The following is a 72,089-nucleotide window of genomic DNA, read 5'->3' on the forward strand; positions in this document are numbered from 1 at the left end:
GATACTCTCTAGGTAGTTACGATACTACCAGTTTGCTAAAATTCCAGAATGCAAAATAGGCACCGATATCCAAAGGGGTACTGATACTACTTTACATAGTAGTATCGATACCATGAGCATATTATCGATATTGTCAGGCCCAACGACTAGTAACAACTAATTTTATTTAAAAATATTAAAGGAAGTACCGATACTCATTAAAGGAGTACTGATACACCCTGTCCTGAGCAATTTTATTTTGCAGAGAAACATCCCCAACGGCTCCAAAATATCCTCAACGGCTAGAAACGACCACTCCAACATATAAATACAAGTTCAAGACACTTGAAGAATGGTTAGAACATATATCCAAGCAATCAAACACAAGAGAAGAGCTTTTATTTATATTCTTTTGTAAATAATTCTGTTTTTGTAAGCTTTAATTTTGTAAACATGTACCTTTTAGAGGTTTATTTGTTGACTTTCTTTTTCTTTTATAAAGAGGTTTTGGTTCTAGCTAAACATTTGAAAAGCTAGGGAGTTTGTAAAGGTTATCTCTTTATCCTTGAAAAAGAAAGAACAAATTAGTAAATTTGTTGGAAAATCCTAAGTTAGGAGCTTAGGTATTGGATGTAGACTTCATTGAGTGAGTTGAACCACTATAAATCTATATGCATTACTTTTTATCATCCTTTAAATCTCCTTACTCCCTAATTTTTTATCAAAAGCCAATTCACCCCATTGACACATTTTCAGTTGTCAATTTGAGCTTCACAAATCCTAACAGGATCACCCTCCACATTGAGAGAAAAGGTAAACTAAGAGCAAAAAACAATATGACATGTTTCATTCACAAAAGGTAACTTATGCTCACATCAAGTTGATGTTATGAGTTCGTGAAAGAAAAGTAAACAAGAAAGGAGAAGAAAGAAACATGAAATGAACAGAAAGAAAAATACATGCATTGAGTCCCTCATCAAAGATGACTATCTTGATTCTTATTATCTTCAAATTGAAATATATATAACTTGTTTAGAGTTCCAGATGTGATATTCGTGGAAAGGTCATGAATCCTCAAAATGAAAAGAAAAAAAAGGAATGAACTTTAGAGTGAAAATCTAGAAATAGACAGTCTAGAACGGTCCAATAATAAAAGATGTTGAAGCATATTTAGATCAAGCAAAGTGAGAATTAGATCCTATCAGAACCTGGAACCCTATCTTATAGAATGTGCGTCTAAATTCCATTTTGATTATACATTAATATCTGAGTCAAATGGTATATCTTCAAACTTCTTTTTGGCTCTCGCGGTTATCTTTGTTTTTGTTCACTAAAGATTTCTAAATCTTTCAATGCATGATAGAATAACGAACAAAAAAAAAAGAAAAAAAAAAGGTGAATTCAGTGTGAAAATTTGCAAAAAGCATCTTGTAATCAAAAGGTAGATTCAAGTTGAAAACTTGAAAAGACAACTCGAATATTGAATCAAAGTCACATAGCTAACGTAAAAGAAGTGATCCCGCATATTTTTGATGAGGTTTCACACTCTCAAAAAGAATTCACAATAGCTTAGAATCGACGATCATTAACAATTAAAAAGTTTAAAAAATTTTGGGCTAAAGACTTAGTGAGTTACTCATTTATTGGGTTGCAGGTTATATAAACTCTAAATGATCAATTATATTATCAAATTTTCAGATAATATGAAATTAGAATTTAATTGATCCGTATTTGACCCGATTATCCAATTTCTCCATTAGATGTCTGATCTGTAATAGATCAAATATTTGAAGTTTCAAATCGGATCAACGAATCATATCAATTTTTTTTTGCACAACCCTAACACTTACAATAGTTGTAGTTACAACTATAGTTTAGAGGAATATGGTTTCCTAAGTTGTTTTGACACTCAATAAGTTTTTTTCCATTTTGGAATATAGTAATATAAACTAAACTGAAGTATTTAAGCGGGACTCGTAAGAGTTAGCTCCTTTAGACATGTCGAAACAATAGGTGAATCTGTCGGTACAAGCTGTTATTGGAAGAAGCCATCTAGTAAGATCACAACTGTTGTGAATCTTATCCTTGAGCTAATTTCCAATCTTTGTTAATAGTCAGTTAGATCGCTTAGTTCTAATAAATTGTAGAAACAAATTTAATTCTTGTATTTACATATATTTTAGGTAATCGATAAGCAATAACCAATCATCATTGTCCAATCTCTCTTTGTTTGACGTCCAACATATTCATACATGTCCACTTTATTACTTGTTCTGACATATGTATGCTTACACAATAATTGCATCATATTTCACAGCGATTAGTCCACTAGCCTGTCGATGAAAAGGAGTGGAAAATCATCATTGGGACCTGCTTTGTTAAGGTCTATGAAGTCAATGTACATCCTTTAACTTCTGTTTGATTTCTTGACCATGACAACATTAAAGATCCAGTCTTGTTGTAATGCCTCTTTGATAAAGCTTACTGCTAGGAGTTTATTTGTCTCTTGCCTGACACCTTAGATTTTGTCGGTGTCTAGTCCTTGATTCTTTTGCTTTATTGGTTCCACGGAGGGTTTAACAATGAGCAAATGTATAATGATGCATAGATATATTCCTAACATGTCTTTTGCTCACCATGCAAAAATATCTTTGTTATTTTGAAGTACCTTCATTAGGGATCACCTTTCTAGTTTTGGGAGAGTAGCAGCAATTTTTGTAGTCTTTTCTTCATCTCCCTCGAAAAGAGGGGTACCCTTTGTCTTTTCATAGGATTCAGCTCTTCTTAATTCTTTATCATCGATGACGTCTTGATTTTTCAATTCAAGTTGCAATCGCTCTAAGACATTGACACCCTCGTTAACTTGCATGGGTCTGGGCATCTGTTCCAAAGGCGCAGTGAGGGTTTGTTGTGAGATCTTTAGGGATTTTATATCACATTTTTTAGTTGTTTGTTGGTTCATCTTCATGTATCCTTTCTCAGTGGGAGTGGGAAACTTTACAGTGAGGCTAAAGGTTGTCAATATCAACTTGGTTTTTCTTATTAGAGGCATTTCGAAGATCGAGTTGTAGGCGGAGGGTTGATCCACAAATAGAAACTCAATTTCTAATGTGACACTGTGTTTGTCATCCCCCAAAGTCACAAGAAGCACGATTGATCCTTTTACCTTTATAGAATGGATAGAAAACCGAAAAATGGGTCCATAAGGCTTCAATTGTTCTTGTAACCCATCCATTTTCTAGAAAGCTTCCCATTGTAGCAATTCCAGTATGCTTCCACTGTTCACCGATATCCTCTTGACATTGAAATCATTTATACGACTCGAAACTTCCAAGCGATCATTAGTTGCTTCGTCAAAAACTTGGAAGGAATCTGAGTCTTCGAAATTCAGCTTCTGGTTTTCTGTGGCCTTTAGCCTTTTGACGGTCATTCCAATGATATCACACTTCGTGGTGCGATCTCCGAATAGAGGATCTTGATGGTTGGGTTCCTCATATGATTGTAAGTAAATGAAAGGCAATCTACAGAGGTAACTGGAAAGAGAGGAGATAACCAGTGAAACGAAAGGAAGAGAAAGAAATTTACAGTAGCCAAACAGAAAGCAAAAAGCAATATTCTGAAAGTAATACAAACAATGAGTCATTATTTTAAAATAGTCTATTTATACAACAAAGACTATTAAACTAGCCCAACTGACTAGAATTCAGTTACAACAGAATAACTAAAACAGTTACAGCTGTTACAACTATATAATACTCTAATATAATATTCTAATAATGATCACATTGATCATCGCTTCAATAGGTTAGAGGTTAAATATGAGCAAAATTTCAGATGAGTGTTGATGGTGAAATGAGTATTTTGCTTTTGGAGGTTAATCTAGATTGATTCTATAGGGTCAAAAGTGCTCCACGCTCATCGAACCAATGGTTGATGAGAACAAATGAGCTGCGTCGGTCGTTAACGGTTCACCCGTTTTGATTTGAACAAAGAGTCGTAGTCGACGCAAGGTCAATCATTAGCCGATGGGATTTTGTGAGAGTTTGGAGGAGAGAGATAACGTGGGAGAAAAGACAAATAATTTAAGTTAGAGTTGAGAGAGAATTTTTTTTATTTTCAGCCTTTCCTTGTGATATAAATATCACGGTTATAAGGCGGTTAGTGTCAGACCTATTATGGATTGATGGTTATCTATAGGATGATTTAAACAAGATTATTATAGTTATTGTGTGTGTCTCTAACAAATTATGTGGAATTATCAAGATCCCATCGTGGGGCTGTGAGGACTCCGAATAAATCATGGGTGGAGTTGTTGTTTTCTAATGATGTTTTTAAAGAATGTCTTTCGAAGGTATAACAATTTTAATTCTATGTACTATTTTAATAGTAGAAGGATGAAAATAGGTTCTTGAGCTAAATCTTTAAATCGATATAGTATAGACGAAAAATGCGGTGGGTGGGTGGGGGGAGCTCAAAATTAATGTTAGAATGAAAAAAAATAAAGCGTAAACTATATTTTTAGTCACTCAATTATTCTTAGAGTTTTATTTTGGTCACTCAACTTTTGTTTCTTCAAAATATACATAAACATTCGTTTTTATTGCATTTTTTCACCCACCATTAAAAAGTTAACGATGATTATGATGTTTCATCATAAGATAATATAATAATATTATTAGAAAATAAAAAATATCACATCATTAGTTTTGTTTATTTTTCAACGGCAGTGACCAAAATGAAATAAAAATGTAAGTTTAAATATTATTTTAAATAAAAGAATAATTTGATGAATAAAACGGAATTGCAAGAATAAATGGATGACTAAATAGTTAGTATAGCCAAAAATAAAAGGGTGTTGTACAAAGGAATCCAATGTATCAAAAAGAATGGGTAAAAGCGATAGACGTGCACAGATGGGCGTAGCCAGGAATCCTATGAGCACGAGCGTTTTAGAAGCATTAAAAAATAAATAAAATATATTTTTCCCCTAACTTTAACTTTGATATGCAATTTAACCCCTAACCATATTTTGTACAACTGAGTAACTAACCACTGATTTTGGCTTTAACCTGCAATTTAGTCCCTTAATTTGGCATTGATATACAATTTTTCGGAAAATTTTAAAATAATGGTTGTTTTTTACTTATAAATTTAAATTAATCTAGACTGTTAATATTTATATTTCAAATTTTAATTTAATACATATTTAAATATTTAACTATGATATATTTATATTGAAAAATGTAGGGGCCATATGGAAGATCAAAGCCAAAGTCAAGTGACAAACTGTAATCAACAAAAAGTTAGTGATCAAATTACATAAAAAAGTCTTGGTCATATTGCATATCAAAATCAAAGTCAGGGACCAAAAGATACATTAACCCTTCATTTTATTTTATCAGAAAATCTTTGAGTCTGCACTGCCGACTTTTTTGGCGGGAAATTAAGAATTTTAGGGCTTGTTCCCTCCAAGATTAGGTCACAATTGGCGATATGACGAGTGCTGATAAGAGTGAGGGTTACTGTTTAAGGCAAGCAGCCATTTTTTTAATTTTATAACAATCCTTCTTTGGTCGACTCTTTGGTAGCAATTTATTTATTTTTCCAAATATTGTTAAAAAAAAAATAGTATTGAAAATAACATTTATTTAAGATTAATACATACGTATTATTATCACTAGTTGATTTGATTTATTTTTATGTTTGTATAAATACATACTTTCGACATGCATCATACATACTTATCTTTTAGGATAAAATTTTTATTTCTTTTTCATATTTTTAATTTCTCTTTCTATTTTTTTCATTTCAATTCAATTTTAATCGATGTTATTGACATTATACGTGTCATGTCATTTAAAGTGAATATATGATATATATCACGTCATCTAAAATAATGACATAATATATGTCACATTATTAAAAGTGATAATATAATTTGTGTCATGTCATCTAAAGTGATGACGTCGCATGAGACACTTCACTCAAAGTGCACATGGTCTGTTTTAACCAAAATTTACAACGTTGTGAGTAAAATGATCTTTAAAAATAATATGATGCAAAGTGATTATTTGTGTAAACATTGAGAAGTAGTTTTGTGATTATGCCTTCTAAAAAAATATATACTTTTAAAAATCTATGTTTTATACCAAAGTGAAATATTAAATTCGAAAATTTGTTACGCATGAAAAGGTTAAAACATCATACTATACACAGAATTGATACCATGTTAAATTATGTGTTGTTTTAGTATTTGAAAGTTAGAAGTTTGAATCTAAATTTAGCTTATGATCCCTCAAAATTATAATATAAATGTAATTTTAAATAGATAAAGTGAAATTTATTTAAAACCAAAATATTTAGACTGATATTTGAAATAAAAAAAATAATTAATTTAGTTTTGAGAAATGGTATAAATATATTACAAACAAACAAAAAAATCTCAATCCAACAACTTTGGACATTATCCCTTTAGTCCTATTAATAGAAAGATGCCACAATATCAAAAAATAATTTTCTTAACATTTGATTAAATAATTATTTATATTCTTTTAGCATTTTGACTTTTTAATATTTTATTTTGAAAAAAAAACACTTCTAGTTAGATGAAAATTTTTAATTGACTAATAGTCAATGATTAATGCTGACTTGACAGCTTCAAATAACTTGAAGTGTTGATGTAACATGTTATCGTGTGATCTCACGTTAATATTTTTTTATTAAAAAAATAATTAATTTCACCTAAGTTTTTAACCCAATATCTCCCATCTTGATTTTTATTGTACCAAAGTCCATAGGATTATGAACAATCTCAAAATAGTCATGCAATCCAAGACTTTCAACATCGTGACTCTTTGTTCGACCCGATTCACAGATGTTGACATTTCATAAAAAAAAAAGATCATTTATTATTTTTTTTTAAAAGTAACCTTAAATGATTAAATAGTCACCATAAAAAAATATAAATTTGTATTAATATTTATGTTTTATAATTCAATTTAAATAAAATTATAATTTAAATTTAGACTGACCATGATAGATCACCATATTCATGAGTAGATTTAGTTTGAAAAAATAAGTTAAAAAAATGTATGTGCTAAACACTGTAGCATATTCGTATTATTTATAATTTATTAATGATATAATCAGTGGCGGACCCATGAATATTTTTTTAGGTGGGTACATATATATTACTAACATAAATTTTTCGTCACAAAAAAATTCTAAGGTGGACACCATCAATAAAATGAACAACTAATATAAAGAAATTTAAATTTCAGGGTGGGCATATATAAAAATTACATCCGCCATTGGATATAATGTTAAAAAATATTAAGACTAAATAGTTACACTTAGGGGTGTTCATTCGGTTAAAACGGTGGCCGACCGAATCAAATTAACCATAACCGAATTGTAGACACTAATTTTCGTCCATCTTTTTTATTATTTATATATATATATATTATATAGTTTGAAATCATTTTGAAAACTATATAATATATGTTTTTTTAAAAAAAAACATTTTGAAAATATATAATATATAGTTTTTGAAAAACATTTTTGAAAACATATATATTATATAGTTTTTGAAATCATTTTTGAAAACATATAACATATAATTTCAAAACATTTTTGAAACTATGAGTTTGAAAACATTTTTAAAAAATATATATAATATATAATTTTAAAATATTTTTGAAAATATATATTATATAGGTTTTTGAAAAATATTTTTTATTATTATAATTGTCATTTTTTTATTTTAGTATTATTATTATTTTTATTAATTTTATTTTTATTGTTCATGTCCAATAATCAATCCAGCAAAGGGTCCACTAGTCTGGTTCAGTCAGATTTGAGCCTGACCCAGCCCGTCCAGGTTTAGGGTTTGGAAAACCCTGAAGAGACATCAAAAGTCACAGGCGCCGCGCATGGGGAAGTTATACAGTCAAAGAGAGAACAAGAACGGCCGGGAAAACCGGGACTGCACCATCCCGGGATTCCCGGCCACGTGAAACGACGTTAGGCCCGAAAGGTACGGGAATGACCCCGTCATCGCCGGAAACAGCCCCGTCGGGGGCTATATAAATACCAACAGGGCATCATCGAGAGATACCGAGAACCATCGACCACAAAACCGGTCTACACAAAACCACAAGCCTAAAGCCAAAATACCCACAACGAGAACAATACCCAAGTATCATCGGGAACAAGCCAAACACACATCAGACAACCAAAAACCACAGTAGATCAAGAAACAACAGACCACAACCGAGTACACAAAGAACTACAACCATCACACTACACAACGGTACCCAAAATCGGCAGAGACAATAGCAAAAAATACCCACACCACAATACACATCATCTAGAGCCACAACAGCTATCAACAGTACCAAAACAAAAGCCACACACACAAGAAGCATAAAAACTGAAGCATCAACCGAAGAAACCATCGGAAAAGCGAACGGTCGTCGGAGAAGGTAAAAAGTCGAGGTTATTTTCCTAGATCTACGCCGATCTATAGGGGTCTTGGTGATTTGGGCTACGGTTTTGGTTCTACGGAGACGAGGGGAGCGTCTTGAGGTTATTTAGATTTTTTTTCCGGCCACCGGAGTCGGTGGCCGGAGCGGCGGCGAACGGCGGAGTGCATGGCCGTGATATGGGGCTTGGTTCAAAGAATTGAGAGGATGTAGCGAGAGAACAGATTGTTCTCTCGTTGAGGAGAGAGAGAGGAAAATCAGAAATGGGAGATATGAAGGGGAGAAGAGTGTTTTTGTATATATATATATATCATGGGTCTATGTGCAATTAGGGGATTTTTTAATTCTCCCCGCAGTCCCTGGTAGTTTAAATCGCATTACAATCTGGTCATCACTTGTAATTTCGTCTCTGGATTCTCAATTCATTCAAATTGGTCACCTTTTACACTTTTTATATTTTGTGAATTAACCCCCCTAATTTTGTTTATTTTTTATTGCAGTTCACTTTTAAAATTCATTTCAGTCCATAGGTTTCAAGCTCATTCGATTTGATCCTTTTTTATTTTCATTTATCCTTTGTTTTCATTTATTCTATTTTTGCTTTTTTTTTTAAAAACTCATTTTTTTTGTTCTCTTTAATCTTTATTTATTCTCTTTCTTTGACTTTTTATTTTTATTATATATATATATATATATATATATATTTTTGACTTTTTTTTGTTTCCATTTGTTTTTTTTATTTAACATTTATTTATTATTATTGTTTTTATTTATTTATTTTTTACTAACATTTTTGACTTTGTAGAGAATTTTCAACCGATCAAAGGTAAGCAATTCGAATCGAGTAATTTAAATTTTAATTTAAATTTTTAATTATTCGCAATCAAGACAACCTGCAAATTAATTGGTACCGAAAGGGCGGTTCAAGGGTGCTAATCCTTCCTTGATCGTAACCGACTCCCGAACCCGACACGTCTCTGGTACAACGCATATCAGGTAAGAAATAGGGTATCCGATCAACCCATTTGTTTTAAAATAAATGATCGGTGGCGACTCTAACCCAATTCATTCAAGTCGAAGCCCAATTCCGGGTCCAACCGAAAGACGGTTCCGACAGCTTGGCGACTCCACTGGGACAGGTAAGTGAGTCAGGCCGAAATTAATTTCCGGTTGTCTTTTTTAGCGAAAATTACGAGTTTAAATTTTAATTTGTTTATTTGATTCTAATTATTTACCTTGATTATTTTTTAAATAAATAGTTGTACTAACGTTTTTTAATGACTTCAGATTTTTTCAAAATTGTCATCTCTAAGCTCTAAACCCGAGCTCCGAACCCGTTTTAAATAGAGGTGAAAGCGACGCATTCGTGTGAATTTATTCACCGCATATGCCTAGCAAGTAGCCTTCGGGATTCATATACCTTATGTCTTCGTGTGAATTTATTCACCGTGCGGGCATAAGGGAATGTGTCCTCTCGAGTTTAACTTAGTCCACACAAGCTTGTAATAGGCTTAGGACTAAGGGTCTAGCAAGCCCAATGGGGAACCGGCAAGGAGAACTCGAGTACCTTTTTAGAACCTAAACTGGGAGAGTGCAGGGAATTAGAGCCCACCCCAAAACCTCATTCCAAACCCTAAGATGCTTTGTTTCCTGCTTTATTTTCTGTTCAAGCATGCGAACTAGACAAATATGCGGCTAGGATTTGTTTGAAATTAGCATGCGGGATAGAAATCATGTCTGTGTAGGAATATTAAGCATGTTCGGGTAGATATCATGTGGGGTAGGACTTTTATTTTCATGATTGCTTTTTATTATTTTCACATCACTAACCTTTTTCATTAATTGTTCTCTTTTGTTTTGTTTTCATCATTCGCATCATTTAAACGAGGTGTTGATCCACCAAAAATGTGTTTGTTAAACATAAATAATCTGCATTAATGGACAAAGGAGTTATAATACAAAGAGACAAAAAACTCAGAAGTCCAACCGTGGTCAAAGAATACTCAAAGGCAAAGTTGTAGGGGCAATACGAGGAAAAGGTCACTGACCCGGTCGCTCCTTTCGAAATCTACAAGAACAAGATGGTGAAACACTAGCTGAGCTGGATGACATTACTGACGAATTCAAGAAGCAAGCTTCGGATAGTTTCTCTCGATGGAGGGCTCCAATGACACTTTCGTTAGAAACAAGCTCGGTAGAAAGTGAAAGTCGGAGATGCAGTCCTTCGAGGTCTTTTTTGGGGCAAGCATCTCATTATTTGCATATTTTAGCCAAAGGAGCCGGAATGGTTCGACAGGATATTCAACTAGTGAAAAAGACGAATCAACTTGTCAGAAGCTGTACAGGATTCATACCATCAAAAAGAGTTTTTTGTCTCTTCAGACGTAACACTTTTGTCACTAATAAGGGTTATTCATAATAACAGACACATTTTTCGGATCAATGCCTCGGACATTTCATGCATCATATATTTAGACATTTTGCATTTTTTATTTTCTTTGCATTTTGTTATTTTATTTGCATTCACATTAACTAACATAAACATGTCTCAAAGGGGGAGCAAATACTGGATACACCGCCTCAAGCGTTGGACACACCCCATCCACATAACACTCATTTGAAGAAGAAGAGGATGGAAGCCAGAATTACACAAATTGAAGAGAATATGTTGAAACTACAGAAAGAGCTAGAAGATAAGATAGACCAAAATAGTCGAAATACTCTAGAAACAATCACAAAGAACCAAGAGTCCTTGATGGATCAGATCGTTGCCAAGTTAGTTGGCCTGCAACAGACCAGTGCGCTCGGGGCAGGTTCATCGGAAGGGGTAACCATGCCACTTACCCCGCAAGTGGTTGTCTCACCCAGAATCTTACCAGGACTTCAAGATAATTCGGATAGTTATCGCATTCCGAAATTTGAAGAAGAGGTCAAAACAAAGAGGGTAGAAATTACCATTAACCCAGGAGGTAGAACGGGTGGAAAGCCTCCCCTGAAGAAGAAGGAAAAAGAGCATTTTGATCCCATTCCCATGACATATAAGGAGCTCTACCAACAACTGTTTGACGCACATGTGGTGTCACCCTATCCCGAGACACCTCTAAAGCCCCCATACCCCAGGTGGTATGACAAAAATACGCACTGTGAATATCATGGCAGTGTTCCGGGGCATGCTATCGAAAATTGCCTCCCCTTTAAGAGGGTTATCCAAAGGATGCGCAACAGGGGTTGGATTCATTTTAATAATTCAGAATCACTCCACGTTGCACAGAACCCCCAACAATGAAGAAAACAAGGAAAGTGCAGTCACCGAGGAAAAAGGTAAAAAGGCCAAAACCAGAGTTTCCAAAGTGAAGTTACCTCTTGCTTGGGTATGGAGGCAAATGATAAATGAGGGGTTTCTTGCACCACATCTTAGCACATCAGATTCCAAAAGTGACAGTTATTGTTGTTATCACAATGAAGATGGACATGATGTACAAGAATGTGCCGAATTTAGAGCCTTGATCCAATTAATGATGGACAGGAAAGAGCTGGAATTTTACGATGAAAGCAATGACACTCCTAAAGTAGAAAGAGTCATGGCAAGTGGGGCATCCTGATGAGGCCTTATTCAATTTTGAGACATGTTGTTTGAATTTATTTTGGATTTTTTTTAACTTTCTTTGGATATTTGAATAAATTTATGCTACTTTAAAGATTGTAAGCAATGAATCACATTTGCAAACTCGCAATTCTTTGAATATCATCTGAATTAAGAAACTCTGTAAATGGTTCAAAGTTACAGATCTTTGACGAAGTAACATGATTTAAAAAAAAGGACTTTGACCTTACCCAGAATATACACTCAAACACCATACCCTACTCTTGCAATTAACCTTTCATAAGGTGCGGATAACATGGGGCATCATTGGCATATGACAATTACTATGTTTTTTATTTAAGACGTTCAATGACGATGATGATCTTTACAAATGAAAGAGTCGAGTAGGTGAATCCAGTTTAGGTCAGTTGTTTTGAAAATTGAACTCTAAAGATGAGATCCCTTGACTTTCAAAAACACCTAGACTATGACAGGTTCTTCTTAACAATCTTAAGAAATTAAATCCGTAAAAACTGAGCTATTCCGCTAAGGCAATTGGTTATAGAGGAAACTTGAAAGCCCTGGCCTTATGAGTAGATTACGTTCAAACCATGACATTGCTCGGACACTTGGCAATTCGGTGTTTGCTCCACTGCTCTTGTCAGGCCGAAGACTCTGTGATGAGATGAACCCTTCAGTTAACTTGATAAGAGTGGTTATAATATTAAGCTGTCCCTCTAAAGCAATTGGTTTAATGCCCCGGCTTTATGGATTCAGCTAGCCAGATAATGACAAGTTAAATCAAATTTATCTAAGCAAGAAATTTTCGGTAAAATGGACTAAGGGAGTTAAGGAACACCTGTTATAGTCAACTACACACGAGCACTCAAGAATTTCGTTTTTAGACCGATGTTTTTGCACTGCCTTTGTTAGAGGAGCCTACAAAGCTTGAACAAATAGAAAATTTCAGAGGACTGAAATAAAAGGTCTAGTAAGTGATCATGCTAGTTGCGTCATTTTGTCCGCACCCAATTGAAGTGCCAAAGCATGTCAAGATATTTTTAAAAAAAAATGACATTTTTTTTTCCAAAACCTAGAAAGGAGGTCAAGCTAAAGCCAACCCATCCATTTGAACTTTTGTCAAAGAGCTGTAACTCTGAAATCATAAAAAGAGCTATTGATTCCTTTGATATACTTTGAACTCATGTTTACAATTTGATTCAATTACGAACAATATTTTACAGAATTTTCATCCTTTTCCCTCCTAAAACAAGAAAAGGAGAAAAACATTTTCAAACAGGACAGTCTCATATATGAAAGGTCTGTAAAGCCAAAGCCCGGAAAAGAGAATGGGGCACGATCGATTCCAAGGACCAGATTGACAGACAAAACACGAGACTCCTTCCAAGAGATAACACATAATTCATTCATGTTGCATGCATCTTAGACATACTTAGGTGCATCACATTCATCATTTTAGCATACATTTTTTACAGCTCTTTGAGTCAGGTTTCAATTCCATTTCAAGATATACTCGATTTGCAATTGCCTTTAACGAACGATGGTGGTTGCTTAACTCGGCAGTGAGAAGCTACACCTCAACTGACTTAACATATCTGCAGATCTCAGAACCAATTTCAGATAGGTTCAAGAACCAATCCAGATCAAATTCAGTACAGCTCAACTCAAAAATGAGCATCATGTTTCCAGTTAACGTCTTCAAGCCAGATTTCAATTCCACAACGGAATATATCCGGCCGTCAGAATTTATCAGTGAGATTTTCCGTAAAATGGGAGTCATTCAAAGATCATCTCATTTTGATCAGACTCGTTCAAAGGAACCACCTGAAGAATCATGATCGACTTCGACCCGTTAAGGGAAGCCATTTTTTAAACAAACTATTTGCAGTACAACTTAAGTCTAGAAGGGTTGTCTGCCAACAAAAGACCTTTGAGTTCGACTACGCTCAGCTCAACGGCACATCATTTGCAGCATAGCTTAAGTCGAAAAGGGCTATCTGCCAAAGACCCCAAGTTCGATTACACTCAGCTTCGAGGGCACATCATTTGCAGCATAACTTAAGTCGAGAAGAGTTATCTGCCAACCAAAGACCTTTGAGTTCGACGACGTTCAGCTCAACAGCACATCATTTGCAGCATAGCTTAAGTCGAAAAGGGATATCTGCCAAAGACCCCAAGTTCGATTACACTCAGCTTCGAGGGCACATCATTTGCAGCATAACTTAAGTCGAGAAGGGTTATCTGCCAACCAAAGACCTTTGAGTTCGACGACGTTCAGCTCCAAGGCATATCATTTGCAGCATAGCTTAAGTCGAGAAGGGCTATCTGCCAAAGACTCTCGAGTTCGATTACACTCAGCTTCGAGGGCATATCATTTACAGCATAACTCAAGGCTAGAAGGGTTATCTGTGACCAAAAGACCTTCGGGTTCGACTACGCTCAGCTCCAAGGCACATCATTTGCAGCATAGCTTAAGTCGAGAAGGGCTATCTGCCAAAGACCTTCGAGTTCGACTACACTCAGCTCCAAGACACATCATTTGCAGCATAACTTAAGTCGAGAAGAGTTATCTGTCACCAAAGACCTTCGAGTTCGACTACGCTCAGCTCCAAGGCATATCATTTGCAGCATAACTTAAGTCGAGAAGGGTTATCTGCCAACCAAAGACCTTCGAGTTCGACTACGCTCAGCTCCAAGGCACATCATATTTACAGAATAGCTCAAGACAAGAAGAGCTATCTATCAACAAAATCGTTGAGTTTGATTCCATTCAACTCGACGGCACATCAGTCACTACTTTTCGGTTGCAGTCGAGGTTTTTAAGTCAAGAAGAAGACTCGGGTTAACCGTGCCTCGGTAACAAAGAAACTGTTTCCCGACAGCATAGCTTAAGTCGAGAAAAGCTATCTGCCAATGAAGACCCTTCGAGTTCGATTGCATTCAGCTCGAAGGTTTATCAACCACGTGATAGAGTCAAGGAACTACTTTCCAGTCGAATTTTAACCAATGTCTTTAAACCGAAAAGAAGACCGAAGTTGACTACAATTTGGCAGCGAGAAGCCACGTTCACATTCCAGTTCCGAACTACGGATTCAATCCCATATAATTTCAAGGTGGACTCGACTTCGTGACGGAGGAGCCATCCACATCTTAATTCAACAGGGAGTTATTCTTCTCCACCGAACGAAAATTTTTGTCTTTTTATCTTTGTCCTATTTTTCGTTACTCGAAAAATGACAAAGAGGGGCAGCTGTAGACACTAATTTTCGTCCATCTTTTTTATTATTTATATATATATATATATTATATAGTTTGAAATCATTTTGAAAACTATATAATATATGTTTTTTAAAAAAAAACATTTTGAAAATATATAATATATAGTTTTTGAAAAACATTTTTGAAAACATATATATTATATAGTTTTTGAAATCATTTTTGAAAACATATAACATATAATTTCAAAACATTTTTGAAACTATGAGTTTGAAAACATTTTTAAAAAATATATATAATATATAATTTTAAAATATTTTTGAAAATATATATTATATAGGTTTTTGAAAAATATTTTTTATTATTATAATTGTCATTTTTTTATTTTAGTATTATTATTATTTTTATTAATTTTATTTTTATTGTTCATGTCCAATAATCAATCCAGCAAAGGGTCCACTAGTCTGGTTCAGTCAGATTTGAGCCTGACCCAGCCCGTCCAGGTTTAGGGTTTGGAAAACCCTGAAGAGACATCAAGTCACAGGCGCCGCGCATGGGGAAGTTATACAGTCAAAGAGAGAACAAGAACGGCCGGGAAAACCGGGACTGCACCATCCCGGGATTCCCGGCCACGTGAAACGACGTTAGGCCCGAAAGGTACGGGAATGACCCCGTCATCGCCGGAAACAGCCCCGTCGGGGGCTATATAAATACCAACAGGGCATCATCGAGAGATACCGAGAACCATCGACCACAAAACCGGTCTACACAAAACCACAAGCCTAAAGCCAAAATACCCACAACGAGAACAATACCCAAGTATCATCGGGAACAAGCCAAACACACATCAGACAACCAAAAACCACAGTAGATCAAGAAACAACAGACCACAACCGAGTACACAAAGAACTACAACCATCACACTACACAACGGTACCCAAAATCGGCAGAGACAATAGCAAAAAATACCCACACCACAATACACATCATCTAGAGCCACAACAGCTATCAACAGTACCAAAACAAACGCCACACACACAAGAGCATAAAAACTGAAGCATCAACCGAAGAAACCATCGGAAAAGCGAACGGTCGTCGGAGAAGGTAAAAAGTCGAGGTTATTTTCCTAGATCTACGCCGATCTATAGGGGTCTTGGTGATTTGGGCTACGGTTTTGGTTCTACGGAGACGAGGGGAGCGTCTTGAGGTTATTTAGATTTTTTTTCCGGCCACCGGAGTCGGTGGCCGGAGCGGCGGCGAACGGCGGAGTGCATGGCCGTGATATGGGGCTTGGTTCAAAGAATTGAGAGGATGTAGCGAGAGAACAGATTGTTCTCTCGTTGAGGAGAGAGAGAGGAAAATCAGAAATGGGAGATATGAAGGGGAGAAGAGTGTTTTTGTATATATATATCAGGGGTCTATGTGCAATTAGGGGATTTTTTAATTCTCCCCGCAGTCCCTGGTAGTTTAAATCGCATTACAATCTGGTCATCACTTGTAATTTCGTCTCTGGATTCTCAATTCATTCAAATTGGTCACCTTTTACACTTTTTATATTTTGTGAATTAACCCCCCTAATTTTGTTTATTTTTTATTGCAGTTCACTTTTAAAATTCATTTCAGTCCATAGGTTTCAAGCTCATTCGATTTGATCCTTTTTTATTTTCATTTATCCTTTGTTTTCATTTATTCTATTTTTGCTTTTTTTTTTAAAAACTCATTTTTTTTGTTCTCTTTAATCTTTATTTATTCTCTTTCTTTGACTTTTTATTTTTATTATATATATATATATATATTTTTTTTGACTTTTTTTTTTTTCCATTTGTTTTTTTTATTTAACATTTATTTATTATTATTGTTTTTATTTATTTATTTTTTACTAACATTTTTGACTTTGTAGAGAAATTTTCAACCGATCAAAGGTAAGCAATTCGAATCGAGTAATTTAAATTTTAATTTAAATTTTTAATTCTTCGCAATCAAGACAACCTGCAAATTAATTGGTACCGAAAGGGCGGTTCAAGGGTGCTAATCCTTCCTTGATCGTAACCGACTCCCGAACCCGACACGTCTCTGGTACAACGCATATCAGGTAAGAAATAGGGTATCCGATCAACCCATTTGTTTTAAAATAAATGATCGGTGGCGACTCTAACCCAATTCATTCAAGTCGAAGCCCAATTCCGGGTCCAACCGAAAGACGGTTCCGACAGCTTGGCGACTCCACTGGGGACAGGTAAGTGAGTCAGGCCGAAATTAATTTCCGGTTGTCTTTTTTAGCGAAAATTACGAGTTTAAATTTTAATTTGTTTATTTGATTCTAATTATTTACCTTTGATTATTTTTTAAATAAATAGTTGTACTAACGTTTTTTAATGACTTCAGATTTTTTCAAAATTGTCATCTCTAAGCTCTAAACCCGAGCTCCGAACCCGTTTTAAATAGAGGTGAAAGCGACGCATTCGTGTGAATTTATTCACCGCATATGCCTAGCAAGTAGCCTTCGGGATTCATATACCTTATGTCTTCGTGTGAATTTATTCACCGTGCGGGCATAAGGGAATGTGTCCTCTCGAGTTTAACTTAGTCCACACAAGCTTGTAATAGGCTTAGGACTAAGGGTCTAGCAAGCCCAATGGGGAACCGGCAAGGAGAACTCGAGTACCTTTTTAGAACCTAAACTGGGAGAGTGCAGGGAATTAGAGCCCACCCCAAAACCTCATTCCAAACCCTAAGATGCTTTGTTTCCTGCTTTATTTTCTGTTCAAAGCATGCGAACTAGACAAATATGCGGCTAGGATTTGTTTGAAATTAGCATGCGGGATAGAAATCATGTCTGTGTAGGAATATTAAGCATGTTCGGGTAGATATCATGTGGGGTAGGACTTTTATTTTCATGATTGCTTTTTATTATTTTCACATCACTAACCTTTTTCATTAATTGTTCTCTTTTGTTTTGTTTTCATCATTCGCATCATTTAAACGAGGTGTTGATCCACCAAAAATGTGTTTGTTAAACATAAATAATCTGCATTAATGGACAAAGGAGTTATAATACAAAGAGACAAAAAACTCAGAAGTCCAACCGTGGTCAAAGAATACTCAAAGGCAAAGTTGTAGGGGCAATACGAGGAAAAGGTCACTGACCCGGTCGCTCCTTTCGAAATCTACAAGAACAAGATGGTGAAACACTAGCTGAGCTGGATGACATTACTGACGAATTCAAGAAGCAAGCTTCGGATAGTTTCTCTCGATGGAGGGCTCCAATGACACTTTCGTTAGAAACAAGCTCGGTAGAAAGTGAAAGTCGGAGATGCAGTCCTTCGAGGTCTTTTTTGGGGCAAGCATCTCATTATTTGCATATTTTAGCCAAAGGAGCCGGAATGGTTCGACAGGATATTCAACTAGTGAAAAAGACGAATCAACTTGTCAGAAGCTGTACAGGATTCATACCATCAAAAAGAGTTTTTTGTCTCTTCAGACGTAACACTTTTGTCACTAATAAGGGTTATTCATAATAACAGACACATTTTTCGGATCAATGCCTCGGACATTTCATGCATCATATTTAGACATTTTGCATTTTTTATTTTCTTTGCATTTTGTTATTTTATTTGCATTCACATTAACTAACATAAACATGTCTCAAAGGGGGAGCAAATACTGGATACACCGCCTCAAGCGTTGGACACACCCATCCACATAACACTCATTTGAAGAAGAAGAGGATGAAAGCCAGAATTACACAAATTGAAGAGAATATGTTGAAACTACAGAAAGAGCTAGAAGATAAGATAGACCAAAATAGTCGAAATACTCTAGAAACAATCACAAAGAACCAAGAGTCCTTGATGGATCAGATCGTTGCCAAGTTAGTTGGCCTGCAACAGACCAGTGCGCTCGGGGCAGGTTCATCGGAAGGGGTAACCATGCCACTTACCCCGCAAGTGGTTGTCTCACCCAGAATCTTACCAGGACTTCAAGATAATTCGGATAGTTATCGCATTCCGAAATTTGAAGAAGAGGTCAAAACAAAGAGGGTAGAAATTACCATTAACCCAGGAGGTAGAACGGGTGGAAAGCCTCCCCTGAAGAAGAAGGAAAAAGAGCATTTTGATCCCATTCCCATGACATATAAGGAGCTCTACCAACAACTGTTTGACGCACATGTGGTGTCACCCTATCCCGAGACACCTCTAAAGCCCCCATACCCCAGGTGGTATGACAAAAATACGCACTGTGAATATCATGGCAGTGTTCCGGGGCATGCTATCGAAAATTGCCTCCCCTTTAAGAGGGTTATCCAAAGGATGCGCAACAGGGGTTGGATTCATTTTAATAATTCAGAATCACTCCACGTTGCACAGAACCCCCAACAATGAAGAAAACAAGGAAAGTGCAGTCACCGAGGAAAAAGGTAAAAAGGCCAAAACCAGAGTTTCCAAAGTGAAGTTACCTCTTGCTTGGGTATGGAGGCAAATGATAAATGAGGGGTTTCTTGCACCACTTCTTAGCACATCAGATTCCAAAAGTGACAGTTATTGTTGTTATCACAATGAAGATGGACATGATGTACAAGAATGTGCCGAATTTAGAGCCTTGATCCAATTAATGATGGACAGGAAAGAGCTGGAATTTTACGATGAAAGCAATGACACTCCTAAAGCAGAAAGAGTCATGGCAAGTGGGGCATCCTGATGAGGCCTTATTCAATTTTGAGACATGTTGTTTGAATTTATTTTGGATTTTTTTTAACTTTCTTTGGATATTTGAATAAATTTATGCTACTTTAAAGATTGTAAGCAATGAATCACATTTGCAAACTCGCAATTCTTTGAATATCATCTGAATTAAGAAACTCTGTAAATGGTTCAAAGTTACAGATCTTTGACGAAGTAACATGATTTAAAAACAAGGACTTTGACCTTACCCAGAATATACACTCAAACACCATACCCTACTCTTGCAATTAACCTTTCATAAGGTGCGGATAACATGGGGCATCATTGGCATATGACAATTACTATGTTTTTTATTTAAGACGTTCAATGACGATGATGATCTTTACAAATGAAAGAGTCGAGTAGGTGAATCCAGTTTAGGTCAGTTGTTTTGAAAATTGAACTCTAAAGATGAGATCCCTTGACTTTCAAAAACACCTAGACTATGACAGGTTCTTCTTAACAATCTTAAGAAATTAAATCCGTAAAAACTGAGCTATTCCGCTAAGGCAATTGGTTATAGAGGAAACTTGAAAGCCCTGGCCTTATGAGTAGATTACGTTCAAACCATGACATTGCTCGGACACTTGGCAATTCGGTGTTTGCTCCACTGCTCTTGTCAGGCCGAAGACTCTGTGATGAGATGAACCCTTCAGTTAACTTGATAAGAGTGGTTATAATATTAAGCTGTCCCTCTAAAGCAATTGGTTTAATGCCCCGGCTTTATGGATTCAGCTAGCCAGATAATGACAAGTTTAATCAAATTTATCTAAGCAAGAAATTTTCGGTAAAATGGACTAAGGGAGTTAAGGAACACCTGTTATAGTCAACTACACACGAGCACTCAAGAATTTCGTTTTTAGACCGATGTTTTTGCACTGCCTTTGTTAGAGGAGCCTACAAAGCTTGAACAAATAGAAAATTTCAGAGGACTGAAATAAAAGGTCTAGTAAGTGATCATGCTAGTTGCGTCATTTTGTCCGCACCCAATTGAAGTGCCAAAGCATGTCAAGATATTTTTTAAAAAAAATGACATTTTTTTTTCCAAAACCTAGAAAGGAGGTCAAGCTAAAGCCAACCCATCCATTTGACTTTTGTCAAAGAGCTGTAACTCTGAAATCATAAAAAGAGCTATTGATTCCTTTGATATACTTTGAACTCATGTTTACAATTTGATTCAATTACGAACAATATTTTACAGAATTTTCATCCTTTTCCCTCCTAAAACAAGAAAAGGAGAAAAACATTTTCAAACAGGACAGTCTCATATATGAAAGGTCTGTAAAGCCAAAGCCCGGAAAAGAGAATGGGGCACGATCGATTCCAAGGACCAGATTGACAGACAAAACACGAGACTCCTTCCAAGAGATAACACATAATTCATTCATGTTGCATGCATCTTAGACATACTTAGGTGCATCACATTCATCATTTTAGCATACATTTTTTACAGCTCTTTGAGTCAGGTTTCAATTCCATTTCAAGATATACTCGATTTGCAATTGCCTTTAACGAACGATGGTGGTTGCTTAACTCGGCAGTGAGAAGCTACACCTCAACTGACTTAACATATCTGCAGATCTCGAACCAATTTCAGATAGGTTCAAGAACCAATCCAGATCAAATTCAGTACAGCTCAACTCAAAAATGAGCATCATGTTTCCAGTTAACGTCTTCAAGCCAGATTTCAATTCCACAACGGAATATATCCGGCCGTCAGAATTTATCAGTGAGATTTTCCGTAAAATGGGAGTCATTCAAAGATCATCTCATTTTGATCAGACTCGTTCAAAGGAACCACCTGAAGAATCATGATCGGCTTCGACCCGTTAAGGGAAGCCATTTTTTAAACAAACTATTTGCAGTACAACTTAAGTCTAGAAGGGTTGTCTGCCAACAAAAGACCTTTGAGTTCGACTACGCTCAGCTCAACGGCACATCATTTGCAGCATAGCTTAAGTCGAAAAGGGCTATCTGCCAAAGACCCCAAGTTCGATTACACTCAGCTTCGAGGGCACATCATTTGCAGCATAACTTAAGTCGAGAAGAGTTATCTGCCAACCAAAGACCTTTGAGTTCGACGACGTTCAGCTCAACAGCACATCATTTGCAGCATAGCTTAAGTCGAAAAGGGCTATCTGCCAAAGACCCCAAGTTCGATTACACTCAGCTTCGAGGGCACATCATTTGCAGCATAACTTAAGTCGAGAAGGGTTATCTGCCAACCAAAGACCTTTGAGTTCGACGACGTTCAGCTCCAAGGCATATCATTTGCAGCATAGCTTAAGTCGAGAAGGGCTATCTGCCAAAGACTCTCGAGTTCGATTACACTCAGCTTCGAGGGCATATCATTTACAGCATAACTCAAGGCTAGAAGGGTTATCTGTGACCAAAAGACCTTCGGGTTCGACTACGCTCAGCTCCAAGGCACATCATTTGCAGCATATCTTAAGTCGAGAAGGGCTATCTGCCAAAGACCTTCGAGTTCGACTACACTCAGCTCCAAGACACATCATTTGCAGCATAACTTAAGTCGAGAAGAGTTATCTGTCACCAAAGACCTTCGAGTTCGACTACGCTCAGCTCCAAGGCATATCATTTGCAGCATAACTTAAGTCGAGAAGGGTTATCTGCCAACCAAAGACCTTTGAGTTCGACTACGCTCAGCTCCAAGGCACATCATATTTACAGAATAGCTCAAGACAAGAAGAGCTATCTATCAACAAAATCGTTGAGTTTGATTCCATTCAACTCGACGGCACATCAGTCACTACTTTTCGGTTGCAGTCGAGGTTTTTAAGTCAAGAAGAAGACTCGGGTTAACCGTGCCTCGGTAACAAAGAAATGTTTCCGACAGCATAGCTTAAGTCGAGAAAAGCTATCTGCCAATGAAGACCCTTCGAGTTCGATTGCATTCAGCTCGAAGGTTTATCAACCACGTGATAGAGTCAAGGAACTACTTTCCAGTCGAATTTTAACCAATGTCTTTAAACGAAAAAGAAGACCGAAGTTGACTACAATTTGGCAGCGAGAAGCACGTTCACATTCCAGTTCCGAACTACGGATTCAATCCCATATAATTTCAAGGTGGACTCGACTTCGTGACGGAGGAGCCATCCACATCTTAATTCAACAGGGAGTTATTCTTCTCCACCGAACGAAATTTTTGTCTTTTTATCTTTGTCCTATTTTTCGTTACTCGAAAATGACAAAGAGGGGCAGCTGTAGACACTAATTTTCGTCCATCTTTTTTATTATTATATATATATATATATTATATAGTTTGAAATCATTTTGAAAAATATAAATATGTTTTTTAAAAAAAAACATTTTGAAAAATATAATATAGTTTTTGAAAAACATTTTTGAAAACATATATATTATATAGTTTTTGAAATCATTTTTGAAAACATATAACATATAATTTCAAACATTTTTGAAAACTATGAGTTTGAAACATTTTTAAAAAATATAATATAATTTTAAAATATTTTTGAAAATATATTATATAGGTTTTGAAAAATATTTTTATTATTATAATTGTCATTTTTTATTTTAGTATTTATTATTTTATTAATTTTATTTTATTGTTCATGTCCAATAATCAATCCAGCAAAGGGTCCACTAGTCTGGTTCAGTCAGATTTGAGCCTGACCCAGCCGTCCAGGTTTAGGGTTTGGAAACCCTGAAAGAGACATCAAGTCACAGGCGCCGCGCATGGGGAAGTTATACAGTCAAAGAGAGAACAAGAACGGCCGGGAAAACCGGGACTGCACCATCCCGGGATTCCCGGCCACGTGAAACGACGTTAGGCCCGAAAGGTACGGGAATGACCCCGTCATCACCGGACAGCCCCGTCGGGGGCTATATAAATACAACAGGGCATCATCGAGAGATACCGAGAAACCATCGACCACAAAACCGGTCTACACAGAAACCACGAGCCTAAAGCCAAAATACCCACAACGAGAACAATACCCAAGTATCATCGGGAACAAGCCAAACACACATCAGACAACCAAAAACCACAGTAGATCGAGAAAACAACAGACACAACCGAGTACACAAAGAACTACAACCATCACACTACACAACGGTACCCAAAATCGACAGAGACAACAGCAAAAAATACCACACCACAATACATCATCTAGAGCCACAACAGCTATCAACAGTACCAAAACAAAGCCACACACACAAGAAGCATCAACCGAAGAAACCATCGGAAAAGCGAACGGTCGTCGGAGAAGGTAAAAAGTCGAGGTTATTTCCTAGATCTACGCCGATCTATAGGGGTCTTGGTGATTTGGGCTACGGTTTTGGTTCTACGGAGACGAGGGAGCGTCTTGAGGTTATTTAGATTTTTTTCCGGCCACCGGTCGGTGGCCGGAGCGCGGCGAACGGCGGAGTGCATGGCCGTGATATGGGGCTTGGTTCAAAGAATTGAGAGGATGTAGCGAGAGAACAGATTGTTCTCTCGTTGAGGAGGAGAGAGAGAAAATCAGAAATGGGAGATATGAAGGGGAGAAGAGTGTTTTCGATATATATATATCAGGGGTCTATGTGCAATTAGGGGATTTTAATTCTCCCGCAATCCCTGGTAGTTAAATCGCATTACAATGGTCATCACTTGTAATTTCGTCTGGATTCTCAATTCATTCAAATTGGTCACCTTTTACACTTTTATATTTTGTGAATTAACCCCCTAATTTGTTTATTTTTATTGCAGTTCACTTTTAAAATTCATTTCAGTCCATAGGTTTCAAGCTCATTCGATTTGATCCTTTTTATTTTCATTTATCCTTTGTTTTCATTTCTATTTTTGCTTTTTTAAAAACTCATTTTTTTGTTCTCTTTAATCTTTATTTATTCTATTTCTTTGACTTTTTATTTTATTATATATATATATATATATATATTGACTTTTTTTGTTTCCATTTGTTTTTATTTAACATTTATTTATTATTATTGTTTTATTTATTTTTTACTAATATTTTTGACTTTGTAGAGAAATTTTCAACCGATCAAAGGTAAGCAATTCGAATCGGGTAATTTAAATTTTAATTTAAATTTTTAATTCTTCGCAATCAAGACAACCTGCAAATTAATTGGTACCGAAAGGGCGGTTCAAGGGTGCTAATCCTTCCTTGATCGTAACCGACTCCCGAACCCGACACGTCTCTGGTACAACGCAGATCAGGTAAGAAATAGGGTATCCGATCAACCCATTTGTTTTAAAATAAATGATCGGTGGCGACTCTAACCCAATTCATTCAAGTCGAAGCCCAATTCCGGGTCCAACCGAAAGACGGTTCCGACACGAATAAACCAAATTTTTTTTTCTTTAACCGTTAACCGAACCGAATTTTTTTTCGAACATATTAACCGAACCGAATAAATTCCGGTTAATTCGGTTAATTTCGAATTAACCGATTTTTTTTTTAAATTTTCTAATTTATATAAAATTAAATATTTTTTAATTCAAAAAAAGTTTATAATTAATTGAAATAATAAATAATTATAAAATAAAAATTTTAGATAAATTTTTTAATTAATTAATATTGATTTAAGTTTAAAAGTTATTGGATCTTAAATTATTAATTGGTTTTAAATGGTTTGGGCTTAGCCCATATGTTATATATAATATATTTAATATTTTTAATTAAAAAATAGTTTACAATTAATTTAATTAATATATAATTATAAAATAAAAAATTTATATAATTTTTTAATTAATTAATATTGATTTAAGTTTAAAAGTTATTGGATCTTAAATTATTAATTGGGTTTTTAATGATTTGGGTTGAGCCCATATGTTATATATAATATATTTAATATTTAAAATTTAATTTCGATTAATTCGGTTAATTAACCGAATTCGAACCGAATTAACCGTTAAATATAACACTTCAATGCTTTAACTAGAACCAATCCAATGGCACCTCTGTTTCCTTTCCTCCAATTCAAGTTTCAAATAGACCAACACAAATTATATGTTGCACTTTTTCTTATTACAATAACATGTATATTTTGGTACCAATAAAACACTGAAATATCATAAATTCATCAACCAGAAGTTGCCTCTATAAATTTATGACATGCCCTTGTCCTTGCAATGTCTGAAACCTTGCTCTCCTCAACCTGAATCTGTCTCAACTGTGGACAATTCAAGACAAGCAACTCCACAGCCTCAGCTTCAATCCCAGGGCAGTTCATAATATCAACACTTTGCAAGCTTTTGCAGGTCTTAGATATGGAAACCATAGTTATACTCGTTAGCTTTCTGCAACCTCTCAGTTTCAACTCGGCCAGATTATTGCAAGAAATTAGCATAGAAACCAACTCTTTATCGACCAACATTTCATTACAAGACAAGTTCAGTTTCCTTAACATCATCAAATTTTGTCCCATTGTGGCTAGAAATCCTACCTCTCTATCCACAACATCACAATTTACTAAAGCCAGTTGTTCAAGTGTAGGATTCAAGGCAGTCCCAAGAATCTGCAGACCTTCACAGGTAACCAGACAGCAACTTTGAAGCCTAAGTGTTTTGAGACCTCTTAAATTCATAGCAATGGCTAAGAGGTGATTATTATTGAGGTCTAATGGCAATCTAAGGTCAAGTTTCTGCAGATTACACCTGCAAGTTGTTATGAATTCAAGCAACCCTTGTCTGCTACATCCATCGTGGATCAGTAAAGAATTCAATGAAGCACAATTCTCTGCTAATCTTAAGAGTACTCTATCAATTATGCTCCTACATTTCCTTAACTCTACTTCTTGAAGACCTTCCACACACCAGATAAATGATGAGAAAGACTCCATTACCAACACTCTCACAGCTATTTAGCTGTAATTTGTTAAGCCTTTTGCAGTTCCTCCATAGCCAACTAATGCCCTTATCATCCGCCCGAATTCCTGACAAACAGAGAGTTTCTAGACCGAATTTTACATCCAATTCTTCATTTGAAGACGACCCAAATCGCTTATCTTCATCACCAACACCACCAGTTGAACACACATAAAAAACATAACTCCTTCAAGAAAGAAAACGAAACAACCCAGTTGAGAAAAAGTGGTCTGGATAAAGAAACAGTGATTGAAGTAAGTTTGGAACAAGATTTTGATAGGGACAACAAAGGAAGACCAGAAACTGGGCCGGCTAAGAATCTGAGATGACGCAGGTTAGAACAAGAGGAAGAAACAATGGAAAGCAAGTGATCGGAAAAGGCAGTGGCGGTTGAATTGTTGATGGAGGAGGTGGCATCAGATAGAACAAGACAGAGAAAGGAAAGACAAGGGTATTGGGAAATAAGAGAAGACAGAGAGACAAGCGAAGAACTATGTGGAAGGAACCTGAGAGAAAGAGATGTTTTTGAGATTCTGTAAAGGTTAAGCCAACGCTTGGAAACTAAACAAACTGATAAAGAAGACGATGGTGTTGATGGCAGTTTTCTGAATATTTCTTGAACTAGTTCATCGCATAACATTCTATCCATGGTCTGTCTCTTTGCAAACTTGAGAGATTTTTGTGTTCTATGTCAGGCTTTGAGTTCTGGGTTTAGAAAACTGTTTTCGTGGCTGTGATTTAAAGGCTGAATCTTGATTATTTGAGAATTTACCTTAAGCACATATGGAAGCCCGTGGAACACATTTCTTATGAATTAATTGCATGCTCTCGAATTGTGATTTTTATTTTAATTTATTTTTAAACTTTTGAATATTTAAAATGTATCTTTAAGTTGTAACTCTCACTTTAAATTAATCCTTAGATTTTTGAATTTTTTTAATTTCATTTTCAAACTATGATCCTCATTTTAAATTAATACCTGAACTTTTGAAACTTTCAATTTTATACCCAATTTCATCCTAATATGTATTTTTAATTTTAATCATAATTTAACCTAACTTTTTTCAAAATTATAATAATACGGCTTGGCCTAACATTTTTTTAGTGGGGGATGTAATTATCATATATCAATAGTTTAAGATCAATTTAGAATGAGGATCATAGTTTAAGGATAAAATTAAATCATTTAAAAATTCAAAGATTAATTTAAAATAAGAATTATAATTTAGAGATGAAATTAAAATGTATAGACTTCAGAGACCAATTTAAAATGAAGACCATAGTTTAATAGTGTATGATGCAATTAACGTTTTTATTCAATATTAAAAAGATAAATGAAATAATTAACTTAACTTATTGATTAAAAATAAATCATAATAATTAGTTACTTATTCTAGCCTTTTCACCCAAGATTTATAAGTGATTGATTAAAGAATCAAATGATGACGACATAAATTTTTAATGCTGTTTTCTTAGTTTCTCTATTAGTTAACTTACCTTATTGACGTCAACAAGTTAAAAGATGATAAGTATTGTACTATTTAATATTAATAGTGTTGTAAGTTATCATGATCCAACCATATTATAAAATTATTGTTTTTCAACAACAATTTCTCTTACGTCAACAAAGACTTTCAATTGATTTTTTTTTAAATAATCACCTTATCTTACCGTTCAATTTATAACTTAAAAAATTGTACTTGGAGGCAAAGGAAAATAAACCCATACGCAAGCTTAGAATTTTTAAAATTATCTTTAATATGCTTGATTTAGTGTTTTTCAATTATATACTCTAATAGAGTATGAACCCATCCCCTTAAAATTTTAAAATTATCATATATTTTAATTTTTTATATATATTTTCTATTAAAAATTTATTTTTATCTCCTGAAATTTTATAAATTCGTCATCTCTTAATATTTTAGAAGTTCGTCCCCTTAATATAAAATCTTTCGTATGTACATGTGCTCTATATTAAGCTCTTCTTTGTTTGAAATTATTTTATAGAAAGCTAGGTGCTTTGATGTACTGAAGGGGTTCCCTTACAAAGTGACAAAAATTGTAATTTAATACTAAGAGGTTTTGGTAGCAAAAGCCCAAAGGTCAGAACTTAGCCAATTGGTTCCATCCTTTTCTTCTCAGCCTCTAATTCTTGTCTAAATTCTTATTCTTCCAAACTTTTATTGGTTATTACACTAACAAGTTAACAATCAAGAACATGTTTTGAAACAACATAAAAGAATTTCATCTTCACCATAAATATAAATGCATGCTTGTGTATGTGTTCATGCACTTGTATGGAAGGTTAGAGCAGACGCATCGATCATTAACAAAAAGAAAAAGATTCCCAATAATTGCAATTTCAAACATATAATTAAACCAGCAGCAAAGAAATAGTAGACAAATTGATTTAGAGATCCCCAATGAGTTTGATTTTCCTCATTGGTTCCTAACCTTTTTTCGAGTGGATGTTGAATATGTTCCTTTGATATCTCGCGTCTGCTTTGCTCATCCATGACAAATATGTCGCTTTAACTATAGAAAATAAAGTCGGCATATAAAACAAACATATTCAATTGGAAGCTAAGCTCAGCAAGGCATCTAGTCCTCTTATCATTTTCTTTCTTCTACTTATTATTAAACTTTCTACAGCCTTGCAAAGCCTACCCCTATTTTTATATAGTCAACATGAGATGATACCCTTCAACTCGGAGAAATTATGTTGAAATAACCAATATTCTGCGATAAAATTTTGCCTATTTTTCTACTTCATGATCTATCTTTTTCATAGAAAATTCAGTAAGTAGTGCAATCATACACATGCAAGGATGGATGCAAGTATTTATTTGTGTGGAAGAGTGTCACCGAAATAAGGATAATCTACATGTAGATATACCTCTCCTGTTAAACGCAAGTTTACCTCTGTTGGCGGGTCACTTGGAATCATTTTGACAAAAAAATAATCATAAAGGACTGATCAATCATCAGAGGGTTACCACCACTTATTAAAAGACCTGTAAGAAGTATTTCAAAGCCTCATTCTAGTAATGCCGGCCAACCAGCTAACTGCAAAATCAGACCCATATCATCCAAGTTCCAGAATATCATGTGGCTTTTAACTCTCCGTTTAAGTCCAATTTTCATTAAAAGGTTGAAATAAGTGAAGGCAAACAATGAAACTAAAGTGCACTTGATACAAAGTTTGCAGGTCCGAACGGAATTAAGACATGTCAACAACTATGAAACAAAATGCTAACACATAACACCCAGCATGGCAACTGGACCATACCAATGAAGAGATATGTAGCACTGTTCCATGCCCAAAGAGACTCAACCCACATCCAGAAGCCGCCCACATTGGCACTGCCGAAACCGTCAAGCATCCCTTTCAACAGAAAAAATGCAGCTGGCGGAAAGGCAATATGCCCTAAAACCAGATTGCAGATAATCCTGCAACAACTTCTAAAAGTACCAGCTCTAACATCAAGCTTTAAAGGACGAGCCAGTAAACACATTGGGACCATCAATAAAGCTCCAATTTCTGCGGTAGCAAAATTAATGACTGACATGAGCCCCAATCCAATGAACACTGAAGAGATAGTCACTGATTTCACAAGAGCCCATTCTTTCTCTTGAGATGCTTTAACACAAGCAAAAGGAGAAGCAAGAACTGAGTTCAGGATTAGAAGGCTGAGGATTGAAAGCAAAACCCAGATCATGAAGCTGGTCGTTGGGCTGCAATCAGGTATTTGGCAGATGAAATATGGAAGTACTGAAACAATAGCACCCCATAAATGAACAATAAAAACTAACTTTGCTGAGTTAAGCCACCTCCAAGATCTGATAGTGATACCATGTTCATCAGTATCAGTTATTGCAGATGGGGTTGAGCTATCACCTTTTGAACAGTTGCTTGAACTATTTGAATCAACATAGAGAGAAGCCGCAACCATGGGAAGTGGTGCTATGAGAAGTGCAAATGCAATCATGTAAACCCCTACTGATACAAACTTACTAGGAGATGTTAAGAGGTACAAGAAAAATGATTGGTGAAACTTCTCAAGAAGGTTATTCACGGATCGTATGACTCCTTCAATCAACCTGCGCCAAGCAACATGAAATCCTTCAGGAAACGAAAGTGGCAATAACAAAGTTATCTACCATTTATCTACAAATCGTAAAACCTATCCAAAGGCGACTACCTGCATACATTCTATGCAATTTAACAACAAGATTATTCACATAATCTAGAGTTAAGAATTTCAAGATGTTGGAAATCCTAGAATTAAGGGACTGAATCTTCTTCCTTATTTTTAGGAGTTAACCTAGTGTAAATATGTATGTAATTGTAGTTCCTAATTTTTAGGGATACTTTCATATTTTTTGTACTGATTCTTCCTTTAAGTTGTAATCTGCTGTTAGAGAAAAATATAGAATTCTTATTTCTTCTCAAATCTGTTCATGGCATAGGGATATTTCCGATCCATTCTACTTCTTTAGTTTTCTCTCGTGTCTTGTCTATCATGGCAAACAACACTGGAAATGTTTCTGATTCTGAGACTTCACAAGTAACTTATAATGTCAATCAAACATTATCTCATGGTGATGTTAATTCGTCCCTCATAATCACTAATCACCGATTAGAAGGGAAGAATTTTTTACAGTGCTCCTAATCGGTACTCATGGTGATTCAAGGTCGTGGGAAATTAGAGTATATCAATGGAGAAATTCCAAGTCTTCATCTTACTGATCCTATGTATGCTACGTGGGAACTCAATAATTCTATTGTCATGGCCTGATTGATCAACTCCATGGAGAGCCACATAAGCCGAACCTACCTCTTATTCAAGACTGCAAAAGAAATGTAGGATGCAGTCAAGGAGAACTATTTTGATCTAGGAAATGCTTCTCAAGTTTTTGAAATCATGCTAAAATTAAAAGACATTCAACAAGGAACTCTTGAAGTTACACAGTACTACAACTACTTAAAGATCTTATGGCAGGAACTCGATATGTACTATGAAGTGGACTGGGGTGAAGGCTTGGAGCACACCAAGTTCATGTCACATCTCAACAAAGAACGACTCTATGAGTTCCTAGCAGGGCTGAACCGAGACTTGGATGAAGTTCATGGCCGTATTCTGGGTAGGACCCCTTTTCCAGCCATGGGAGAAACATTTGCAGAGTTTCGGAGAGAAGAAAATCGTCGCCGAGTAATGATGGGAGATTTCAAGGAACCAAAACCTGTGACCAATTCTGGTCATAGTCCTACTGAATCATCTACCCTGGTCTCAAGGGGCCCTCAATCTCAGAAGAATCGAGCAGAGAATGATTCAAAACTAAGTCGCTCAGGAGATCAAGTTTGGTGTAGCTACTGTAATCGTACTGGTCACACAAAGGAGAAATGTTTCAAGCTCCACGATTACCCTGGTACAACAAAAATTCAGAAGGAAAATAAGGCTCTTTTATCCTTGGGTAACTCATCCACTGCTAGACCCCTGCACCTACTGAAGCCGTTCAAGATGTTCGCCTAACAAAAGTTCCAACTTGAAACTCTTCACAAGTTACTCGGTGCACCAATAAGCCATGGTTCCTTGGCTGTTCAAGGTACTGCCTTTAATATCACTTATGAGTCTAGTAATCAACCATCCTGGATTCTAGATTCGGGAGCTTCCGATCACATGACAGGTAATTTATCACTATTCCATACGTATGCCCCCTGCCACAACCAATCTCAAATTCAGATAGCTGATGGTTCATCTGCTTTAAATGAGGAAACTGTCATGATGTGGCACCGTAGGTTAGGACATCCAAATTTCCTGTATTTGAAGCATTCACTTCCTATGTTATTTCGGAATAAAAAGATCAATTCCCTGAAATGTGAAATCTGTCAATTGTCAAAACATACCAGTGTTCCTTATCCTTTGAAGCCTTATATACAATCCCAACCTTTCTCCTTGATTCATAGTGACCTATGGGGGCCAAATCGTGTTAAAACATCACGGGTGCTAGATGGTTCATAACCTTATTGATGACCATACTAGAGTATTTTGGGTTTACCTTCTAAAAGAAAAAACAAAAACACCAAAAGTGTTCCAGAATTTCCATTTCATGATCCGAACCCAATTTAACTCAAGCATACGCACGCTGCGCACTGATAATGGAAAGGAGTATTTCAATTCTGCTTTAAGTCCCTATCTCTCTGAACAAGGCATCATTCATCAAAGCTCTTGTCCTGACACACCTCAACAAAACGGGATTTCAGAAAGAAAAAATAGACACCTACTATCTGTTGCTCGAGCCTTGATGTTTACCATGAAAGTTCCAAAATACCTATGGGGGGAGGCTGTCTTTACTGCATGCTATTTAATAAACCGTATGCCCTCTAGCGTCCTTAATATCCAAACTCCTTTACATGTCCTACAAAAAAACTTCTCTCTATTTCGTGTTCCTATCCTACCAGTCAAGATATTTGGTTGTAAAGCCTTTGTTCATAATCACCAACCTAATCAATCCAAACTTGATCCCTGAGCACACCTATGCGTCTTTGTTGGCTACTCATCCACACAAAAAGGATACAAATGTTACTCACCCACCTTGAGTCGCATATTTATCTCTCGTGATGTCACGTTTTTTGAAAACGAACCATATTTTTCTGCCACTCATCTACAGGGGGAGTCTCTTCGTGAAGATGAGACTTTTCATATTCTTCTTATTATACCCTTGAGCCTATCCCTAACACCACTGTCACACAAAATTCTAAGAATGACCCTGTCCTCATAACACCGGATTTGAGTGTTCCACTGGAGAAATGAATTTCCTAGCGATGAAATCCCCATTGAAAGTAAACTTCCAATGCGCCACTCTGAGAAACCCCAACTACAGCCTCCATAACTCCTTGTTTATTCAAAGAAACATTACCCTCCTACAAACGACACAGCAGCAGTGCCAAATTCATCCAACACCGAGGACTGTCTTGTTCCAGATCCGTCTCCTGATTCGTCGAATATGGACCTTCCCATTGCTGTTCATAAAGGCACAACAACCTGTACTCAGCATCCAATCTCTCGGTTTGTATCCTATGGAAATTTGTCTAAAGCTTACAAAACTTTTGTAACTAATATTTACAGTGTAGAGACTACAAGAAATGTGAAAGAGGCTCTGAAATAAACCGAATGGAGACATGTTGTTTTTGAAGAAATGAATGCTCTAAAAAATAATGGGACATGGGAAGTTACAGATCTGCCAGAAGGGAAGAAAACCATGGGCTGTAAATGGATTTTCACCACAAAATTCAAGCCTGATGGGCGTATTGATCGGCACAAGGCTCGACTTGTGGCAAGAGGCTTTACTCAAACCTATGGCCTCGACTATGATGAGACATTTGCACCCGTTGCAAAGCTCAATACTGTTCGAATGCTCCTTTCCTTAGCTCAATCTTGATCGGCCCTTGACACAACTTGATGTAAAAAATGCATTCCTTAACGGAGAATTGAGCGAGGAGGTATATATGGAGTTTCCACCATGCTTTGAAGAAGAAAAAGGGTGAGTATGCAGATTAAAGAAGTCACTATACGGACTGAAACAGTCCCCAAGAGCTTGGTTCAGCCGGTTTTCCAAGGCTATGACCAGCAGGAATTACACCCAAGGGCAAGCAGATCATACACCATTTTGCAAACACTCGAGAAATGGTAAATGCTCTATTCTCATCGTCTATGTTGATGATATTATCCTAACAGGGGATGATTCAACTGAGTTGATGAAACTAAAAGACTTCCTTAGCACAGAATTTGAGCTTAAGGATTTGGGGAATCTCAAATACTTCCTTGGCATGGAAGTAGCACGGACAAGGACAAGCATTTCTATTTCCCAACGGAAGTATGTTCTTGATTTATTGGCTAAAACTGGCATGCTAGGTTGTAAACCTGTCGAGCCCTCAATGGAGTTCAATTCGAAGCTAGGCACCGATGATGATGGGGAAGAAGTAGACAGGGGGAGATACCAGCGACTCGTGGGAAAACTTATTTATCTATCTCACACTCGACCTGATATTGCATTTGGTGTGATTGTCATCAGTCAGTATATGCATTCTCCAAAGGAAAAACATTTGGAGGCAGTTTACAGGATGCTAAGGTATTTGAAGGGAACACCGGGTAAAGGTCTTCATTTCAAGAAAAACACCAGTCGTGACATAGAACTTTACACTGATGCAGATTGGGCAGGATCAGTGAGTGGCAGACGATCTACAAGTGGTTATTGTAGCTATGTGTGGGGTAATCTTGTGACATAGAGAAGTGAAAAATAGTTCGTAGTGGCTCATAGCAGTGTAGAGCCAGAATACCGAGCTTTGTCTCATGGTATATGTGAGGGAATTTGGTTACAAAGATTAATGAAGGAACTTAAAGTATCTTATGTTAAACCTATGAATGTATATTGTGATAATCAAGATGCTATCAGTATAGCACATAATCCAATTCATCACGATCATACTAAACACGTGGAGATGGATCGTCATTTCATCAAAGAGAAGGTCAATTCAGGAGAAGTTTGTATTATCTATCTTCCTACTAAGCAACAAGTTGCAGACGTGCTAACTAAAAGTCTGAGTAGAACATGTTTGAAGATTTTATTGGCAAGCTGGGATTGATAAATATCTACACACCAGCTTGAGGGGGAGTGTTGGAAATCCAAGAATTATGGGACTAAATCTTCTTCCTTATTTTTAGGAGTTGACCTAGTGTAAATATGTCTCTAATTGTAGTTCCTAATTTTTAGGGATACTTTCCTATTTTTTGTACTGATTCTTCCTTTAAGTTGTAATATGCTGTTAGAGAAAAATATAGAATTCTTATTTCTTCTCAAATCTGTTCACAAGATAACCTCCTGTCAAAAGCCATTTGCTGATGAGAACTACAATAATAAATAAAAATGAAAAACAAAGGGAAGTAACACTTACCGGCCACCTCTCAGAATAATGTCATTGCGCCAGACTTTATCTAACGAAAATTTAGGTGAAATCTCCAATGTGATTGCATCAACTTGGTAGTCACGGAAAGCGCCATGAGGGCCTGTTGGCACACCTAGAGCCTAACAAAAAACGAAAGAAATATGGATAAATTAAACATCTTTTCAACGAACAATGAGAAGCACAAATGTGCATCTCCTTAAAATTTAGCTTCAACTATTTAATACTTTTAGAAGTAGAATATTTGTGGCAAACATAACATAAAAATGGAGTAAAACAATGAATAAAATCAGAGATAACCAAGTAACAACTGTATTCTACCTGATAGTACAATGAACTTGCAAGTATAGCTGTGCCTTCAACATACTCTGTTGCAGGGATACCAAATTTGAACTTAGGGTTTAAGCTTTTAGCTATATTTGCTAGAGATTCAAAGATTTCACCCAAACTTTTAAGCCAACCCAAGTTAAGGAAGGACCACAATTTCTCCACATTTACACGCAAACCTTGTCTATGCACTGCCAAATAATTTACAACATTGATGAGGTCCAAGTTTGGCATCTGTCCATTAGATGCCTCAGCATAAATGCTAATAGTGTCATCGAATTGTTCACTTTGATCTCTAACCTTCAGAACCAAAGCAGCAGTCATTGTCCCAGCACGCCTAAAACTATTGGAGAACTTACTTCCAGCCATAGAATGAACTTCTATCTCAAAAAGATTATTAATATCTGGACACATCTCAGCGTTCAGGGCACTCATGCTGCTAAATTTAGGTGTCTGATATTCTCTTAACCAAGCAGAAACTGCTGCATATTCTCCAAATTGCGAATCAGCAACAAGCCATATAATATCCTTGGCTAGCCATGTAACTTGAGTGAGCAAGGAAAATACCGAATATGCAATGCCTAAAGATAAAACCTCACCAAAGCTACTCGTTAGGGCATTGTATGGCGTTACCAAGACAATGGCCTCCTTCCCATCACCACGAGGAGCTCTTATAATCCCCACAGTATTGATACCATATGACGAACAACTGTAATTCTCTTGTATCTTACCAGAATCAGGACTAGAGAAAAAGTGCAGTGGATGAAACTGATTCATCTGAGGATGAAATTTGTGGAAACTAACTTCAGCACCCACGTCTAACATGTATTGTGCAATGATTTTGTGACTTTCTCTGAAATGAAAATATAAACAAGGGAAAGAGAATCAGATTACATTTCTTGGACCTATTTTTATCCATGTATTGTTCAGTCAGGTACAAGATAACTACAAGCACATAATCCAAAAATGTGAGAGATCAATTGCATATTTAGTCGGTTATGAAAAAGAATCTCAAAATAAAAAAAAATCTATTTAATTTTAAATCAAATATTAATCACATGCAAATTCAAGCAGTCTTCGTTAAGCATGGGTCAGCTAAATTTCAGAAAACTTCATATATTTAGGTGCAGGTTTATATCTATTACTTTAGCATCCCAGGTTTAACAGAATAAATATGATCCATGGCAATAAACAAGAACTCGAAATAAAGGGATGCTACACCGTAGACAAAAGAATGGACATGATAACAATAACTTGCTCTTAAACATAAACTCTCAAGCATTCTCTGTAAATACTACATGTTACAATGCTCGAACTCTTTGTGCATAGAACAACAAAAACTATGCAAACAAGATTTTAGGAACACATATGCACAGAACCACCACATACATTCCTGTTTCAGAAGATTTCAAGTTTGAATTGGTAAGATCCTTCACCAATCTATTTCCATCCGAAACATGCTGATTAGAAAGCATGGGACTTGCAGAGCCTGCATAAGTCAAAGCCACACATCAAACATAAAGAACGCAGATCAGAAAACTCAAACAGTATTATCATTACCACAACATCCATAAAGGGATCAAATGCTGGTAAAATAAAGCACCTATATAATAAAAGTAAAAGATAATCTTATATCAGTTTTTTCTTCTTCTTTTCGTGATGGATCCAATGTTCTATTTTTATAATTTTGCACAAAATAAAAAGTATATTACATCCAACAACTTAAATTCAAATCCGATGCAGTTGAATAGGTAGTTCAACATAATCGATTCAAATTCAAATTATTCAATCTGCAGCATAGAGCAATGAAATGTAAGGGAACCTGGCATGAGGGCGTTTTCGGAGATGTAAGTGTTTTTAGCAAGAACAGGCAATAGAAACAGAGCCAAAACCCCAGAAGTGAAGCAGACGATACTGAAATAAATATAAAAAGATTCAGAACGACAAAAACATTAAAAAAAACTGAATTAAACCCGAAGAATGGGGCCGGGGGAAAAATTCAAATTAGTATTAGAATGAAAATAAATTAGTTTACCTGACGAGGAAGCTGTGAGAGACAAGGAAGATCCCGAAGCGAACAATTGGCCGTACTCTTGGCTTGGGTTTTTCGTCGCTGTGGCTATTTTCTATGGTTTCGGCCATCGTTTTCTTCTACTACTTTAGGTGAGAGCTTCGATTTTGCTATGTTAATATCAGATGTTGAATTTGAGTTATTCCATTAGAAAAAGCATCTCAGTGTAAAGAACTAAAATGAAGAAAGGGAGAAGGTGAGATGAAATCATGAAGCTTCAAAGAGAGATGGGTAGACATTAGGATGGCAAACCGTTTCGGGTGCGGATATCCCTCCCATCCTCATATCCACCTAATATTTTTCAATTCATCACCCGTCTACCATTTATGATGGGTAAAATTTTTTAAATCTACACCCGTCCACGTGGGTATATTCTCAAATCTATCCCCACACTCACTATCCACTGGAGACGTACCTGACTAGACCCGTCTAACAACAAACTTAAGTTATACATAAACAACAAACATAAAACAAACACATTTATTAAAAACATAATAAAATAAACTAAGTATTATCTGAGTTAAGTATTAATATAGATCTTAAAGTACATAAAACATCATAATAAAAGACATAATTAAAGTCTAGAAACATAAATGACAAACAAATAATGCTTTTGTTCTTTGGCACAACATTATAAAATTTCAAGCAATACTTGTGACATCTAATACTCCAATATTACAATCATCATTATCATAAAACACCATAATAAAATACCAGTATTGCAAAATACTCGGTTGAAATTTGAACTTGAAAAAGTCAATTTCAATGGCGTTAAAAATAGAGGTTTGAGAAGCACGAGTGAAACACTTAATTCTATTCAATGGCGTTAAAAATGGAGATTTGAGAAGCAACGATCTGACTCTGTTGGCCTAAAATGTGGGTGCTCAGTCACAAGATACTGATTTGTAGAATATTAAGAAATTAAGCTTAAAACAAACATTGAGATGAATCTAAAAAATAATTAAAAATCAATACGAGCAAATAAAAAATTAAACTCTTAAAACGAAATGCAGAGGAGCTTAAAACGATATGACTACGTAAATGACTCTTACAAAAATTAAATTTCAATTAAAAAGGGAAGAAACGTACCTGAATATACTGGAGAGTGGAGACCAGAGGTTTGAAAGATCAGCGTAATAACGAGAGGTTTGAAAGAAAAAAAATTATGCATAAACTTATCCCTAATATTTGGTTAAATTACAAGTTATATCTTATACAATATTAGGATTTATAAATTAGTCTCTTAAAATTATACCTAAATTCATAATGATCCAAAATTTAATGGATATTTAGTTGGGCGGGCGGATGTGGGGCGGGCGGATGCGGGGCGGGTAAGGTCTCAAACCCATTACCCGCCCACTACCCACGACAGATATCACTTTCTAAATCCACACCCGCCCACTACCCACTAAAATTATACCCATCCCCGCCCTAATTAGAGCGGGTGCGATGCGAAATCCACGAAATTGTACCCGCTTGCCATCCCTAGTAGACACCCGTTTTGTCTCGGTCTACCAAAATATTATTAATTTATTATTACTATTATAATTATTCTTATTAAGTTATTATTATTATTATTATTAATACAATATTTACACTTTATAGCCCGAAATGAAGTCCATTACCAGAAGCCCAAACAGTGGCCCAATGCACAACCCACATGGAAAACCCATCAAGTTTCTGCTTCAGCTCCAACAGCCCATCAGGACTCAACTGAACCAGATCTGACCTGATTTTCTCAATGAGAAGGAACAGAGTCGTCTTCAACAAACAATCTATCTGAAAGCGGCCATATCTCTTCAACATGGATGAGCAGTGTCGTCTTTAGCATCAAATTATCGCCAGATTGACCTGACATCCTCAACATGAAGGAACAATGTCATTTTTAAATCCTCTATTTTCAGACAAAGAATTAGAGCTCTAGATGCGAAGCAAACATCATAGCTAGATAAAATTAGGTCATTATTTGTCTTTGCTTCGTCATTGTTTACAACAAAGACGAGTAAAGAGGGGCAGCTGTAATACCCTAATTTTATCCGGGAATTAAAGAGGGAACAAAGTGTAAGGACCAAACTTGTAATTGCACCATTCTCCAAAAATTAAAGAGGGAACAAATGTAAGGACTAACTTGTAATATTACCTTTTGTAATATGTGGGGGCTTTAAAAGCTAAAAAATCAGAAAACCCCCACTACGTTTTGTAAGTTAAAAAAAGGAAGTAAAATTCTCTCTCTCTCTCTCTCGTTTAAATGTTTTTCTTTTCTTGCTTGTTTCGGGCATAGTTAGGTGTTTGGGGGAGATCGGGTTCCTCGTCGGAGCGTCGCTGGAGTCAGGGTGATCTATCTAGGAGGTTGAATGTTAGGGAACGTGGGTTTTGTTTCGGTATTGGGTTTGGAACCCAACCACCGGAGTTAGTGATCGGAGAGTGAGGCTATCGGTTAGAGTGTGGTGGTCTCTAGCATGGTGATCGACGTGAGAAACGCTTTATGGGCGCGGTGACCGGTTGTATAAGTGAAGCTTTGGTAGGTTTTTGATCGGTTAAAACAATGGGGTGAAGTCGCTCGGTCAGTCCTCATTCGGTCACGATCGAGGTCGTCGGTTATAGTAGGATGGTCACTGGCCCGGTGGCCGGCGTTCAGTTTAGTCCTCATTCTATTTTGTGTTTTTGGGTAAATTACCTATAGGTCCCCGAGTTTTAAGATACCTTTTGCGTTTTGTTCACCTATTCAGTGGGTAAATCACCCACTGGTCCTCCTAGTTTTAGCACCACTTCACACTTTGGTCACTGTTGGGGAAAATCACCTTTAAGCCCCCTGCATTTTAGCCATTTTTGTACTCTGGTAATTTATTTCTTTTTTATTTCGAATATGCATGCATATTTTACTAACTTTTAATTTGGTCACTATTGTGCTATATTATTTATTGTATTGACCACTAACTTTTATTTTATTGCATATTAACCACTGACTTTTATTTTATTGCACTCTAACCATTGTTTATTTATTTATTGTTTCTATTATTCGATTCGACATTTGGTGACAAGATCCGGGGTATGATCCACATTATTATAGTTCGGACTCTGCTAACCACTGACTTTTATTTTATTGCACTCTAACCTTTGTTTATTTATTTATTGTTTATATTATTCGATTCGACCTTGTGGTGACCCGATCTGGGGTATGTTTCGCATTATTATGGTTCAGACTCTGCTAACTACTAACTTTTATTTTATTGCATTTTAACTATTGTTTATTTATTTATTATTTTTAATATTTGATTCGGACTTGAGGTGACCGATCTCGGGTTTGATCCGCATTATTATGGTTCAGACTCTGCTAACTGCTAATTTTTCTAACAACTAACTTTTCTAACCGCTAATTACTAATTGTTAACCCTTTTTTATTTATTTATTTTATTTTATGTTCGAACCATGTACGACCTTGCGACGACTTGTCCTGGGGTATGACTGCATTATTTAAGGTATGAGATGAATAATAAAATTTGATACTAATATTTTATTTTTATTGTATTTTATTTCTGTTATTTTAACTTTATGTACTTTTAAATTTGTATTTTTTAATTTCTTTATTTAATTTCAATCTTTACATTTTATTTGCTTTAATATTCTAATAGTTTATTTATGTTTTTATTTTATTTTTATGTACTTTAATTTTATTCGTTTAATTACTGTGTTTTATTGTCTGTTTATTTTACTTCTATAATTTAATTTTGCATAGTTAGATTTTGTTTCCTTATATTTTACCATGTATGGATATTATATATTTGTTCGTATTATTTAGGTATGCATATATTCTTTGCTCTTGGGAATTGATTTTGAACGATTGTACAAAATGTTTGTTTCATTCATTTTCAACGTTTTTTAGTCTACTTTCAAGAACATGTATTTGTAGAACGGGCGTGGAAAGTATCACTTGATCGAAGTGATACAATCTGATACGACGTTCGAACGAAATGAGACTTGAAATAAATCTAGTTTATTTTAATAAATAAATCCTGTATGATTCAATGCGTTTTTATGTATCATTTTTACTTGGTTGTTTGCAAATTATCGACATTCGATTTATATTAGATTTTGTTTATCGAAGAGGAAATATTCTTTACAGATAAGAAATAATTGAAATAGCTTTCCCGACAGATGATTGCTAATCTCGAGATTTCTTTTCAAGTTAAAGAATTTTTTCTAAATTAATTAACTCGAAGTAAATTAATTACATTTCAATAATCGGATCATATTTTAACTTTATATTCGATTTGTAATTTCCACCATTTACGACAACATGTAAGCGACACAATACCAATTTTGGGTGTTGTGGGGGTGCTAATCCTTCCCCACACGTAACCGAATCCCGAACCCGTTTTAATCGAATCTTTGTAAATGCAGACCAACTTTTTCTCTTAAAAACGATTTTTCTTAAAATTGTTTTTAAAAGACGTTTTTGGGTATTCTACCTACCTAACCCAAAGGTCGATGGCGACCCCTTTTCAATTTAATTCCAATTAATTCAAAATCACCGAATTTTCTAAAATAAAAGCCATAACTGATTTTAAAAATAATATTTAATTGTTTTAAAAATAGTTATGACAAAATGAATCTGGTCGGATAGTAAAAGATTTCACTTCAAAGATTTTTGGGCCATTTCTGGGTATGGATTGTGCATTTTTTCGAGCCTTAATAAAAACTATTAAAATTATATATCTTTTTCTATTTTGGTGTAATTTTTTTGTCAATTTAGTTATTTCATATTACTAATATTATCATATGAGTTTCGCAGTTAGCAGACGTTAAATAAACCTGTTAACTGACACGTATTTCGTGTATAGAATTTTAAAAATTTATTTTTGAAAGATCTCATCTTGTCAGTAGTTGCCGTCACTATTGTCATCTTCTTTGCCGTCAGTCACTTGAATGTTTGTCGAATTCAAAATCATGTGGTGACTATTCGTCAGGTGAGGTTTGTTGGGTGGATATTTGATTTAGGGGCTATTTGGCGACAACGACGACAAAATACAATGGTCGACAAGGTGAAATTAGAGTTTTTGTAATTTTGGAAAAATTCGAGTATTATAAAAATATAATAATAATTTTAAGTTTTAATGGTAGAGAAACCTAAATAATAACATTTTTGAAAAAACATTTTGATATTTCGATATAACAAAAGTGTTAATGACTTAAGATTGAATCTTAAGATTTTATATTTGATTCAAAATTATATTCGATTTAATTATTCGAATATCAAAAATATTACTCAAAGTTTTCAAAGATAAATTTTTACTCCTTAATGAAAAATTTTGATTTATACTTAAAATATTTTTGGAACAATTTTTACAAAGTATTTCGAACCATAATTGAGTCAAAATTTGATTTTCAATAGTGAGGTACTGATACCTTCCTAAGAGGTACCGATACCCCTCAAACATCGAATGCAAAAGATGTATCGATATCCCATAGGGTATCGATAACCCTTTATATAATGGTACCGATACCTAGCCCAAAGGTACCGATACCCGCTTGAGAGGTACTGATACCTTTTGTTTTATAGTAATCGAAATATTTGAATTTTATACAGGTAGTATCGATACCTATTGAAGGGGTACCGATACCCATACGCTCCCAACAACTTTTTCAAGAAAATTTTCACACTATAACGGCTCTATTATCACTAATTTGATTCCCAACGGTCTGAATTCATCCAAGGTATATTTAAACAAGTTCTGAAGGCTTTGATCATCAAGAATTGAGAAAGAAACAAGAGAGAAAGCATCAAACATCAAGTTTGAGCAATTCAAGTCAATTTTCATTCAATTTTCATTTTGCTTTCAAGAACGCACTTTGTGCTCAATTGTATTTATCTTTGAGTGTTATTTCCTTGTTCTAGAATTATGCAAACATTATACATTGTGAGGTTTTTCTGTAAAGTTTGCAAAATTTGTAATTTTCTCTTTGGGAGAAAGTGTTCTCAAAAATTTGGGGTATAATTCTTGAGGGAGTTGTAAGGTTACTCTTTGTCCTTAAAAGAAAGACAAATTAGTGAATTTGTGGAAAATTCTTAGTGTGGATAGCTAAGGTAGTGGACGTAGACTTTGGTTGAGAAAGTTGAACAACTTTAAATCGATGTGCAAATCTTTTCAATTTTCTATCAAAGCTTCCAGCGAAATTTTAATTGCCAATTCACCCCCTCTTGGCCGATTTATCCTATCGATTAACTCAACAGTTGATATCAGAGCTACACTCATTTGAAGGTTTTACCACCTCTTGAGTAGATTCAGAAAGAGTTCAATCGATATTCAAGTCATCAATGACCTTTACATCAAATTTCGACTTCGTTCTTGATTCTCAGCCCGTCAACAAGTCTCCTTTCTTCAATGGAGCTAACTATGCTTATTGGAAGAATAGGATGAGGTTCTTCATTCAAGCTAGTGACATTGGAGCATGAAAATCATGATGAATGAATATTTTAAACAATCCACAAATCCGAATATGTGGAGTGAAGAAGAGACGAGATTATTTCAGCTCAACTCAAAAGTTATCCATATCATTTTCTGTGCACCTGGACTAGATGAATACGAGAGAGTATCATCTTGTACAACTGCAAAGGAGATATGGGACAAACTTCAAGTCACTCATAAAGGAACCAACGAGGTAAAAGAATCCAAAATTAGTCTTCTTACTCATTACTACAAAAATTTCATGATGAAACCAGATGAAGACATCAAAGCTATGACGGATAGATTCTCGGTGATTGTCAATGGCCTCAAAGTGTTTGGAGAAATCATCACCAACGAGAAACTTGTGAGGAAGATAATTTATTCTCTTCTAAAAGCTTGACAATCGAAGAAGACTGTAATTATCAAAGTTAAAGATCTAAAGTCTTTAACTCTCAATGAGTTCATTGGTTCTCTCCTCACTCATGAAATGATGATTCAAGATGAGGTAGACCTCGAGAAGAAGAACGACACAAAAAAGGAGACAGAGAAAAAGAAGAATGTCGGTGTTGCTCTCAAATCCACAAAAGATGAGAGTGATTCTGATAGTGATGACGATGATGAGGAAATGACATTATTTGTCAAACGATTCAGAAAATTAATGAAGCCAAATAGAGGAAGACAATTCAAACGAAATGAAGGCTTCAAAAATGAATCAAAGGAGAATGACCCTATCATTTGCTATGAATACAAAAAGCCTGGGCATGTCAAATACGATTGTCCACAATTAAAGAAGAAGGGTCATTCAAAGAAGACACAGAAAGCACACGTGGCTACTTGGAGCGATGATGAATCATCCAATGAAGAGGAACAAGAAGTAGTAAACTTGTGCTTGATAGCCACCGGGGAGGATTCTCAGGTAACCTTTAACTCATTTGATTTAGAAGATTATTCTTTTGATGAGTTTTTAGAGGAATATAATAGATTGGCTTCGGATTATGAGAAATTGTTTTCAAAATACAAGAAAGATATTTCAAAATTGAAAACCGAAAAAGATCTCATATCCAAGACCAACAATGATCTTGAAAGTAAAATAAAAGAATTGTAAATCAAAATATAAGGTTTTGAAAAGAAAAATTCTGATTTGCATAATTTACTTTCAAGAGTCAACGATGATCATCAAAAAGAAATTGATGATCTTAAAACTTCTTTCAATAAAGTTGGACCAAAACATATTGAAAAAGGAGAAAGTTCAAAATCCAACTATATTAGAAAGAATTTTTAATCTTACAATCATAGAGGTCCCCAACAAACCTTAAATGGTAAAATCATTAGAAGTATATGGGTTCCTAAAGGACTCAATACTACTAAAGATAACGATATCTTGAACAAATGGATACCCAAGGGGACAAGGATTTTAGGGGACTAATAAATATGGACCCAAAAGAATTTGGGTACCAAAAATAAAAAATTAATCTATGTTTGTAGGAAAATGAGCTTTGCTTCAAGGCACGAAATACAAGTTCAAACTCGTGGTTCCATGATAGTGGATGCTCAAGACACATGACCATAGACAAGAGATGGTTTACAGAGCTTAAATACAAAAAATGGAGGAGTGGTAACCTTTGGTGACAATTCAAAAGGTTGCATTAAAGGTATAGGTACTATAGGTAATACCTTTTCCATACAAATAGAAAAAAGTATTATATGTGAATGGGTTAAAGCATAATCTATTAAGTATTAGTCAATTATGTGATAAATGATACAATGTCTTGTTTGAAACAAACGGTTGTAAAATTATTGACATTGCATCTAATAAGATTATGCTTATTGGTCATAGAATATGGAACATTTACATGGTGCATTTAGATTCAATAAATATGACTAATTTATGCCTAGTTGCTAAGGATGAACATGACAGTTGGTTATGGCATAGGAGACTAGGACATACAAGCATGAGTGTTTTACGAAGACTAAATCAAGGAAATTTAGTAAGAGGTTTGCCAAAGCTTAAATTTAATCTTGATAAAATTTGTGATGCATGCTCAAAAGGAAAACAAAAGAAAGTTTCCTTTAAATCCATTAATGATGTATCCACTAGTAGAGTATTACAATTGATCCATATAGATCTTTTTGGGCCGATTAGAACAATTAGTTTGGGTGGAAAACAATATGCGTTTGTATTGGTAGATGACTATTCTAGATATTTGAGTTCTATTTTTAAGTACTAAAAATGAAGCAATAGAACATTTTATCACTTTTTCATAAGTAATCCAAAACAAAAAAGGTTACTACATTTCAAGTGTTAGAGTGATTATGGTACTCAATTTAAAATTCTTGGATTTACTGATTTTTGTAATTCAAATGGAATTAGCCATAATTTTTCAGCACCTAGAACCCCTTAACAAAATGGAGTTGTTGAGAGGAAAAACATAACATTAGAAGAAATGGCTAGAACCATGCTTTGTGAAAACAATTTGCCAAAATATTTTTGGACGAAATCCAAAAATACCGCTTGTTATGTTATTAACCGAGTAATGATTAGGCCTATTTTAAAGAAAACTCCATATGAAATTTTCAAAAAAAGCCTAACATTAGCTATTTTCATCCTTTTGGATGTAAATGTTTTTGTTTTAAACAACGATAAAGACAATCTTGGCAAATTTGATACTAAAAGTGATGAATAAATTTTTCTGGGTTATTCCTTAAATTCTAAAGCTTATCTGGTATTTAATAAAAGAACTTTAGTGGTAGAAGAGTCTATTCATGTTGTTTTCGATGATAATCCCCTTCCGAGGAAGGATTCTTGTGTTGATGATGACGTAGGTATTATAAATGCAAATGACGTTGGAGAACCATCATCAAAGGAAGAAGTGAAGGATGAGAAAACTCAAAATGCCTTCAAGAATCTAACCATTGAAGAAAGGGAAATCACATACCCACGAGAGTATAACTATGCCAAAGATGGTGAGATTTTAGGGGATCCATCCAAAGGGGTAACTACTTTATCTTCTCTTAGGGACATTGTAATTATGTTGCATTTATCTCATGCATAGAGCCTAAAAATGTTAAAGAAGCATTAACCGATGAAAATTGGATTATTGTTATGCAAGAAGAGTTAAATCAATTTGAGAGAAGTCAAGTATGGACATAAATTGAAAGGCATAATGATAAATCTACTATAGGTATTAAATGGGTGTTTAGGAACAAACTAGATTAAAGTGATAATATAGTGAGGAACAATGCTAGACTTGTTGCTCAAGGCTATACTCAAGAAGAGGGAATTGACTATGATGAAACATATGCTCCTGTAGCTAGGATGGAAGCTATTAGAATGTTATTAGCATTTTCATGTTTCAATGAATTTAAATTATACCAAATGGATGTTAAAAGTGCATTTTTAAATGGTTTTATAAAAGAAGAAGTGTATGTGGAACAACCTCCTGTATTTGAAGATTCAAAATTTCTAAATCATGTTTTTAAATTGACAAAAGCACTATATGGTTTAAAACAAGCTCCTAGAGCTTGGTATGAAAGATTGTCAAATTTTTTAATTGAAAAAGGTTTTGGGAAGGTTAACACTACATTGTTTTTAAAGCGAAAAGGTAAAAATTTATTAGTAGTTCAAATTTATGTTGATGATATAATATTTGGTTCTACTAATGATGCTATTTGCCAAGAATTTTCTAAGTTAATGCAAGGTGAATTTGAGATGAGCATGATGAGGGAGCTTTCATTTTTCTTGGGGCTCCAAATCAAGCAAAGTAAAGATGTCATCTTCATCAATCAAGCAAAGTACGTTCAAGATAAGCTCAAAAAGTTTGGACTGGAGAATGTGAAACCTCAAGCCACTCTTATGAGTTCTTTAACAAAGCTTGACAAAGATGAAGGAGGTAAATGTGTCGATGTTAAATTATATAGGTCAATGATTGGTTCTTTACTTTATCTAACAGCAAGTCGACCGAACATTATGTTTAGTGTTTGCTTATGTGCTAGATTTCAATCATGCCCTAAGAAATCACATCTACAAGCCATTAAGAGAATCTTTAGATACCTTAAGGACACTCATAGTAGAGGACTTTGGTATCCTAGAGACTCTAGCTTTAGCTTGCATGCCTTCTCTGATGGATACTATGGATGATGCAAAATAGATAGGAAAAGCACCTCCGGTACTCGTCAATTCCTAGGAAATATGTTGATTTCTTGGTTTTCAAAGAAACAAAATAGTGTTGCATTATCTACCATTGAAGCAGAATACATTTCAGTTGGTAGTTGTTGCACACAAGTTTTATGGATGAAACAATAACTTTTTGACTATGGAATTGAAGTTGGTACCATACCTATCAAGTGTGACAATACTAGTGTTATTTGTTTCACTAAAAATCCCATCCAACACTCTAAAACTAAACATATTGAAATTAGACATCATTTTATTAGAGATCATGTCACTAAGGGAGATGTACTTCTAGAATTTGTAGATACTTTGCACCAATTAGCTGATATTTTTACAAAACCTTTAGATAAAGAGAGATTTTGGACACTTAGGAGAGAATTAGGTTTAACTGACCTACCTTGACTTAGTGTTTAAAATAATTTTTAGCACTTTTAATTAGAAAAAAGAAAAATGCTTATAAAAATAACATTTTTGAATGCCTTATATGCTAATAGTTAGGGGAAGTTTATGATCTTTAGTGAAAATTAATAATACGTTCAAATAAAATTTAAGGATAGATTTGATTGATTGAACATAGTTAATTTTCGTAATATGAGTTGCCAATACCACTAGAGCTGATTAATTTTGCATGCTAAGTGTTTTAAAGTAGATTTTTGACATTTTTGTGCACTAGGTATCGATACCTGTCACCCAGGTATCAATACCCCCTTGCTAGGTATCGATACTGATTCAAACAGTACCGATACCCTCCTTGAATGTGTATCGATACCCCTCGATGGGTACCGATACCCCTTGCCTAGTTTAGGCTTTAAATCCCTAAAATTTCTTCATTTTTCCAAAACCCCAAAACTTAAACACTCACCGCAGTTCCTCCTTTCTTCAAACCTAATCTCCATCTTGCTCATATTCAACAATTTCAAGTCGGATTCCATTCATTTTTCAACTCCTAATCCTGTTGGTATCATCAAATTAGTGCAAACATCAACACATTCCACTCAATCCAATCTTTCAAGGTAAACTTTTCTAAAATACTATTTTATTGATTTTTGAACATATGACTAGTTTTAGTTAGTTCTAGTTCAGAATAGATATCGGGCATTTGATAAATTATAGTTTCGAACTAGAATCTACAACTATTTTCATTAAAAAACACAAGATTTTTCAAAATTTTCTAATTTTCGAAATAAAAAAAATGTTTTTTATTTTTAAATTGTTGTTTTTGATTTAATTATGTTATTTTTAATGAAAACTATACATATAATGATTTTTCAAACTAAGTTTTTCAAATAGTTTTCAAATTTGCTGATTAGGTTAGTTTTTAGAGAACCTTGAATATTGAGGGCTCATATTGAGTTTTGGGATTAATTGTGTTGCATACATGTGTTTTAAAATTGCAGGTACTCTATCATATTCCGATTTCGTAACCATGTCTCATTCTAAACGACCTAGGACATCTTCTAGTCGATTAAACCGATCTTCAAACCCACATCCAAATCCACTTCCTATTCCACCACAAAATCCTAATGAACCCGAGATGACTATTCGAAACTCTTGTTTTAATGAACCAAAACATAGAGGTCTCTACTCTAGGTTCGTTCACCACTTCGAATCTTATAATATTAGGGAAAAACGTATCTCGTCTCTACAATCCATGATAGACATGAAATTTAAATATCTCCCTACCCTTTAATCATGGAAATTTGATAAACTCTTTCAGCTTGAACCAGTTATTTACCACCAACTTGTTCGTATTTTCTACTCAAATGCATTTTGTGTCCAAAACGAGTCTAGAACTGCAACCAAGAGTATTCGGTCTTATCTCCTAGGCCAATACATTCATATTGACTTAGACTACATCGCTAACACATTTGGTCTAGATAATAGAGGGTTAGATAAGGAGCGAGATATAGTGACTACTCCTTATAAAGCCAAGTATAGTGCGAGTGTTTTAGATCATCATGAACGTTTTCTTCATCTGATCATCTCTTGGTGCTTTAGACCATCCGGAGGCAAATACTCCACTCTTAGAGCACTTGACTTATGATGGATACATTGTATCCAGAAAAATAAGAAAATAAACCTGCCACAAATTATCTTTGCGGAGCTAGTAGAAACCGTAAACAATGTTCCTTCTAAACGTGTTGAAACTTTAGTTTATGACTGTCTACTTAGTAACATGTTTATCAAAGCCAAGATTAAAGTAGAGCTTGATGTAGCCATCCCTCTTACCACCCAAATCAACCTTACTTCTTTACGTAAATCGGGAAGGAGTGGAGATAAGGATCAATGGGTTCATTTAACTTAGAAAACACCCGGTGCTAGCTCTTCACGAGCTGCTCCAGCTCTGACTGCTGATCCAGAGCTTGAAAATCTTCTTTGGGATGTCGATGATCCTGTAAATCAGGGCAATGACGAGCCAGCTCAGCAAGAGAGTCAAATGCCTCCATATTTTTTATCGTTCATGGAGACTTTTGACATGAGGTTTGCATACCTTGAGTCCCAGCTCACTGCACAACATCTAGAGCAACAATGAGCAACTCAAGCTTGTTTTGATGAACTCAACACTAGGGTCGATGCGCTTACACGAGATGTGGCTTCTATATGGGCATATCTATCTCCTCTTGATCCTCCGTTGGATGATTGACCTCGACTTGCTAGTTTTCTTAGGTTGAAACTTGAACTCAGTATTGTTAAACATTTTGATGAATTTGGATATTTAAACTTGAATGTTTTGGATTTGTGTGTCTTGGATTTATTTGTTTGGATTTTGTATATTTGTGTTTGAATGTTATGAATGATTATTAGTTTTTGAATTTAATTTGAATTTTCATTAGCTTATGCATCATTTACTTTTTAGATCAATTATGACCAATTACCATTACACATTATTTATGAATATTAATTTTATGGACTAATGACTAATATTTCTCTTGACTTTGATCTTAGCAGCTATATCAATATAAATCAATTGGCTATTTTCTTTAAAATTGTTTAAACATTTTATAGAGACTTTTTGATTTAACAAAAAGGGGGAGAAATATTATAGTAAGGGGGAGTAATTTTTCAAAGTAATTTTTTCAAAAGACAAAAATCTTAAAATTTCTAAAATGTTTTGTTATATCAAGAAGGGGGAGATTGTTGAGAAAACATTTTGATATTTCGATATAACAAAAGTGTTAATGATTTTTAAGATTGAATTTTAAGATTTTATATTTGATTCAATTATTCGAATATAAAAAATATTACTCAAAGTTTTCAAAGATCAATTTTTACTCCTTACTTAATGAAAAATTGTGATTTATACTTAAAATATTTTTGGAACAATTTTTACAAAATATTTCGAACCATTATCGAGTCAAAATTTGATTTTCAATAGTGAGGTAGCGATACCTTCCTAAGAGGTACCGATACCCCTCAAACATCGAATGCAAAAGGTGTATCAATATCTCATAGGGTATCGATACTCCTTTATATAGAGGTACTGATACCTAGCCCAAAGGTACTGATACCCTTTATGTTGATTTTGATTTTGATAATAACAAATTGCAATATGGGTACCGATACCATGACAGGTATCGATGCCTCTTTACATAGTAGTATCGATACCCTTTGTTTTATAACGGTCGAAATATTTGAATTTTATATAGGTAGTACCGATACCCATTGAAGGGGTACCGATACCTATACGCTCCCAATAACCTTTTCAAGAGGATTTTCACACTACAACGACTCTATTATGACCAATTTGATTCCCAACGGTCTGAATTCATCCAATGTGTATTTAAACAAGTTCTGAAGCCTTTGATCATCAAATTGAGAAAGAAACAAGAGAGAAAGCATCAAACATCAAGTTTGAGCAATTCAAGCCAATTTCATTCAATATTCATTTAGCTTTCAAGAACACACTTTGTGCTCAATTGTATTTATCTTTGAGTGTTCTTTCTTTGTTCTAGAATTATGCAAACATTCTATCTTGTGAGGTTTTTCTGTAAAGTTTGCGAAATTTGTAATTTTCTCTTTGGGAGAGAGTATTCTCAAGAATTTGGGGTATAATTCTTGAGGGAGTTGTAAGGTTACTCTTTGTCCTCAAAAAGACAAATTAGTGAATTTGTGGAAAATCCTTAGTGTGGATAGTTAAGGTAGTGGACGCAGACTTTGGTTGAGAAAGTCGAACCACTCTAAATCGCTGTGCAAATCTTTTCAATTTTCTGTCAAAGCTTCCACCGGAATTTTATTTGTCAATTCACCCCCTCTTGGCCGATTTATCCTATCGATTAACTCAACAAACATTGATAACGTTAAACATCCAAAAAAAAATTAGGCACCTAAATGTGAAAAGAATGATAATTTTGTCACTTTTTTATATTAAGCATTTTTTTCAAAGTATGAATTATGTTTTGAACCCCTATTTCTTCTTTGTTTCACTCCTTTCTCTTGTTATATTTTATCTTACATGATGCAATTTAAATAAAATATTTTCATAAAAAATATATTTAATGTAAAAATAAGTCTTTAAACTATATCTAAATTTAACTTTAGGTGCCTAAAAAATATTTAAGTGTCTAATGTTTCCAACATTACACTTTTAGATGCTTATGATGTAACAACCGTTAAACAAACCTTAAGTGACACATGTCACATTTATATTTTTTTAAAAATTTAAGAATATTATTAATTTAAAAAGAATCTAATATTTTTAATTACAAAAAAAAAATACTCAAAAAACTAAAATCCATCATTCCAACCCCATTATTAGTCATTGTCGCCTTGTCGGTCATCTCTGGTCACCGTCTCTATCGTCGCTCAACCACTGATCGGACGTCATCTTTTCCGTCATCCCAAACTCTTAACTTCATAAATCCCTAAGTCCCTAACCTTATATTTAATGGGTGGAGATTTAGCTAGGATTTAACTAGGAGGGGGAGGGAAATTGCAAGAGGGAAAGCATGGGGAGAGGACGGGAGGGAAAGAAAGTAGGAGGATGGGAGTAGGGATGACATACAAGTACAATTTCATGGATTTCACACCGCGCCCGTACCAATTGGGGAAGAAATGGGTATAAGTTTAGTGGGTAGTGGGTGGGTGTGAATGTAAAAAGTCATACTCGCCATGCGTAGTGGGTATGTGATGGGTTTGAGACCTTACTCGCCCCGCATCCACCCATGCCACATCCACCCGCATACTAATTACCTACCATATAAATTTTGGACCGTTATGAATTTAGGTATAAACATTTATTTAACTAAATGTTAGAGTTTAAACATTTTATTATGTGAAAATGTTTGTTTTATGTTTTGTTGCTTGTATAATCTGTGAGGTTGCTGTCATGTGGGTATGGGCGGGTACATACGGGTACGAGATAGGCAGTAAGTATCCAGTTGGATAGTGGGTGTGGGAGTGGATTTGAGAATGTACCCACGTGAACGGGTGTTGATTTAAAAATTTTACCCATCGTGGGTGGTGGATACGAAAACATTAGGTGGGGATGGAGGAAGGGGTATCCACACCCGTCCCATCCGTTTTCCATCCTTAGATTGGAGGGAGAGAAAGGGGGACGGGAGAGAGGGGTCACGTGGGGATTTTTTTTAATTTGTTTAATTTTTTAATATATAAAAATTTTAAAATATATAAATATGACACTTGTTATTTAACAATTTTTCCCAACGAATGTTACGGGCAGACACCTAAAAAAATGATAGGGAACGCGTTAGACACACACTTTTAATGAAATATTATTTAGATACCTAAACTTATTTCCGAGTATAGTTTGAACATTTATTTTTGCATTAAGTCAAAAATTATAATAACTATTATAACTAAATTAGTAATGTATCAAATTTCACCGATTATTCATTTCATAGAATTTTAACAGAATTAAAACAAGAGTTATCTTTTCTTCATCCCTGCACCAAAGCTATAGAAAACGATGATACAGAGATGGATCCTATAGAGCATGGAGAAAACAAAGAGAGAAACTACGGGGGGTGGGGGTGGGTCAGTCTATCGTCTGTCTTCCGAAGCTTGCACCTCAATACACAATGAAGCCTCCTCGATCCAGAAGCGATCTGTCGAACCAAGTGCCGTATCAGCCACCTGAAGACGAGCTGCCATGTTTCCCTCTCTTGGAATGAACAAGAAAGAACATGCGTGGAAGAACTCAGCTCGCCTTCTCGTCTCTTAGGTCAATGCACTTATCATCGAGAAGTCTGGTTCCTTGGATGCGATCTTCTCAATCACTGTCCACGAGTCACCTTCAATAACCACGTTTAGAAAACCCAAGTCTACAGCGAACTGGATTGTATGCACCACTGCTATCGCTTCCGCTTGAAACGCTGAAATAATTCTTGACATCTCTCTTCGACTAGCACCCATAATATAACCTTTGTTATTACGAATCACAACCCTTGATCAAGCTTGATTTTGTGTTTGTGAGAACCGTCCATCAAAGTTAACTTTAACGGCGGCAGCATTGGAGGGTTTCCACCGAGCTTGGACTTGTGACGATGAGCCACGAAGACATGTGTTTACATAGATGAAATCTAAGCATTGAACCCAGACTAAGGTAACTATTTCTTTCACTCTCAAATGTTGACCTTCATGATATAATTTGTTCCGTGCAAACCACAATGTCTATATGATTTTGGGTTTTAAGGGCGCAAGGTGCATATCGGCGCAAAAGGTCCCTAAAACCTAGACGTAGACGCACGTCTTTCATATGCCAGGCGTACCATTTGTATTATATAATATAAATCAAGTATAAACTATATTTTGTACTCATTGCACTATCAACTAACAACGAGCAACACAAACTAACAAAAAAAATATAGTTTAACAACGAGCAACACAAACTAACATAAAAAATATAGTTTAACAACGAGCAACACAAACTAACATAAAAAATATAGTTTAAATAGAAGAAATAAAAAGCAAAGCAAATATCACCATCTTAATGTTTTGAGTTGTGACACTTAAACAAAAAAATAAAACAAAGTAGTAAACAACTACATGTTTTGACCGTGGTGGTACGACGACAAGTGGTGGTGCAATGGCTGATGGTGGTGCGATGACTGGTGGAGAAGAGGAGCACGATGGTTGGAGTTTTAGAGAACATAAAAGTTAAGGATTTAAGTTTTGATCGTGAAGTGAGCTTTTGGAGAGATTTTCTTTAAATTAAAAGAAAATTATTTTTAAAAATATAAATACCTTTAAAAATCAGTTTATCATATTTCAAAAAAAAAAAATCAGTTTATCAAAAGTTCCGAGATATTGCGCCCGTTGCCCGACGCTTAAAGTCCAGAGATGCATGCCTCACAACGCTTCCTGTAAAAGGCCTCGCTCTGATCAAAATGGACGTTGTCTTCATCGCCATTGTACGTTAGGCGTGCTTTTGAAAAACCAGTATATAATAGTATGACCGTCAATTTTAAACAACAATTAAATCCAGATTATTAATTTTAATAAAGTTACGTTGTTGGTATGACCATCAATTTTAAATAACAATTAAATCCAGATTATTAATTTTAATAAAGTTACGTTGTTGGTATGACCGTCAATTTTAAATAACAATTTAATCCAATTTATTAAAGTTGAATTTAAAATAATAATGAATCACCGGCATTGATTTTAGAGCGAATTGAAGCATGGTAGGTTTTTCCAAAAACTTATTTACTATCAATGTAAAATAAGTGTTTGAATAGCCAATAACGCTCCCCTTCCCTCTTGTAGGAATTGTTAAAAAATAAAAATAAAATATATGGCTTTTTCTTTTATATATGAAACATGTTTGATTAATTGTACTCTCAATATCAGGGCTATTTATATCCAGATATCTGCATCTTTTGGTATCCGAAATTCAAGGTACTCAAAATTTTTAGGTATTAAAAATTTAACCCGTGACCTAATCCATAATAATTGAATATAGAGTACCCGTTAATCCGAAATACAAAATACTCTATCTTTTAAACACGAAAATGAATTTTCACATGCTGTTTACCGCATGTCATTCAACATTAAGCACTGCTATATAACATAACAAACTTTATTTTGATAGTTGTATGTAACTCCACATCAAACAGTATGCAATATAGCAATTAGCACGTTGTTTATTATTAACAAGCAAAAAGCAAATCTAAATTTTCAAACGTTATTAGGGTTTTCTCCTTTTTCTGATTTACGTTTTCTTTTAATATTTTTGTTCAGCCTTCCTATTTTTCTTTAATTTTTAAATCGGCAATAATGCTAGTATTAATGTTGGTTGCTGACCACTAATGATTATTAGTTCTCTTTTTTTTCTTCTATTGTGTCATTTTTTCTTTATTTTTTCAATTTTGAATAAGAATATTTATCCTTGTGACATGCTTTTCTCTGCTTTCGTGACGCGCGTCTTCTATGCTCTTGTGGCACGATCCTTATTACCTTTTTGTAATTTTTTCGCTTACGTTTATGGTCGTTTTGTTGCTCACATAAACGATATTTGTTTTCTTATTAGTTTGTCGGTGGTCAAATATAGTCAAATCTCTCTTTGGTAAAAGGTTATTTGTTGATATAATCAGAATTGTGCAGCGAATTAACCTGCCATATAGTTTGGTTTGCTCACCACTCCTTTATCACTTCGTAAAGCGTCTCGTTTGATAGAGACAATGAACTTTTATGAAAGTTACTGAGTTCTTTTGATGTTGGTTGTCATTCTTAAGGGAATGTTTCGTTTTTCTTCGTATTGTAATCACCATTTTTAACCGGACCCAAACTATTATTATTATTAAATAAAATATTATTATTTATTTACAAACCCAATACCCAAACCCAAAATCGGGCCCAATTACAAACCCAAAATCGAGGCCCAAACTAAAAAAACCTAGCCTAATACCTAACAACCTAAACTAATCTTAACCCTAATATCTTCAGCCACTATCGCCAAGATGGTTCCCACAGTCGTCGCTCGAGTCTGTCTTGAATCCAGCTGTGCCAATCATCGCCGACATCAAGCCTAGTCGAACCAAATCTCAACAAAGCCCGAAAATTCCGTAGCATTAAAAGAAAACAATCATCATGCACAGTAATTGTTAGAAGCAAGTAGGATTATGTTTCGTTTTTTATTTAAAAAATCTCTATAATCTTGGGCATAAAACCCGAAAATCAATTTTTAAAAGAGAGGTTCCCCTCTTTTTCAGAATACAAAAGAAAAAATCTTCAAGGTAAAAAATGTTTATTTTCTTATTTTTTAATAACCGTTCGAATAAAAAAAGAAAAGAAAGAAAAGGAAGTCGAAAGGTTTACCTAAGAGGGGTGGTCGAAATGAGTGTTTGGTGAGTTGATTAGAGTGTTTGAGTTTTGGGTTCGATTTTAGGTGATATTGGGATCGTTGAGGGTTTTTTAGGGGGTATTTAGGAGCATTATTCGGTGAATCCAACCCTATATCGGGGGCTTAGGAGAGTGAAATGAAATGTATAATGATATTCAGGGTTCGATTTAGGAACTCCAGCCATCGTGGGTGGTGGCTGGAGCAACGGTCGAGACGGAGGTAGTGGGTCTGACAAAGTCAACCAAGAGAGAGTTGGGAGAGTTTCTTTTGTGTTTTTTTTATGGGAAATAGGTTAAAAATGAAAAAAAAAGGAAATGTGTTTTATAGAAGAAATTTAGGGGGAAATCATGCTTAAGTTCCCTAAAATTGTTGTGTTTTTGCGTTTTGGTCACATACGAGGACCAAATTTGTTATTTACCCTTTTTTATATCTCACCAATTTCGTTATTTTCCCTTTTTAATGCATGTTATGTATTGTTGGTATATTTGCGTTTATGTCCCCTAGTTTCAGCGTGTTTTTGCATCTAGGTCACTAATCTATTTCTTTCAATTTATTTTAATTTAATTATGCAATTCTTATTTTATTTTAATTCGGTCCTTTTTTAATTATATGATTTTTTATAATTTAATGTTAATGCAATTTAATCCCCGCATATTTAATTTCTTATATTTTAATTCAAATAATTTTTTATTTATTAATTTTAATTTATTTAATTTGTTTTTATTTGAATTTGTATGACTAATATGTTTTTTTCCCATTTAATTTAATTAGTTGGTTCATTTTACGTTTAATTCGTCCCATTTGTTTTACTTTCGTTAAATTGGTATGATTAATTGGTATTTCTAGTTTTAAAATTTAATTAGTTTGTGTTTTTTAATAGAAATTTTCTTTAGATGATGATCTTTTAATACAAAGTTTGGTTTAGAAATTAGGATTTCACCGTAGTTTTAATTAGAGAGCAAATCGATTTGAGTTTTTTGTATAAAATGTCCGATTACTCGAATCGATTGTTCGATTCCTAAATTATTAATCATTAACTAATTTTAAAGCCTACTTAGTTTAATCCCTTAATTTTTAATAGTTAATTAGTACAATTATTAGAGCCTTGATTTATTGGTTAGTCTTTAAACTTTAGGTATTATAGATTTAGACCTTCTACTTTGGATTTTTACATTTAGGTCTCTGGAGTTTAGTTTCCTTGCATTTTAGTCCTTAAAATTTTAATTAGAACTTTAAATTAACATAATTAAATAGGTTATTAATTAGAGCCTCCACTTTGGGTTAGATTTCAATCTAGTCCCTTTAATTTAAGGAGTAATATGAGTTGGTCCTTGCCTAAATGTTCAAGGGACCATATTGATTATTCGATTTAATAACTGGTAAAATCAAGCAGGACTAATATTAGAGCCTACATTTTTAGGCTTGGGCCTCTATGTTTTTTAATTTTCATAATCTGACACTTTAAGATAGTGAAAGTCTTAATCTACCCTTAATTTAATTAGGGTTAATAATAAATTTTTTGATTTCATCATATTTTAAAAATCTAAGGCAATGTTCACTTATTAGGGAGTCAATAGTATATCTCCCGCAAGTATGCTTAGGGGGCGATTACTAGTGATTCCCAAAATTGGTCGACGTCCTTTTCAAGACCACATCATGATTTCTAAAATATCGAGGCAATGTCTGGTTATTGGGCACAATAGTTGATCTCCCGCATTCATGCTAGGGGCGAATGCTATCGACTTTAATAAACGAATACTCTTTTTAACTTTGCATCTGTAATGATTTTTTATTAAATAAAGTTCAAACTCAAAATTTCCAATTTTAAATATAGGGTAATCAACTACGTACTGATTTTTTGGCGTTATAGGGGTGCTAATTCTTCCCCAAGCGTAATTGACTCTCGAACCCTTTTTTTGGTTTTTGTAGACCTTAAACTTGGTATTTTGATAAAATAAAATAAAATAAAATGTTTTTATTAAAATTACCCGGTTTTTATGGTGTACTGATTGCACCTTAAAATGATTGGTGGCGACTCCTCACATTTCAAAATCTTTTCAAAGAAAAATCGCAAGTCGAACTAGTTTTCCCCCACCCAGGTAAAAAATGGTGACGATATCTTGGCGACTGTGCTGGGGACTTTTGTTTTACAAAACAACTTGAGAGTTGAGCCACGAGTTGGTTACCTTATATTTAGGATTTTGGAAATTATGAGGTCGATCTTATTTAATTTACAGTTCATTATGTTAGTAAAAAAAATTCTCTCTGGTTAATGTTTACACTTTTATGGATTTATTTTGGAATGTTTCATATCATAGATCTAAACTCAAGCTCAACCCCGGTTTAATTAAGTAGGGGAAACGTCACACCTTATGGGGAGCATTGAGCTTCCTTGTGTAGGTCTGACAACCTACCCCTTGAAAGCATCCTAAATTGCCTGTCCGGATATCAGTTCCGAGATACGCTTTTAGTGATGTGATCCCCTAAGTTGAATCCAATTCACAAGTCTATAATGGGCCAAAATCGGAGTCCTTGTTAGCCTTAGCAGGTTGTTAGGACAACTTGACACCCTTTGCTAGAACCAACCCTCATTTAGAGAATTTAGTAGACCCACCCCGATATAGACATGTGGAAAACCTAAGAGAATTAGAACATATGTTGTTAGGGTTTTAATTTATTTTGTGTATTTTATGTCCGTAATTAGCATTTATTATTCTTCGAATTTTTTTGAATTAATTTAACTTTACTTTTTAGCATTCATTATTCTTTGAATTCTTTGAATTAATTTAACTTTACTAACTTATCTCTTTGTCTCTTATTTGCATGTATAATTCTCATTCTCATTTATAACATCACATAGAATATATTGATTCTCGAATCATCTGTTTACCATAAAAAGGGGCTTGAGGCTGCAATGTCTTTCGATAAGACTAAGAATTTGATAAATGTTCAGACTTGGATAATCGTGGTTTAGAGATAATATTGTAGCTGGTGAAGAATCTGTGATGCCATAAAACGTTCTTATTAGTGTTAAGCTAGCACATTGGGCAGAGTTGTCAATAATCTGGGCTAGTTAGGATGAGAGCGAGAAAATGATGTTCAGAGAAGTCCATGGAGACGTAGTAGAGTCATTCGAGCTTTGGTTGAATGATGAAATCTCGTGTATCTTTACTTCACCTTTGGAAAAGTAGACATGACCCCTACCCTCGAAGAGTATACCGCCCTGTTGGACATACCAAACGTCAAAATGTATTCATTTTATACTAAGGCAATCAATCCAAATGATTCATAACAAAGATGGTCACTTTGACTAGAAAGACAAAAGAATGGGTCGAAGAGTATATTCAGAGCGATGAGATCTTTGGGCTCAACTGAAAGGTTTGATCTATGAGTAAGCACCGTCAAAGAAAAGGAGAGATTAGTTTGCACTCATAATATGTGGTTTGGTAATTTTCCCAAGAAAAAAAGATCATTTCGATATTGCCGTAATAGATTTTGTCGAAGTCATTGCTAGTAAATCAAATCCCGCACCAGCCATCCTAGCATAAACATTCATGTCTTTAAACAAGTGTAGGCGATCAGGTGGTGGTTAATTTACTAGTTGTGCATCTCTCTTGATAGTATGGTGGTGGAGTCATTCCTGGATAGTCGAAAGGGGTTGGGTCCGAAAACATCAGTCCAATTTCTCTCCATTGGCAGACTTCATTGACAAGTGTAAGATTCTAGAACCTCAAACTAGATTGAGGTTCTATGAAATATAAAATATACCGAAGTAGTCTGGAAGGCGTATTGGTTACCTAAGTAAAACATATTGTGCAGATGTGGCAACGACAACTGTGTTATGTTACATGGACTATGGGGAGCAATTGACTACACTCATTTGATGGTGTTTCGATAGTTTAGGGCCCAACAGTTCATACCAGCTACTTATGGACTGAAAGAGATAGAGTTTTCATTTTCTACCCTGAATTATAAGGATCGAATCTCCAACATATACAATGCTTGGCAAAAGTAATATTTCATGAATTTCAATATGATAGAACCAACGTTCACGTCGGCCTATGATGTTTGAAGGATGGAGAGAATCAATGATAATATCTTGAAACCAATTTTAGAAGATGGATTGACTATAGAGGAACAATTAAGAAGGCTCCCGACTGAAGCCTAGCTATTAATAGAAGAAATCAGGCTGATAATCTGGATACATAAAAAGAGCAAAGAAGTTTCTAAGATTAGAAAACAATGTGAGAACTCGAGTTAGTAAAGAAAGATGGGGTGATAAAACAGTTAACCAAAGAAAAGAAAAGAATCTAAGAGAATTTTGATGTTCTGGACTGAGATTTCAGAGACTTAGAAAAGAATATGAAGGCCAAGGGTCTACATCATACATCTAATGCTTTGAAAATGAAGCTAGATGGAGTAGAAAGAAGTGCGAGAAGAAGCAAGGAAGAAAAGAAATGTGCATACAATAGACCAAGGGATTAAGGGAACAAAGAGACGAGTCTAATCAAGAGTTATAAAAAAGGAAAACACAAATTGAACAACTCGAATAACAACTAATTAGTTTGGAAGAGTGTTTTCAAAATCCCTACAACAACAATGACATTTTTCTATGAAGGGAGAATGAGACTTTGAAGAAAAGAATAGCTGAGTTAGAAGGAGGTGGATTGATTTACTCATCAGCCTGAGAAATGGCTAGGCAAGAAAATGAAGCTTTGAAGAATAAGATTGTTGTGTTGGAGGCTACAGTGCAAAGATGCAATGAATGAATCCAACAACTCGAAGGAAGCTAACCTTTAACTAATCAATATCTTATAATTGCATTACGCGAAGCTAATGATATTATTCAGATGCAATATGAAGTGATGGAGAAGGCAGTGGATCATGCTAGAAAGGTTACTGCATTGAGTTGTCTAAAGAAGTTGTTGCCTTGAGAGTTTTTGTGGTTCCAGAATCTGAAGAAGAGCGACACATTATTAGGATGATGGTGGAGCTCGAGAATTTAAGAGATAGGGCTAGATATTATATATAGTTCTCTGTTGGTGTATTTTCTTTCCCTAAGTTCTTAGGCAATGTGTGTTGTTGAGAAAAATTTTAATGAACTGGTTATTCTGGAATCAATATCTTTTGCACTAGCATTTTCATGTTTTTCCAATCTTTAAGCCTTAATGCATGTGATCCTAACATTCATTCATCTAATAAGACACCAAATAATAAAATATGATTTCCAATCATTTGTAATAATTCTGGACTTCACCTCACACCCCTACGGTACTCATAAGTAGACCAAGAAAATGTTAGAGAGGCTAGCCCGAATCGAGCAAGATTAGCGAGACATGCAAAAAGAAATGAGAGAAAGGTTTAGTAAAATTGAAGCAAATATGGCTAGTTCATAGCTCGACTTACTGAAAAAGATAGAGGACATATTTAAAAAGCATTCGACTGCCAGAAAGGCTACTACTGACCACCCAACATCATCTAATCAGGATCCCTTACATCTACCAAGTTTTAGCCCTGAACCATCTTACCCAGTAGGCTACACATCTAACCCTCAACACCCATAAGGTTTTACACTTGATCCCTCACATCCTCTGGGTTTTACACCGGTACATGTTTATGTTTGCTCTCTAGCCCCACAGGAGACTCGACTTGGAGTATATGTGGCCAACCAACAACACTACATAGAGCCTTCATTCCTAGTGAACTATCCATTTTCGACCAGAGCAAGACCTATGGAATCAGGCGTATATGAGTTACCACTCGACTTTAATGAATTGGCCGAGAGAGAGAAAGTAAATAGTAAACTCACTCAGCAGCTTAAGAATCTAGATGAAAGGGTAAGGTTGATAGAGGTAATAGAGTCGTTTTACAGAATAGACGCTAGGGAGCTAAGCCTAGTCCCTGACATTATCCTTCCCCAAAGTTTAAGGTACCAGACTTCGAAAAGTATGATGAGACCACCTGTTCATTTGCTCACCTCACCATGTATTATAAGAGAATGGGTGGCTATACCAAAAATGAGAAGTTGTTGATACATTGTTTCTAATATAGCTTATCTGGATCTGCTGCAAAATGGTATAAACAGCTAACCAAAACCCACGTCAAATCATAGAGGGGTTTAGCCAAAGCATTTTTGGAATAATACTGTCATGTTACTGATTTGGTCCCTGATCGATGGACTCTACTGAATATAGAAAAATGACATAATGAAACTTTCAGGCAGTACGTCTAAAGGTGGCGTGATGTAGCCACCTAGGTGCAGTCTCCACTACTGGAGAATGAAGCACCGTTATCTTTGTGAACACCTTGAAGGCTCTATATCTTGGACATCTGTAAGGAAATGCCACCCAAGAATTTTTTTGATCTAGTCATTTTGGGTGAATTAATTGAAAATGCCATAAAGAGTGGTAAGATAGAGGGTGGAGAAGGTTCTAAGAAGCCCTATTTTAAGAAGAAAAAGAATGAGGTGAATCCTACGAACACTTACCACAAAAACGTCATGGCTAGTGTTATGATCACCCAACCTAAGGCAGAGAAAATAAACACCAATAAGAATAGAGGGCCAATGAAAGAAGCTGCGAGGATGATCTTCTCGCCTGTGTCAGTACCATATTCTGAAATATATGCCTCGATGTTGAAAGAAGACGTCGTACTCTCCTATAAGTTGACTCCACTCCCCTATAAGTTGACTCCACTCCAACCACCTTACCCTCATTGGTATAATGCCAACGCCCACAGTGAGTATCACCCAGGGATTGCCGGCCATGATATCGAGAACTGTCTGGCGTTCAAGAAGATTATGCAAAATTTGATCAACACAGGAGACCTAGAATTCAAAGCACCAACGACAAGCAGTCATCCCTTACCCAATCATGGGGGCAATGAACAAATATGATTGGCAAAAAGGATAATAAGAGGTTGAAGAAAGATGTGTCAGAAATCTATTCTCCTCTTAGCTGGGTGTTCGAACAACTATGTAAAGTATGCATGATCAAGGGTAATCCAGAGCCGAAGCTTATTGGGTGTGAAGCATATTGTGATTATCACCAAGAAAAGGGTAATGTCATTTTACATTGCTTGAAATCTCATATTACTATAGGAGATGATGAACAATGGTGACATAGAATTCTTTGATCATGAGGAGTGCAAAAGAAAGATGGATGTTTGCATGATGGATTGCTCTAACAAGATCAAAGGAACAAGAAAACCTATGATCACCACGATCAATCCTAGAAGCGAGAGCTCATCATCAATAATTCCTAAAGTAGTGATTACAACTATATCTCCTTTCTCATTTAATGACATGCGGAAAATTCCTTAGAATTATGCTATAAATGTGTCCATGCCAGGAGGTTCGAGACTCTCTGAAAGAACAGAAGAACATAAGAAACTAGTCTCTGAAGATGTTAGTGAAGTAGGCCACTTCACCAGGAGTGAAATATGTTACTCGCACAAGACATCCATAGAGGTAAATAAGGCGAAAGCCAAAGCCAAGGCAACAATAGTGCCGATAATCTTTAATGAGGAACCTCCACCTATAATTAATGAGCCAGTGACACAGGCTTAGGCTCGTGAATTCCTAAGGTTCCTCGAGCATAGTGAATACATAGTGGTAGTACAGCTTCACAAGAAGCATGCTAAAATATCAATATTGGATTTGTTAATGAATTCAGTGGTACATCGGAACGCCTTACTGAAAGTGCTAAGCCAAACATTTGTCACCAAGGACATATCGAAAGATAAGTTGGACTGAATCATGGGACATATAATTGCAGACAATTACATCACATTCACTGATGATGACATCGTGTAAGGTGGGATGAGATCCGTCAAAGCTTTAAATATCACTACTCACTACCATGGTCATGTTCTGCCAGGAGTCCTAATAGACAATGGGTATGTGCTAAAATAATGCCTTTGACTACGCTATAGAGATTGCCCGTAGATAGCTCACACATGAGAGCTTACCACAATGTTGTCAAGGAGTTTGATGGAACCTAAAAAGATGTGATAGGAAAAATAGAGATACCTTGCTGATTGGACGTACTATCTATAACATTGACTTTGTTGTGATGTACATACACCCGACCTACAACTGTTTATTAGGAAGACCCTAGATCCATTCTACAGGAGCAATCTCTTCATCTCTACACTAGAAGTTATAATTCATGATTGATGGAAAGTTGGTCAGCATCTGGGCTGAAGAAGAAATCATTAGTTCAATAACGAATGATGCCCCATATATCGACGTCAATGAGGATGCCTTGGAATGATTCTTCAGGACCTTAGAGTTCATCAATATAACATATATTGCTGAATGAAGTAAAATACCACGCCCCATGTTATATGATTATACCAAGATGGTTGTAAGATAAACTTTGGGAAGAGGGACAAAGATTGGAAAACGGATTGGGTAGGAATCTACAATGAAGGGTATGACCCATCGCCATTGAATAGAAGAGAGGCCGCTTTAGGCTTGGATTCAAGCCCACATTCCAACAACATGGCCAATAAATGAGAAAGAGAGATGAAACAAGAAAGGCCAGAATAAAAGGTGAAGATATTCTTGGGGAGCGTATCTCCTTCCCTCCTATAGAGAGCTCTTTCAAATTTGAAAGAGTGTACGATATGGAGCATCAACAGACCAATGCTATCAAGATTGGGGAACTGATGAAAGAATAGAATATGATTGGAAAGGCTTTGGAATAATTATATGTTAACATGATTACAGGGGGCAACCAGCCTTGAAAGTTTTTAGTTGGAATCCGTCCTTACTTCCTTAGTGAAAAACTCAACAACTGGACTGCAGAGGACCTCCATGTAGTTTTTAGGTCTAATTCAAAGTAATGCTCAAGGATATTTTTTTTATACTTAAAAGTGTCAAAAGAAACTTTTTGTAAGAATTAATGTTATCAAAACTAATCAATGAAAGATGGTTTTCTTATTTCTTAAATGACAATCATTTTCATTCTTTGCATTTTTGCACCGAGTTCTTTGCACTATAACCTTTGCACCATATTCTTTATTCCATATTGTTTATTCTTTATATTCATATTCGAATATATCCGAGCCAAATTTTATGCAGATGCCATGATGATATTAGCATGAATGTTCCTGAATTCAGTCACAATATAGATTTTGAATGACCTTTGTGTCTAGATGAAGTTAATGAGTGTGAAGATGAGGCAGATTGTGATGTTTCTAACAAGTTATTAAGATTGGTGGAAAAGGTAGAGAAAAGATTTTACCCCACAAGGAAGAAATCGAGCTCGTAAATTTGGGAACATCAGAAGAAATGAGAGAGATAAAAATTAGCACTATTCTGTATCTGGGAATAAAGCAAGAATTGATAAGTTTGCTCCAAGAATTAAGGAATGTCTTTGCATGGTCATACCAGGGTATACATGGGTTAAACACTGATATAGTAGTCCATAAGCTGTCAATTAGACCAGAATGCAAGCCAATTTAGTAAAAACTTAGAAGAATGAGGTCAGAGATGCTATTAAAGATCAAAGAGAAAGTGATTAAACATATTGAAGTGGGTTTCGTTAATGAGTCAAAGTATCCTGAATGGGTAGCCAATATCGTCCCTGCACCTAAGAAAGATGGAAAGGTCTGTATGTGTGTGGATTATTGAGACCTTAATAGGGCTAGCCCGAAAGATAATTTTCCCTTGCCTCATATATATACTCGGGTGGATAACACTGCGAGGCATTTATGGTTTTCCTTCATGGACGGTTTCTCGGGATATAATCAGATCAAAATGAATCCCGAAGACATAGAGAAAATGACGTTTATAACTATGAGGGGCACTTTCTGTTATAAAGTGATGTCATTTGGGTTGAAAAATGCAAGGGCAACCTATCAAAGGACCATGGTGACTCTATTCCATGATATGATGCATAAGGAAATTGAAGTATACGTGGATGACATGATTTCCAAATTTCGAACCGAATAAGAACATGTACAGAACCTAAGAAAACTCTCCCAAATGATGAAAAAGTGCCAATTAAAGCTCAATCTATCCAAATGCACATTCGGGGTAAAATCAAGGAAATTACTTGGCTTCATGGTGAGTCAGAAAGGAATAGAGATCGATATAAATAAATTCAAAGTGATTGAAGATCTTCCAATACCTCGCTTCATTTCTCAACTGACCAATAATTGTGATATGATGTTCAGATTGCTCAAGAAGAATAACCCTGAGGTGTAGAACTACGAATGCCAATAGACTTTGGAGATTATCAAGAAATACTTGTCCAATGCTCCAATCCTAGTAGCACTAATACCTGGTAAGTCATTAATTCTCTACTTAGCAGTTCTTGAGAAATCAATGGGGTGTGCATTAGGGCAACATGATGAATCAGGAAAAAAAATGAGAGATCCATTTATTACCTGAGTAAGAAGTTCACCCATTGCGAGACTCGATACCCACCGATTCAAAAGTTGTATTGTGCTTTAGTTTGGGCAACCCAAAGGCTCAGGTAATACATTTTATACCACACCACATGGTTAATATCGAGGATGAATCTATTAAAATTCCTGATGAAATCTCATGCACTGACTGACAGATTGGCCAGGTGGCAGATGTTGTTATATGAATTTGATATTGTCTATGAGAACTAAAAGGCAATAAAAGGGGGGTGTCATAGCCAAATTTCTTGCGAGTCGTGCCTCGAAAGATTACGAGCCTCTAAACTTCAATTTCTTAGACGAGGATTTGATGTGCATCTCCACTGAAGCAAAAAGTGTCATGGACGAAAAATCCTGGAAATTTTACTTTGATGGAGCCTCTAACACTTTAAGGAAAAGAATTGGGGAAATACTGATTTCGCTAGAAGAAATCTATTACACAAGTAGATTGGAATTCTTTTGCACCAACAACATGGCAAAATACAAAGCATGTGTTATTCGGTTAAAAATAACCATTGAAAAGAAAGTCAAAACGCTTAAAGTATATGGAGATTCCTTATTAGTAGTGTATCAACTAAGGGGAAAATAGGAGACAAATGACCTAAAATTAATTGAAAATCAAAGTTTGGTCCTCGAACTATTGAAAGAATTTGAAGATGATATTTTCAGTTATCTTCCCCGAGAGGACAATCAAATGGCCTATGTTCTGGCTACGTTGGCTATAATGTTTAAGGCAAATAAAAAGCAGACATGATGCCAATCAAGATGCAAGTGTATGAAACCCCGACACATTGCTATCTCCTAGAAGAAGTAGCGGATGACCATCCATTATACTATGATATCTTACAATATATGAGATACTAAACATATCATCCATGTACATCTGAAATTGACAAGAAAACAATATATGATATACCAAACATATCCTCCATGTGCACCTGAAATTGAAAAGAAAATAATCAGAAAAATGACAACTTGATACTTCCTTGATGGAGAAATCTTATACAGAAGAGGTAGTGATCAAGTCTTGTTAAGGTGTGTGACCGCCAAATAAGCAAAGAGCATTATGGAAGAGGTGCATGGTGGAACATGTGGAACACATGCAAATGGCTTATATATGGCTAGGAAAATCATGAGATATGGGTACTATTGGGCCACGATACATACAGATTGTGTCAATTATGTAAGAAGATACCATAAATGCCAAATATATGTGGATAAAATCCAGGCACCACCTTTGCCGCTATATGTTATGATCTCACCTTGGCCATTTTTTATGTGGGGTATGGACGTCATTGGGGCAATCACACCAAAGGCTTCAAATGGGCATCGCTTCATCTTAGTCGTAATTGATTATTTCACTAAATGGGTAGAGACTGCTTCATATTCCAATATCACGAGATCTACAATTTACAAGTTCATAAAAAGAGAAATAATTTGCTGATATGGGTTGCCAGAGAGTATCATCACAAATAATGCTACTAATTTGAATAACAAAATAATAGATGAACTTTGTGCACAGTTTAAGATAAAACATGAAAAACTCTGTAACATATCGCCTGAAAATGAATGGGGCAGTGGAAGCATCAAACAAAAACATCAAAAGTATCATTACAAAGACTACTGAAACCTACAGAGATTGGCATGAGAAATTACCCTTTGCCCTATATGGATATAGGATGACTATGCGGACATCGACAGGAGCAACCCTTTCTCTTTTGTTTATGGAACAGAGATAGTCGTACCCATTGAGGTTGAAATTCCATCACTTCTAGTCTTGAAAGAAGTAGAGTTAGATGAAGCAGAATTGGTTCAATCTCGCATTGATCAACTAAATCTTATTGAAGAAAAGAGACTGAAAGCCATATGTTATGGACAGATGTACCAGAAAAAGATGATGCAAGCACACGATAAGAAAGTTCGCCCAAAAGAGTTTCGAGAGGGTGATCTAGTGCTTAAAAAGATCTTGCCAATCCATAAAGATTTTCGTGGGAAATAGATGCCTAATTGGGTAGGGCCATAAATTGTCAAAAAGACCTTTTTCCGGAGGAGCATTGATTTTGGCATAAATTGACAAAAAAGTGATAAGGAACCCAATAAATTCAGACTCAGTCAAGAAATATTACACTTAAAAAAGCGATGAAAGTGAAATAAAAAATGAAAAGAAGAAAGAAAAAAATAGAAAAGAGAAAAGAAAGAAAAAATAAAATGTGAAAATGAAAAGGAGGGTTCAAGATGAAAATCCGCAAAAGGTATCTTGGAACTTGTAATCATCATTTTTACCTGACCTTGTTTAAATAATATTATTTTTTAATCTTACTACTATTATTATATTATATTATTATTAAAGCTATGTTAAATATTATTACTATGTTATTATCTATGTTAAGTATTATTATATTTATATTAGTATCACTTACGTACTATTATTAGTGTTAGATATTATAATTTGTAATTATTATTATCCTATAATTATATTACTCTTACTTTTATCATTATTAATTAATATCAATATTTTATTTTTATTTTTATTATTATATTATAATTATATTATTATTATTAAACAAAATAAAAAAATTATTATATATATTAGGCCCAACATCCAACCCGATACAAAAGTGCAACCCAAAACAAATAGGCCCAATGACCCAAGTGTTGGCACCCATAGAATTAAAGTTTCCATATTTAGTCGTCGCCGCTGCAGCCGCGCCGATCACCACACCAAGACAGTGAAATCAATAGAAAATCTGAGGCATTTATTGCCCACCAAACACCATACCCTGTTGTACAAAGAAGAAAAATTAGGATTGTTAGGGGGTTTGGTTTGTTTTTTATTATTGTAAATCAGATTATAAAACCAAAAAAAATGAGGGATGTAAACACCAGCAACCAATCAATAAAAAAAATCCAGATTATTTTGGGGTAAAAAAATCAGAAGGTATTCTCTCTAGTCTTGGATATTTTTGGCTTGATTTTTTTCTAGTTTTGTTTCAATGCATGAATAAAGAAACAAATAATCATTAAAATGATTGAGTAGTTACCGTTGTTTCACCTATTCGGTTACCTCGCCGGTGCAGGTTGTCGAGGAAAGTGAGCCAAGGCCATAGCAGCCTTTGTTAGAAGAAGGGGTATTATTTTACTTTTAAGTTTCGGTTTAGGTCACTTGGTTCAAGTTTTGGGGCTGTTCGAGTTGGTTTTAGTTGGGGTTAGGAGTTTTTTCGACCATCCTAGGTGGCAGCTTTAGGAGTGAACTGTCGTTCGATGGTGGTTTGGGGTTTTTATGGCATTTTCAGTTGTGCAAGGGAGGCTTCAAAAACAAAAAGGGAGGTGAGTGTTAAAATTTAATTTTCACGCGTTTTGCCAGGTAAAGCAGGGGATTTCATTTTAATATTTTGGCTAAATCATGCATAAGGTCCCTCGGTTCTATTGTATTTCTTGCTTTTAGCATTAAAATGAAGGGTTAATTATTTTTAAGTCCCCATACTTTAAGCGCCTATTTGCATTTTGGTCACTATTCTAGGGTTAAATTATTCTTAGGTTCT

General features: G+C 35.2%; 1 protein-coding gene and 1 pseudogene across 1 annotated transcript; both read right to left on the minus strand.

Moving 5' to 3' along the window:
- Nucleotides 1-25,965: 25,965 nt before the first annotated feature.
- On the minus strand, nt 25,966-27,562 carry LOC120138534 (annotated as a pseudogene).
- A 2,411-nt stretch (nt 27,563-29,973) lies between these two features.
- On the minus strand, nt 29,974-38,408 carry LOC120138546 (glycosylphosphatidylinositol anchor attachment 1 protein-like). The gene is made up of 6 exons (XM_039154007.1): nt 38,181-38,408; nt 37,968-38,059; nt 37,535-37,634; nt 36,140-36,998; nt 35,810-35,940; nt 29,974-30,954 (listed from the first exon to the last, which is right to left on the minus strand). The coding sequence occupies exons 1-6, from the start codon at nt 38,285-38,287 to the stop codon at nt 30,084-30,086; spliced, it is 2,160 nt and encodes a 719-aa protein (XP_039009938.1). The 5' UTR covers nt 38,288-38,408; the 3' UTR covers nt 29,974-30,083.
- Nucleotides 38,409-72,089: the final 33,681 nt, after the last annotated feature.

Source organism: Hibiscus syriacus, unplaced genomic scaffold, assembly GCF_006381635.1.
Source record: "Hibiscus syriacus cultivar Baekdansim isolate YM2019G1 unplaced genomic scaffold, ASM638163v2 tig00110694_pilon, whole genome shotgun sequence".
In the NCBI taxonomy this organism is placed as follows: Eukaryota; Viridiplantae; Streptophyta; class Magnoliopsida; order Malvales; family Malvaceae; genus Hibiscus; species Hibiscus syriacus.

What these genes read in the sequence shown, in the direction of transcription:
- LOC120138546 (XM_039154007.1), bottom strand. Translation starts at nt 38,287, where the DNA reads ATGGCCGAAACCATAGAAAATAGCCACAGCGACGAAAAACCCAAGCCA. An exon ending in CGAAAACGCCCTCATGCCAG is followed by an intron (nt 37,635 to 37,967) that starts GTTCCCTTACAT and finishes TGACTTATGCAG; the next exon opens with GCTCTGCAAGTCCCATGCTT. An exon ending in ATTATTCTGAGAGGTGGCCG is followed by an intron (nt 30,955 to 35,809) that starts GTAAGTGTTACT and finishes TGCTTGGCGCAG; the next exon opens with GTTGATTGAAGGAGTCATAC.